At 31.6% G+C, this 67,318-nt stretch overlaps 2 protein-coding genes and 2 long non-coding RNA genes across 4 annotated transcripts; 2 read left to right on the top strand and 2 right to left on the bottom strand.

Moving 5' to 3' along the window:
• Window positions 1-8,579: 8,579 nt before the first annotated feature.
• On the bottom strand, window positions 8,580-9,089 carry LOC139482782 (uncharacterized). The gene is made up of 2 exons (XR_011654951.1): window positions 8,862-9,089; window positions 8,580-8,626 (listed from the first exon to the last, which is right to left on the bottom strand). It is a non-coding gene; the product is annotated as an uncharacterized lncRNA (long non-coding RNA).
• Window positions 9,090-18,367: 9,278 nt separating this feature from the next.
• Window positions 18,368-19,675, top strand: LOC139530034 (uncharacterized). The gene is made up of 2 exons (XR_011665944.1): window positions 18,368-18,600; window positions 19,404-19,675. It is a non-coding gene; the product is annotated as an uncharacterized lncRNA (long non-coding RNA).
• Window positions 19,676-29,129: 9,454 nt separating this feature from the next.
• On the top strand, window positions 29,130-40,734 carry LOC139530035 (uncharacterized). The gene is made up of 2 exons (XM_071326071.1): window positions 29,130-29,359; window positions 39,793-40,734. The coding sequence occupies exons 1-2, from the start codon at window positions 29,166-29,168 to the stop codon at window positions 40,238-40,240; spliced, it is 642 nt and encodes a 213-aa protein (XP_071182172.1). The 5' UTR covers window positions 29,130-29,165; the 3' UTR covers window positions 40,241-40,734.
• A 9,123-nt stretch (window positions 40,735-49,857) lies between these two features.
• On the bottom strand, window positions 49,858-60,669 carry LOC139482783 (uncharacterized). The gene is made up of 7 exons (XM_071266843.1): window positions 60,568-60,669; window positions 57,859-58,106; window positions 56,788-56,843; window positions 55,620-55,679; window positions 52,199-52,370; window positions 50,243-50,292; window positions 49,858-49,965 (listed from the first exon to the last, which is right to left on the bottom strand). The coding sequence occupies exons 1-7, from the start codon at window positions 60,570-60,572 to the stop codon at window positions 49,921-49,923; spliced, it is 636 nt and encodes a 211-aa protein (XP_071122944.1). The 5' UTR covers window positions 60,573-60,669; the 3' UTR covers window positions 49,858-49,920.
• Between the last annotated feature and the right edge of the window lie 6,649 nt (window positions 60,670-67,318).

Raw genomic sequence — 67,318 nt, forward strand, 5'->3', positions numbered from 1 at the left:
AAGTGTAGGGGATAGAACGCATCCTTGTTTAAGACCAAATTCTTGATCGAACCATTCAGACTCATAATTACCAAAAAGGACTTTATTGCTAACATTCTTATATAATGCCCGGAGGATCTTCCAGCATTTACCCTGGATACCCTTTTTCCATAGGAGATAGAACAGTCCATCCCGCCAAACTTTATCGAAAGCCGATGAAAGATCAAGGAAGGCAAGAAAAGTCTTTTCCTTCCTTGACTTTTTCATCGAACAAATTCCGTTAAGTGTAAAAATGTGATCCTCCACCCTCCTATCTTTTCGGAAAGCACCTTGGGTTTCCCCAAGTATCGCTTTATCTTCAATATATCCCATAAGATTACATTCAATTAGCTTACAGTATACCTTATATACATTTGATGTTAGAGTTATACCTCTGTAGTTACTCAGAGAGTGTGTAGACCCACCTTTGTGTATGGGTATAATGATTCCTTTATGCCATTCATCTGGGATTATTTCTAGATCTGTAATTTTTGTAAAAATATGCACAAGGGAGTTCAACAGGATGTCCCCACCATATTTAAGGAATTCGTTAGGAATGCCATCAGTACCACAGGCTTTTCCAGATTTGAGACTTTTCAAAGTCTGTGAAATTTTATTTTCGTCGAAAGTAACCGATAGGGGAGAATCTGATATTAATATATTTTCGTCAATATTTGTAATAAGGTTTTTAACATCTTTTTCAAGTTCGTCATTTTCATTTTGAAAGGAACCTATCGAGCTAAAATGCTTGGAAAGGGCATTATTTATCTCATCCGTATCCGTTAATATTTTACCTGAATCATGTGGATCGTTAAGCTCTATAGGACCTGTATCGGTTCGTTTTATTTAAAGAAAATTCCAAAAACCTTTCATCTTATTTTTTGCATTTATACATTTATCATTAAACTGTCGGATTTTGGCTGATCGTTCTTTCCGTTTGATAGCCTCTTGTACTTGGGATTTCCGATTAAAATAAATTTCTTTAAGTCTTTTGCCAATTTCGTCATCATGCGCATGATATTTGTTATGGGTGCGGTTTAATCTATTGGCGTTGCGGCGTTGTTTTAAAAGATAATCAAGTTCTTTATCCCAAAAGTCTTTGTAATTTTTTACGGGTTTGGCTTTACCGATAGCTAACATTGCAGATTTTTCTACCGCATTTTTCCATAAATCCCAGAGTTGGTTTACATCGTTTATTTTGTCACTTTCTTTAGTAAATTTGCTCATATTTTCATTACGTTTTTTCTGGAAGAGGGTCCAGTCTGTTTTATCGTTTATTTTCCAAACGCATTTTTCATTTTGTGTCTTTTTCTGTACAATAGGTTTACAAATTAGAGTTAATCTTATCAAAACATGGTCACTGTGCAAGTCGAACCTGCCTGAATCGTCTATTACAACACTAGAGACATTTTCTGACAAGTTCTTTGTCAGAAATACGTAATCTATTGCCGACCTCTGATTATTAAGAATGCGCGTGAAATGACCCGAACAGCAATTCATTGTATTTGCTACTATCATTTGACTTGCGTCAATGAACTGTAATAAGCGAGATCCGTTATATGACGGTAAACTGCATAGTTTATTTTTACCTGTATGTTCGCAAACACCAACGCAACGCCCGTTGAAATCGCCCATGAGTAGTATTTCATATCCCATGGCATTTAAACGAGACGTTTCGTCTAGTAATTGGAACATTAATTCATCAGTGTGAGATTTATTTGTTCCGTCGTTCGGAAAATAAACTACACCTATTGCCGTTTTCACGTTATTTATTCGCGTTAAAGTCCAAAGCCGTTCATATAAATCTGATTTGCTATCAACCAAATTTTCATCAAGCAATGGTAAATGCGACTTCAGACAAATACCTATGACTCCTTTTTCTTTACTACCTTGTCGCGTTTTTCCGACCCAACAATAAGATGTATCTAAGTTAGGTGGTCGACTGTTATTTTTCAAAAATGTCTCAACCAAACCAAAAATACCAACATTATTATATTTTAAATGTTTGTTAACTTCATGTATTTTTGACGTCATACCACGAATATTGAGATAGTCGATATTAAGAGTGGTCTTACCATACGAGCGACGACTAGTTTTCTTTCCGCGTTTATGTTTACGAGATTTTATTGCATGCATTTTCTTACTTTTATCTATAGGATCTATCTTTTCAGAGTTGCCAACCTCTTCGTCACTCTCTTCTTGGCCAGTAACCTAAAATCTACATACCTTGGCCTTATGGCCGGGTTCATTACAATTATGACAAACAACATAAGTACCATGCCTACAGACAGAAGTCGTATGGTTAGATTCGCCACAATACCAACAGAAAATGTTATCATGAGTGTCTTTTGTTTTCCTATAGTTATTAGGTGTTTGTGAATGACCACCAGACCTATTATAATCACCATACAAAGAGAACGATCTATTGTCTAGACTATGATATTGTTTATCTTGCCTTCGGTCCATATGGTTACGGTTGTTTTGTCTTCCCGGGTTCCTACGGCCTGGACGCTTTTTATAACTATTACTAGCGTTGAACGACTTCTTATGAGAATTCTGATTGGAATGACTGTCCGCCTGTCGTCCGTTGTAGGGTTTAAGATTGTTAGACATTCGTTGAAAGTATAATTCATCTGTTACTTCTTTCAGAGCACGATGATCAAACTTTGGTTCCAATAATTTTATGTTTAGGTTTTTGGCCAACTTAAAGGTGCCTGTAATGTCCAAGTGAACTCCATCAGGTTCATACATGTTAACATTTATGGAGCCATTCGATAGACGGAATGTGTCGTCATTGTCTACATAGTGTAAAGTTTCATCATTGGCAATTTTTTGTAGGATGTTGTTTGCTCTACTAATGTTTCCGAATTTATCGTCTAACCGTGGGCACAGTCCTGATACCACTACATTCTCGCTTACCGATTTTGCCTTTAATACTAGTGTCATGTAATCCTCACAAAACACATCGGGGTTGAAATTTTTTTTTTTCTATTTTTTCAAGACGGTCATTGCTACCGACTAGAATAATTACGTTTTCTAATAGTGTGTCTTTCGGTAATTTCAGCAACTCGTCCGTTATATCGTTTACCTTTCCACCTCTAACACATTTTGGTTCAATGTCAAGGACAAAACGATCTTGAGTCATGCTGCGAATAATTGAACTTCCCATAAGCAAGGTACCACTTGGTTTCGGTTTTTGGGGAGATTGCACAGATGCACGCTTAGATCTAGTGTTGTTCGATCTTCTGCTTATGTCACAGACGCTGTCATTGTCATCACTGTCGGAATCACCGTTACAGGTCGAGCAGTAAGAGCTAGTTGATGATGATTTTGCTTAACTTTTAGTAAATTCAACCTGCAACTTAAAGACCTACACCGGGTTAATAAGTTCGAGGTACAATAAGTAAACTAAAGAAATCCTATTTGAAATGGGATCATCCCAGGTTTCTTAAATAATTATTTTGCGTTGAATAACAATGAAAAATGCACGATCAGGTTTGTAATATTACATCAAAGCTGTCAAAACAAGGTCAGTTCCGAACAACATTTTATTGGTGTGTGTGAAATGATATATCATAATAAATATTAATTATAACGGCTTTAAAAAACAACACACAGTAGGTGACCATTGAAATGTAATCCATATTATTTTACAATTGTTTTTTTATGTGATAGCTTGAACGCATTTGATGCAGTAAGTCTTGTTTCTTTATTTTTCTTCTCAAAAAGTCCATGTACTCCCTTTATCCTGTTTCGTTGTTTCCGAAGCAGATTCGGCGGATTTATTCCACTCCGACGTATCATAACAACACATACACACACATGTAACACTTATTATTCCCATTATACTAAAAATAAGAAGATGTGGTATAATTGACAATGAGACTATCCACCACATTTCTAATGGAGTAAATATAAGCAATTAGAGTAAACTGTACGACCTTCAAAATTGAGAAAATACATACCGGATTGTCAGCTAGAATAAGCCCCGAAATGAAAAATATGACACAATTCAACTTAGACAACTAAAGTCCTAGTTCATAAACAAACAATTTACGAAAAACAAATATGACAAAAAAAAAGAAATGAATAGTCAGAACTTGATATAAACAGTCAGAACTTGATATAAACAGTCAGAACTTGATATAAACAGTCAGAACTTGATATATTTTAAAAACAAGTAAACACCACTAGACTTAATATTAATACGCGAGGGTATCATCAGCTATGTAGTCACTGATTCGGTATTGGTATAATTAATAACAAACCTTTCTTAAATTGTCCGTAACACACATTTGAAGAGTATAAAGAAACTGAAGTTTCTATTCCCCGAGACAAAATTCACATGAAGGTTGGATTTGTCTACTATTGTTCGGAGTTGCAATATTAGTTTCCTAATAGTTTAGCACGTTCTCAACAAAAAAAAAAAAGAAAGAATAATGGAAAATAGAGGGTAAGTATAAAGATTCTTTTGAGCTCATCATACTTTCATAGAAAAATATTTAATCAGAAGAGTTATCTGTTGTTAGAAAATAACTCTTTATAACTTTCCTGTGTCTAGTGCGATTTTCTAGATTAACCTTTATCAAACAGGCAAAAAGGCAAAAGGTTTCTGCAGAAAGTCCCACTGTTCAAAGTATAATATGTATTAATTGTCTTTTCAAATTTCAGATTATGTTATTGTGTAGAGAAATAATAATTTCGGGACAACCGAAAAGTGTTGTAAAACGAATTGCAGTATACAGAGCCATTATTTTCCAAATAGGAGGTACATTAATGCTAAAATGAAATAAAAAGTTTGAACAACCAGTTGAAAGGATTGGAATTATAACTATTCGAAAGAACATCTGATACACATGTTGGACCAACAGTGTAGGAAACCCGTTAAATTTTCAATCTTAGCTTGTTGGTCCAGAAAAGTTTGCATATTATTTGCATTTGCATACATTGTAGCCAAATGACAGGTTGATTTTGTTTACGACTTACGAATGTAAAAGGAGTATCAAATTTGATCACTTGTTATCAGTTTTATGATATTTGAATTTTTGAGTTAATTATACTGTGATTATCATTTTTGGAATTACTTTAAACACGAAACTGCAAAACAAGTGTCTTAGTAGATATAAGAAGATGTGACATGAGTGCCAATGAGACAACTCTCAATCAAAGTCACAATTTGTAAGTTTAAACCATTATAGGGAAACGTACGGTTTCAAAACAGAGCCCTGGCTCACACAGAACAGCAAGCCACAAAGGGACCCTAAAACGAACACATATATATGAACCACATCAACAAACGACAAATACTTAACATCAGTTCTATAATTTTTTTTTTTAAATATCACAACACTCTATAAGGAGGACACACTCATTGTAATTACAATGCAAAGACTCACACACCTACACAGATAGAAATCTAGAGGACTAATTATAGTTATCAAAGGTACCAGGATTATAATTTAGTACGCCAGACGCCATTTCGTCTACATAAGATTCATCAGTGACGCTCATATCAAAATATTTATTAAGCCAAACAAGTAAAAATTAAAGAGCATTGAGGATCCAAAATTCCAAAACGTTGTGCCAAATAATGCTAAGGTAATCTATGCCTGGGATAAGAAAATCCTTAGTTTTTCCAAAAAATCATAGTTTTGTAAACAGGAAATTTATAAATGACCACATTATTGACATTCATGTCAACACCGAAGTGTTGACTACTGGGCTGGTGATACCCTCGGGGACGAAACGTTCACCAGCAGTGGCATCGACCCAGTGATGTAAATAGTTATCAAAGGTACCAGGATTATAATTTAGTACGCCAGACGCGCGTTTCGTCTACATAAGACTCATCAGTGACGCTCATCAAAATATTTTTAAAGCCAAACAAGTACAAAGTTGAAGAGAAACAGCAGGTTGACAACATATTATAGGCAACGCATATTCTTGTTGTTGATTAATAAGTCATACTGTACTCATAATCAATTTAAAATATTTTCAATAATAAAAAATCAAATTTGCAATGTCGTTCAATAAATTTATATTTTTGGTGGAAATAATTAGGCCATCACAAGTACGAAATATTAAACGCACATACGAATAAGAAGATCTATTACTTTTTTTAGATTAATTTAGCTGGAATAAAACATTAAATTGTCTACGTTAGAAAATTAAACTTGTATGATAGTCCTTATACATGATGTGTTCTTTTCGTAAAAGGGACGTTTGTGCGTTGGTGTAAGTAAAGTTGTTTAAAAGGAGCGGGTATAGTGTACACAGGTAAAGTAAGATACATTGAACAATAGTTCTTTTTAGTCTTAAATATTATTTTCAATCTAAAGATTTTTTTATGAAGCAACTTATGTCTTATTTTCTTCAGTTGAAAAGAAAGGACGTGAAGCAGTATTCTCCAACACAAGAAGTTGAAAATACATGGTTTTGACACGAGAAATATTATAATATTCTTTTCTATGTTTTAATATAGTTTGTCAATGATTGAGTTCTTACTGTTTTTTTTCTATATTACTTTTAAACATATATGTGTCTTTAAGGACAAGTGGTAACGATTATACTAGTAAAGGCGGTGGTAAAGGCAGAGAGTGGACAGCACCAATCATATGGCAATGCTGAAGTATACGGTTGGTCAGAAAGTATAGAAAACAAGAAAGTACCATGTTCCGTATGTTACAGAAAGCACAGATCAGCGGTCATGATGATACCAGGTATGTCAGTGAATCAGAATGAGATCAAATTAAAAAAGGATATGTAAAAAATTTGATTACTATTTAATCAAAAAGATGTGGTATTATTGTCCATGAGTCAACTCTGCACTAGACACCAAATGTCGTACAATTAAGCAACATTAGGCCACCGTCCGGCCTTCAGCAGTGAGTAAGACTCATACTAAACATCGAACTATAAAGGGTACAAACATAACAAATGCTAAGGTTGTTTGTATGACCATAATGATAGCAAAGTCACTTTTACTAAAATATATTACTAATCTGTTACTAAACTATAGAAATAAAGGCTTGAAGCGAACGAGTGTCTACTTATTTTCAATTTATATTCAATTGTGTTTGCTAATATGAAAATACAGCATTTCAATTAACACTCGATACAACGTATATTTTATTTTTTTATCAATCATTTAGTGTTTTACATTTTAGTAATGCAATGTTATGTCTCTGCTCTTTAACCATTATTGTGAAAATAACAATGTATATTGAAAAATAAGATTTAAAAAATTTGTCAAATTGTCTATTTATTAAGTAATTAAGGGTTAACCCCATTCGGCAAAGTTGAACTTACACGGATCAGGTAAGAGGAGGGTTGGGGTCCCGCTAACATGTTTAAACCCGCCACATTCTGTAATTATGTGCCTGTCCCAGGTCAGGAGCCTGTAGTTCAGTGGTTGTCATTTGTTTATGTGTTACCTAAATTAGGCCGTTAGTTTTCTCGTTTTAATTCCTTTACATTGTCATATAGGGGCCATTTATAGTTGACATTTTATTCACCAGTCACGGGTTTCTTCTACAGAAGAATTATCAACGCTACTTTTATATATTTTTTTAAACGTTCAGCAGTCTTTTAATGTTTTTATTAAACTGTCAATTAATTGTGTCTAGTTACAAAATAAAATGCACACATTAAAACCGTAAGCACATGGCAATACAAATTTTCTTGGATTAGGTGAAGACTTATTACGTATTAATATAATTCTTTTATAAATATTTTAGGAAGAAAGACGTGTTATAAAGAATGGACCTCAGAATATCATGGTTATCTGTTGAGTAGTCACGCAACTCATTATAAAAAAGACTTCGCTTGCGTTGATAGAAATGCAGAACCGTTGGATAATAAAAATGAAGATGAAAACGGAGCTTTGTTTTATGCTCTCCGAACCAAATGTGACAGTTTAATATTTTCATTTTTAGCCATGGCGTTGTCAGTTTGTTTTGGATTTATGAGTTTGACTGTCCCTTTGGTATCTTTCGTCCCTCTTTTAAGATGTCCTCCGTATACAAATGAAACCGATATTCTTTGTGTCGTTTGTACAAAATAATACATTATATTTGGTGTTTGAATAACTTTCCGTTATTAATTATCAATTGATCAGAAGGTTGACATTCTGGTTAAATTCACCTCACTTGTTTTATTATGAAGTAATACTTTGACAGACTCTTGGTCAATACTACTACTAGTTCACCTTCTTCAACGATGGTTTTACCAATCCAGGAGTCAGAAATTCTGACAAAATATTTTATTTTATGTTCTGTTAAAATCTGTTTATCAGCACTTTTGGCTGTTATAAAGTGAAATGTTTAGCGATCTATAAAACCAGGGTCAATCGACCATTTTTCTGCCAAAAATATTCCTGTACCAAGTCAGGAATTTCACAGTTGGTGTCCATTTGTTCGATGTGTTTGAGCTTTTGATTCTGCCATTTGATTAGGGTCTTTCCGTTTGAAATTGCCTCGAAATTCAGTATTTTTGTGATTTTCTTTTATCAAATATACGAAGTGTGTTTGGACCACACAGTAAATCAAAAACAAAGTCAAGTATGCGTATCAAATCAGTTCTTTAATTTCGTTGTATACGATACGATTCTCTGCAAATACATAAATTATAAATCATAAATAACAGTGAAACTAAATTCCGTTATCCATAAAAATAATATACAGCGCATTAATTACTTCTCAATCATAAAAATATAAAGAAACATGTTTCCTGATAAAAGTACAAAGTTTGCACAAATGATTAAATCAATATATTTCATTTACGGAACATTGTTACAATTCTTGCTAAAGAAATGAATGATAAAGTCGGATTAAATATATTCTTACCGATTATGCTCTCTTATAAAAAACATCTTGTGTGTCCAAATAAAATCCAAATAATAAACTGCCGTAAACAAATTGAAATAACATTCATAGGAAAACATAACGTCATAAAGACGGACGGCAAATACAGCAAATATATTTAGCGCCGTAAACGTCAATTATTACAAAGAAAAAATAGCTTTTACAAAAAGCTTACCTATAGATTAAAAAGTGACAGCCAAGTGACGATCTATACACTATTAGTGCTGATATATAAAGGTATCTTCTACCAAATATTAAAAATAAGAATATAAACAAATATAATTCTTACAAAGTGTATAATATTTTGTCAAAATGGTATTTCATGCATGATTTTATTTTATCAGTTGTTATTGGCTTTCAACTAGCTGCAATAACTACAAGTACTCTTAGATCTGTACTGAGTGTTATTTTGTTATTTGGATGTACAAGTACCCAGCCACGTCCACTCTTTGTCTTTGTTAGATCTTTTTTTTTTATTTGTATCCCCCTGCTTAGTGTAGCCTTTTTCAACTGTTTTTATAGTTTGTTCTTATTTTGTACTATTACACCATTGTCTCATTTTACGTCGGAGAGTTGAGCGTCCGCTGACATGTTTTAACTTGTCATATTTTGTATGTGTATGTCCAAAGTGAGGAGCATCTAATTCAGTAGTTGTGATTTATTGACGTGTTACTATTTGTCTATAGTTTATAATTTTGTAAATAAATTGTGCCGCTCGTCTTCTCTTTTGAATGGGTTTACATTCGTCATTTCGGGACATTTTATAGTTGCATAATCGGTATGGGCTTTGCTCATTGTTCAAGGCCGTACATGGACATATACTTGTTAATTTCTGTGCCATTTGGTCTCCAGGAAAGAGTTGTATAATTGGCAATAATATCACGTATGTTTTATTTACATATTAGATACATTTATCAGAACTTTAGGTTCTAAATGCTCAACATCTTGCAGTTGACTTGGCAATTTGATTTGAGTGCCTTTAGTAAGTCGTATATACACGAAGCGTATGTCTGGCGTAGTAGAAAACTTCGTCGATTTTAGCTGTTTCCTCGACTGGCGTATCACATCCAAAGTGGTCATTACTCATCTTGTATATCATGTCTTTGGATTTTTTTCATACAAGATGTTTTGTCATCATCTTACCATAACTCAGTCACATAAGACATTTTCATAAATTTACTGTGCTACGAAAGAGCACACTCACAACGCCTACCCGACATTTTGAACTATACATTTAAAAAAAAAACCCACTCCCAGGCAACCCCCTGTAACGTTTCAAACTGCAATGATCTGATTATGAAATGTTAAATATAAAAATAACCAGTATTTAAATAGATTGTTACAAAAGAAATAAAAAAAATAATAAAAAAAAAATTAATTTTTTTTTTTATTTTGCACGCAAATTTTCAATTTAAGACTTATCTGCTAAAATCTGATTTCTGTTCTGTTTTTAGCAAATAGAATGGTACGCGTGTTATTTTTGTACTAGACGATAAGAAAATATGAAGTTACCGACATATCATATCCCGTGAAAAAGTCATTCTTGAAATTATCAACTTTGAGTAGAAAAAGGTTTTAGGAGAATTGAAATAGTAAGACATATAAATCAATTGAAACAATGAATAATAAACAATACCTTTCTTCAATATACAGCAAATCTCGAAAACTACATAAAAAGCATTCATTTGGTAATTCATTAAGATGGTATAGAAGGCAACAATGGTAAACAGGTGTTCAAAAGTCATAAATCGATTGAGAGAAAATATGTTCGGGTAACAAGCAAAAACCGAGGGAACACATCAACTGTAAGAGACAATTATTACAGTGTTTCATCTTTGAAATATTATCTGCCTACCATTCTGAAGAACATGAATAACTCCAATCTAGGTTTTTATGTAATGATTTGATGTTTTTTATATCGTCACCTTTTGTATTGTTCCGATTATTCTGCTGAGTATGAATTCTCTGCCTTATTAACATCTCTAGTTCTGTATTTGTATTATGGTAAAACCTTACAATTATTTGGAATGAAGTGTGAGGAGCTAAACGTAATGGCGTTAAATTAAGAATAAGTAAAATGCACGTTATATATTTATGAACAAACTTCCGAAAAAAATTATTATCTAAAGAAAAGCTTTCACTTGTACCTGAACCAAGACAATAGTTTTTTAGTTAAAACAATGACCACATTGATTCTTAGAGAAAGATAAATTGTGCTGGTTTTGAGAGGCAGAAGTCCCTATCAATAAAAATAACATTAGACAACGTTACAATATCAATGTGTACGTAAACCGACATTAGTATAACTAAATGTTATCATTATACATATATACACGTTTACGATTCTACAATCTGTTGATACCTATATTTTGGTATTGTACTAGTATATGGTCTTCTTTGACCTTTGACGACGTCACAACACTAAATGAATTGTATTTCGTATGTGAACTGTTTGGTATTTCAGTCTTAGATATATGATTGTTTCATTAGCTGTTATAGACTTTGAACTAGCTTTCAGTAACCTAGGTACTCACAGATCTGTCTTTTTTGTCTGATGTGTTTATATTAGGATTATTTATGTGCTTTGTATAGATCTGACCAGTTAAGCCTTTTTCGACTGGTTGTCATAGTTTGATATTATGTTGTAGTATTACACCACTTCAAATGGTCAGAGGTCGGGTATAGCGAAAGAAAACATGTTCAATCCCGTCACATTCTGTATTTTGGATCAAGGGGATAATTACAAATGTTGCTAAGCTAAATAAAATTAAAACCACACCCTAAATGATCCCCAGGGGCCTTAAATTTATCGTCATTTAAGGTGATATTAGGCTGAGGAAATTTGAACCGCAGTTAAACTTATATATTTACAAACAAATAATTATAGAAAGTTCTTCAGCAGATTAAATTATACTTTCTGGTGAATGGGTAATTAGATTAATTAAATTAAATATTTTTGATGAATAACCGTTTTGACATTTTCCGCATGGAAACGAAAAGACATCCTGATGATTTTATGACAAACGGATTTTGTTTGCAATTCATTTTCCTTTAACACTAAAATCTGTAATAATAATAATAATATATATTGTTTTACAGTATTTATAAACTAAATAGATTTCTAAAGGATAATTTATTGTTGTTTCCCTCATGCACCTAAACCGTAAATAAACTCATCATAGATACTAGGACTAAATTTTATATATACGCCAGACGCGCGTTTCGTCTACAAAAGACTCATCAGTGACGCTCTAATCCAAAAAAGTTAAAAAGGGCAAATAAAGTACAAAGTTGAAAACATTGAGGACCATAATTCCTTAAAGTTTTGCCAAATACAGCTAAGGTAATCTATGCCTGAGGTAGAAAAGCCTTAGTATTTCAAAAATTTAAATATTGGGAACAGTTAATTTATAAATATAACAATATCAATGATAATTCATGTTAGCACAAACAGTGCTGACTACTGGGCTTGCGATACCCTCGGGAAAATAAATCTCCGCCAGCAGTGGCATCGACCCAGTGGTTGTAAATAAACTCATCATAGATAACAAATCGTTTGAAAGATACAAGAAATAAAAGCTATTTTCTTCTGCTGAAGGGGAAATTCCTCAACTGTCTATTGTAGTGGGAGGGGTAACATTTCCAAAAAGTTGTTCAATATACATCTTAGCTTAATGATAGTATAGCCTGGGGGTTTAAAACCTCATAATGTTTCGAGTAATTCAAAATTTGATGGATATCTAGAAAACTTAAACTAATTGACAATATTTAAATATTTTAAATATTTTATACGTTCAGCGTATTAGAATAATCCTATCGAAACAACTAATATATTCTCATAAAATCTCTATATTAAAAAATATCCATGTGAATAAGTTACAATTGAGAACGGAAATAGGGAATGTGTCAAAGAGACAACAACACGACAAGTAAATATACTTGCCTGATACATTTAAACTATAGAATACTCACTGATTACAAAGCAGTGAATGGTCTTCGAAAGGTGGATAAATTTCTTCTTTGAAGTCCATCCCCAATAACATCATAACACCAAAACAGTAACTAAAAATATATACAAATGGTATTTACAACTGAACTAATCATCACTCTGAAATAAAACATATATATTTTATTCTAAAACTGTGTGGGTATCTAAATCCCTCAAAATTCAGATGACCAATCTGCAGCATCCAAAATACATTGAGTGGATGCCTCGTTGTATAATGCCCAACTTGGAGCAATTGCACGATTGAAATGGGCATTTACTTTTAAATTTTCATCTGAATATGATTATTTTATTGTTTCAACAATGCAACTAGCAATTGTAACTGTACCTAGTAGTTTGTGAGGTTCTTTCATATCATACAAAGTTTGACTTTGTCTGTCACTTCTGTTTAATAACTTTAGTTCTGTCTAAATATACAGAAATGAACATTTTAGAATCTATCTTTGAAATGTGGTACATGACTTTTAGCCCCAAAATGACTTTGTCTATCCTGTTTTGATAAACCATAATAAAAGTGATACCCTTATCTTGTATCTTCATTGACAAATTAGGTGTTTTAAAGACTAATATTTGAAAGTTGAAAAGTAAATGATTCTAAGACGTAGGTGAGTACATCTTATTGATGTAATTTTTAATCACCTAGTTAATTGCGATGAGGACATGTTGTGAAATCAAAATCATTTTGTCTATCCTGTCTTGCTAAACCATATCTAATAAAAGTGATACCCTTATCTTGTATCTTCAATGACTCTTGATAAATTCTATGACTCGGTAAATCACTGCACCTTGAGGAAGTTGTACTTGTTATTGCAGTAAGAAAAACTGTTTTCAAAGTCATAAACTTTAGAGGTTCATCATTTGAAGGTGTAAAATGTTGTTTTTCTAAAGCTTTTAAAACGACTTCTAAACAATTACATGAAGTAAACCATTATATGTCAAAGTACAGTCTTCTACACAGCACCTAGTCTGAAACCGGACAGCAAGTTATAAATGGTCCCACAAATACAAATGTAAAACCATTCAAGCGGGAAAACCAATGGTCTAATCTATATAAAACACGAGAACTGAGATACACTTATGAACCACATAAGCAGACGAGAACCACTGAACATCAGATTCTTGACTTAGGACAGATGCATACAATTGCAGTGGGATTAAATAATGACCCTATTGATTGTGTCTGGGTTTTTTTAACTTGAATTTATTGGAAAATAACATTGTCATTGATGTTTTTGATATATGATAAGCTGGATATAGGCAGTGTGATAGCAATTTTTGCAATCAAACAAGTATAGTATAATAGTGAACAGGATTTTGTCTTTTCTTTCCAATTGACACGTATTCTACGAAACCGAAATAACAATAACTAAAACACTTTCTGTTACATCACTTCCCTATAAATAACGCCAGGAAGTTAAGAAGAGGACAGAAAAAAATCACCATTCATGTTAGTTTATATACATTTTTGGCTTTCAAGTATTTAGGTTTGAAAAAAAAAAAAAAAAGACAGCAAAAATACCGAGCTCAAAGAAATTAACTCTAAACTAAAAGTCCTTTAACAAATGGCTAAATTAAAGGCTTGAAGTGCGTTCTTTGCGACGGTAAACCAGGAAGTGAGATTTGGAAGTTGAAACATCATAAAGTGTTATATATTTTTAAAACACTTGGTAGATACAAATGATGTTTGATTGCTAGTCCAATACCATCTGGTCATAAGTCAGGGCATCAGTACTGACGTGATTTATACTATGCTTTGTGAAATTCGCTGATGATGAATTCATAAATGTAAATGTAAATTATTTTCCGACTCCCTCTAGACAAGTTTTAAGCACGATTGACATATTAGTTCTTTTTCAACTCTAGGTATACACCCCTAGTTTTTCTATCTTTGATCTTAAGCGCTTCTCGTGAACGTAAACAAAGAAAGTATTTAAAGTCTTTGTATTACTAAGTAATATAAAAGGATATGTACGCGTTCATCGTAATTGCTAAACATAAAGCCACATACCAAAACAGATAGAAATCTAATGGGCAATAAGTGAAATCAAGTGACCAGTAGGGTTATTCTGAAAAAATCAAATTCATCAACAACTGCTGTTTGACTATTTTCCAAATAGTTGAAATTAATATACATGAACGTACGATATCAATTTACTGTCACGCAAGTTACTTACTCGTTTTCGTTTACTAAAAATAGAAATGAAATTAAAGTTGACAAATAATAAAAGCAGATATCACTGATAGACGTATTATAGATACAAACTAAGGTAAGTTACAATTTCTGACGCTTTGATTTTTGTTGAATGATCTCAAATACTCTAGATTTAAGATATTTAACTGTGATTCCTTGAACGGTTACAAAACAAGAAATGATATTGGTTTTTGACACTCTGCTAAAGACGAGTATATGTATATGTCGTCGTAGATCTAATGCACAATACCAGTAAAGCTACAACATATATTATTGAGCATCACTGAATTAAATATTTCTAAACTCATTTCACAAAAGACATGTGTCTTGATATCTCTAGGTTCTATAAAACTATAGACTATAATCTGCTTATACTTTGAACGGCAAAATGATTTTATATCTACCTGTGTAACGTTTACCGGCTTATCAACTGATGTACGTCAAACAAGCGATTCTGCATTAGAGTAAATTTTAAGCTAACCATGTGTCTGTCAGGGTTAGGATTCAGTTCCAGTATTTGAAAATATTTCAATCCTTAATGGGTGGTTTTAACATTAATAAATAAAATCGTATAATAAAAAAGCAATAAATGAAGTGGTTAAATTCGATATATGCCTTTTGGTGCTTCTCATTTACATATTTGATTGTTTTTGATAAAGATTATAACACAATGTTGACTGCTGTACCCCTATTTTTGACATTTTAACCTATAATATCTGTCTGTCTGTTTGCCTTGTTTTAATATAATGGATTTGTGTGCGACTGTCATACAAGTTATAGGTTTAGATAGCTATAAATTGAAAACAGGATCAATCCACCATTTTCTACATAAGAAAAAGCCTGTACTGAGAAAGGAATATGACATTTATATTCATTCCGTTGATCTGTTTGAGATTTTGAATTTGCCTTTTGATAAGGGGACTTTCCTTTTTGAAATTTCCTTGGACGGCAGTATTTTTGTGATATTACGCAAAAAAAAAATAAAAAAAATATCGTATATTGGTATCACGTCGTCGTCGTACGCGTCGTCCGAAGACAGATGATTTCCGGAAATAACTTTAGTATAAGTAAATAGAAATCAATAAAATTTTAACACAAGGTTTATAACCACTAAAGGATGGTTGGGATTGATTTTGGGGTTATGATCATAATAGTTTAGGAATAAGGGGTAAAAAAGAGCCCAAATAAGCATTTTTTATTTGGTTTTCGGAAAATAACTTTAGTACAGGTAAATAGAAATCAATGAAATTTAAACACAAGGTTTATGACCACAAAAGGAAGGTTGGATTGCTTTTCGGAGGTTTGGTCCAAACAGTTTAGGAATAAGCGACCAAAAGGGTCGAAAATTAAACTTAGTTTGATTTTAACAAGAATTGAATTCTTGGGGTTCTTTGATATGCTGAATCTGAACATCTACTTAGATTTAAGATTATGTGTCCAGTTTTCAAGTTGGTCCAAATCGGGTTCCAAAATTAAACTTTGTTTGATTTCAATAAAATTGAATGCATGGGGTTCTTTGATATGCTGAATCTAACCATGTATTTAGATTTTGGATATTTGACCATAAAAGGTAAATGTCCAATTGAATTTGTTTAAGTTCGTAGACCACATTCATGCTGTGTCAGACACCTATGCTGTGTCAACTATCTAATCACTTTCCAAATACAGAGCTTGAATGTTGTGTCAATAATTTCCACAACTGTTCAGGGTTCGACCTCTGCGGTCGTATCAAGCGGCGCCCTGCTGAGCACTGAAATTTGAATATAAAAACCTTATAGTTATTTTATTCACTTGTAGAATTAAAATGTATTTACCATTAGTGACAACAATTGTGCCAGCAACTGTTGTTATAGTTGTCCAAAACAATGATTGTAAAGACTATATCCTGTCATCATCAGACCAGTCTCTGATAGATATGATGAAACATTACCTGCATACGTCAAGGAAAGAAGAATGTTCACATCATGCAGGCAAACCATCTGATACAGGTAATAATGTTTTGTCCCAAGCTTGACATATTTGAGATTTGATTTTCAGTTTGAGGTACAACAGAAATACATAAAACTGAAACGGCACTTTGGCTACAAATTCTAGGCGACGAATATACTTTTTGTTGATCAAAAGTCAAATTATCAATTGCAAATATCCTAAAAAAAAAACCAAAAAAAAAACAAGTAAAAAAAATTTGCAGTGGTCTCCAAAAACAAATTGTACATTTTGGTGCAAATAATTAGGTCATCAGAAGAGATTCAAACACAACATATTTAACGCACATACGAATACGAAGAACAATTACCTTTTTGAATTAATTTTGCTGGAGTTCAACATTAAATTGTCTTTATTCGAAAATTGACGTGTTAGTCTTTACAAATAACTGATGTGTTTATATTTTTCCTTTTCCATAGGAGTGACGTACGTGCGTTGGGGTAAGAAAAAGAAGCGGATATAGTGTATACAGGTAATGAAACTTATATCCTAATATATTTGATTCGCATTAGCAAAAAAAAAAATAATTTTGAGCAATAATATTTAGTTCATTTTTAATCTTAAAGTACTTTTGAATGCAAAATATGTTTAATTACTTATATGGAGTAACTTATTTTTTTTTACTTAAAAAATACAAATACAGATATTTGAATTGACACAAACTCATTAACAACAAATGGTTAAGACCTATTACATAAATATACATTTTTTAATTGAAAAATACTGTAAATATATAATGATAGAATGGATAGTTACACTCTGATAACAAAGAGGAAGACAGTCTATGTAATAATGTTGAGCTATTGTTAAGCGAAATATATGTTTTTCATCAGTGTGAATGTTACGCTGTTTTCTTAATTTTAACAGTAATTTTATTTTATAATATTTCTCATTTAGAGATAAATCCATTACATTGTAATCTTTCTAGGATTGTTAAGATGTTTTTCACTTTCAATCATTAAAGAATGTTCACTTATGCGTATTTTTTTTTTATTGCTGCTCTTATTTAATGAATCACCATATGGTCTGTGACCTATGTTGTAGACTTGATGAAAGTAACTGAGTTCCTGTATATTTGCTTCTTTTGGGGAAAATTCCAAGCACTGCTCATAATTCTTTATAAATAGAGATAAAAAAGGATTAAACTGCAATCATTCAACACTTCAAGTTAAAAATAAAAATTCCTTATAAGAAAAATGTTGATATATTCATTTCTATGTTAAAGTAGAGTGTGTCAATGATCGAGTTAGAGCTTTAGTTGTCTATTTAATATTACGTTTAAACATATATGTTTTATTAAGGACAAGTTGGTTGTAATTATAATGGCAACAGAGGAGGTGGTGTGAACTATCTATGTCTCCCAAATGATCCTGAGAATGGACAGCATCAATCACATGCCAACGACCAGGTATATGGAGGTGAATATCAACTTAGTCCGTCAATAAAACCATCAGGTTGGTCAGAAAGCATGGCAGAAAAGGAAGTACCATGTGCTGTATGTTACCAAAAACGAAGATCAACAGTCATGATGATACCAGGTACATGTATGTCAATGAATTAGCCAGTGCTCAATTTTATTTGTAAGAATTTATAATCAATTGATTGGTATAAAAATATGAAGATGATCATCATGTGGTATGATTGCCAATGAGATAAATAATGTAGATGTAAGCAAATATAGTTCACTGTACGCCCTTCAATAATGAACAAGACCCATACTGAACATCACGCTATACAATTATAAGGGTCCCGAAAAAAAACAATGGTACGTGTTTTATGTGATCATAATAAAACAAAGCAACTCTAACTTATATATTACTATTATCAAGCAAAAATATTCCAAGAAACTCAACTTATTAAACCAGTTGTTCCTTTTTGACATATAGCTATATAGGTTTATATTTTTTCTTATGTATAAATTTTCACTAAAGATACCAGGATTGAAATGTTGTACTCCAGACACGCGTTTCATCTCCAAAGGACTCATCAATAGAACTGTCCTAAAAAAGTAAAATTAACAAAACACTGGACTCCAAAAAAAAAAATCCAGACGGAAAGTCAATTATCAAATGACATAATCAAAACCTCAAACACATCAAACGAATGGATAACAAATGTCATTTCCCGATTTGGTACAGTAATGTTCGTACATGTATGTGGAAAATGGTTGATAAACTTTTAGCATTTCTTTAATGTATTTTATAAAATTTTCAATTGGTTGTATCTAGCTATGAAAATAATTGCACACATAAAAACCTTGAACACATGATCTGACCACGTTTTTTCTTCTATTTTTTTTGGATACTTATCTCTTACTATTATTCTTATTGGAATATTTTAGGTCGAAAGACTTGTTATAAAGGTTGGACCTCAGCATATCATGGTTATCTGATGAGTGAGCACAAGAGCCATTATAAAAAAGACTACGCATGCATCGACAGGAATGCAGAACCGTTGGACAATCAGAATGGAAATGACGGTGCTTTGTTTTATCCTCTACGAACCAAATGTGGAAGTTTAAGATGTCCACCGTATACTAACGAAGCCGATGTGCTTTGTGTCGTTTGTACAAAGTAAAAAAAAAGTTATAACAAATAAATTTGATTTGAATGACTTCCCGTTATCAATTATCGATTTATCAGAAGGTTGTCGTTTCTTATTAAATCTATTAGTTTCTTAATCAATAAAAGCAACAGTAGTATACCGGTAGTAAATCGATTAAGAGAAAACAAATGGGGGTTACAAACTCAATCCAATTGAAACTCATCAACTATAAGATGACTTAAGTGCAAGAAAACAAACGGCAACATTATAAGAACAAACGATGGGATGAACTGGTTCTATTGATAGCAATACCGCCCGCTTATGTGACAATGTTAAAAAAGATATTGCTTTAAAGACTACATTCGTCACAGAAATACAGCTCACACACACACACGCAAGAAACACTACATTAAAGATCCTCAGTGTTTAATAAAAAAAGCACTGAAAGGTATTGTTAACACATAATAATGTAAATACATATCTAAATTGCTAGTAGCGTCTTTGATATGCATTTTGTGGAAACCTCAACTGGATGACTTATTCTACAATAGGATTATCGTCACAGCAGTCAGCAATCCTCTTATGATAAAATATTGTATTTCATGTTCTGGTGAAAATCTGTTTTTTCAAAGATACAAAGTGTAGAATTTTGTTATTCATCGGTGACGCTAAAAAAAAAAAAGTTAAAAGGCCACACAAAGCAAAAACATTACGACAATGAGTACCCAAATATGTCAATAAAATGTAAAGACATAGGTTTTTTTTACCGCGAAACAATAATGACCTTAGATGCATACTTTTTTTATTAGTTGTTATTGGCTTAGAACTAGCTGCAATAACTGTAAGTACTCTCTAATCTGTACTGAGTGTCTTTTAGTTTTGTTGAAATGTATAAGTTCCTGGCTATTTCCAATCTGTGTTTTTGTTGGAGGTATTTCTATTTGTATCCACTTAATGAGTTTAGCCTTTTTCAACTATTTTCATACTTTGTTCTTTTGATGTACTGTTACACCACTCTCTCAGGTTAGAGGAGAGTTTTACAACCGCTAACATGTTTCACAGTCCCATTTTGAGTGGGCACGTCTCCAGCAAGAAGCCTGTAATTCAGTAGTTGTTTGTTATTGTTTTACATATTTGTTTTTCGTTCATTATTTTGTACATAAATTAGGCCGTTAGTTTTCTCTTTTCTATGGGTTCTCATTTGTAATTTCATTAACCATTCTGAAGAACATGAAATAACTCTCATTTAGGTTTTTATTTAAAGATTTGATGTTTGGTATACGTCACCTTTTGTATTGTTCCGATTATTCTGCTGAGAATGGATTATCTGCCTTATTTACAGCTCTAGTTCTGTATTCGTAAATGTATAACCTTACAATACTTCCGAATGAAGTGTGCGGAGCCGAACGTTTTTGAATGGAATACTAATAGATAAAACGCACGTCAGATATTTATGAACAAACTTCTGAGAAAAAAATATCATTGAACGAAAAGCTATCACTTGTACCGTAACAAAGAAATAGTTTATCAGTAAAAAATAATGACCACATCTTTTTTAATTCTTGGAGAAAGAGAAATTGTGCTTGTTTTGAGAGACAGAAGTCCATATCAAAGTAGACAGCACTTTACAACGGTACAATGCGTACGTAAACCGATAGCTAAAAAGTATGATTATAGACATATACACGTTCACAGTTCCATAATCTCTCGATACCTATATTTTGGTATTGCACTAGGATATGGTCTTCTCTGACTGTAAACGACGTCTTAACACTAAATGAATTGTATTTAAGATGTGTACCGGTTAAAATTTTAGTCTTTGACACATGCATGTTCTATTAGTTGTTATTGGCTTTTGACTACCTTTTAGTAATTAAGGTACTCTAAGACCTGTACTATTTGTCTTTTGTGTTTCTATAAGGAGCTTTATGTGCTATGTATTGATCTGATGATTTAAGCGCCTTTCAGCTGATTTTCATAGTTTGATTATATTTAGTGTTTCACCACTGTCAAAGGTGAGAGTGACGGTATAGCCCAAGAAAACATGTTTTACCCCGTCATATTCTATATGTGCCTGTGTAAGGAGCCGGTAACTGTTGTTGTCATTTGTTGCCGTGAGTCACATTTAATTTTCGTTTATGGTTTTGTAAATACATCAAGCTACAATTAGACACCAGTATAATTGCATAGACATGATTTATTATGACATGGTTTGCATCAAGTATGTTATAAAAAAAATTGTTACATCTTCCTCTGTTTTGGGTCAAAGTAAAAAATTAAAATAGAGACGAAAGATATCAAAAGGACAGTCAAATCAAAAATCAAAAATAAGCTGACAACGCCATGGCTAAAAATAAAAAAGAAAAACATGCAAGTAATAGTACACATGTCACAACATAGAAAAGTAGACTAAGCAACCGAATCCCACCAAAAACTAAGGCTGATCTCAGGTGCTCCGGAAGGGTAAGCAGATCCTGCTCCACATGTGGAACCCGTCGTGTTGCTCATGTTATTACAAACTCAGTAAACAGTCTTATTCGGTAGGTCACATTCATGAAACGGAAGGGGATTGTAGATACTACGTAAGGAAAATATCCGATATCATCTGTGAAACGGTTATTCCATAACGGTCAATCATAAAAATTACGCTAAATTAAATAAAATTAAAACAACACTTATTCAATCACATACGACCAGAGCAATTTTCTAACTATGATAAGCTAGATATTCAAAAGCCAGGAATGTATGAGTGCGTGAACACGTGAAAAAAAGCAACAGAAGCCTTAAAATAATAGTCATATAAAGTCAACTAAGGCTGAACGTTAGTTTAGCTTATAGATTTATAAACAAATAATAATAGAAAGTTCTACATCAGATTAAAGAGATCCGTTTACCTTTTTGTTTCAACATGTGCTTTTAATGGTATTGTAGTATTTAAGATAATAAGCTTGTACCTTGTTTAGAAACGAGAATGTAGTAAATGAAGAGCCAAGTCAGGTACATGACAGTTGTTATCTATTTGTTTGATGGGATTGAGCTTTTTATATTGACATTGGAATATGCAACTATGGACTATGCATTGAAAAGGTTGAGGATGATAAACTTGTAATATTCAGTGCAACATGTCGAATTGTATAATTGTTTTGAAAATAACCATGGATATGCTTTATTTTGAAAACCTGCTTCTAAAAATTGCACCTTTTTAATAAATGATATCGTCACCAATAATTCCTAGAATTTAAAATAAGGTCTATGTTGGTCTGTATTTTATAACATTATCCTTGCAGTTTGTATGTTTTTATGGTTAGTATATATGTGTGTTTATAAGTGGAACAAATATTGAACCTTTAATCATATTAAGTCATCATACTAAATCAATTGATGTGAACAGTCTGAACTGATGAAATGAATAAATGCAACAACCATATCTTCCAATTTTGAGTCAAGGTATGTCATTGGTCTAGAGCACAGTGTTGTTAAATCTTTGTATCGGTCACCAATGTACCTGTAAGTAGTTAATAAGATGTAAACGAGCATAGATTAAACTTTTAAAAGACATGAAAACATTGCTGAAGTACAATTTTACAAAAATAGTACCTAAAATATTATATATAAGTATGCTAGCATTAACCTCAGATGTATAGTAAGTTGTATCATATGGACTACTAATATACAATTCATGGAAATGTCGAAAGTATGATTAACCTCTTGTCTTGAACATTTAGCAACCAACTCATGTAATTAATCGGTTATACATCATGTATGTCTTGTCATTTTGATGACCATCAGTCAAGGTCGAATATTGAATTCACATCAAAATGATTACTGTATTTATGTTTTAAAGATGGTTTTGAATGTTAATGAGCATGTACATTGTTCATACTATCAACAGAGTACTTTGTTCTTCATAAATAATGTACATCAAATATTGATATTTTACATAAAAAGTGTTTTACCCCCTTCAAATTAAACCAAAAGACATATCTGTGAAGCCGTAGTGAGGTGCATTCAAAACTACATTCCATTGATAGAAATATTGGATAATTTATAATGTGTAACTTACCTGCTGTTCTGGAAGGGGTAGTATAACTAAATCCTCTCTCCTCATGCAACTTTTGACATACCAATCGACAACAAAAGCAAACAAGTATAACACATACAATCACTATTGTCAAAAATGTAATTATTAAGGCTTCTAACCATGGCTCCATCTGCTTGTATCAACATATGTACATGCTATTGTTATGTTCACACATCTAAATGCGACATTTTATACGCCATACGACGTCACGAATTAGCACCTTTTGTGGAATCAAAAATATATTAACAAAAACTACCGACCTTTAAGGGAAATTCAACGAAATGTCTATAAAGCTGAGAAAATCAAACATTATATTACTGTATTTAAGGTAGATGGGGTGTCTAAATTATAATCCATAGATATTTTTAATAATTTTTCAAAATGTAGTTTATATCATGCTTTTTAAAAAAAAAAAAAAGGGTCACCGGGCTTATTTTCACGCTACACGATGTTCAAAATTGACAAAATTTGTATAGATTATATATGGAAAACCCAATTTTCTGCAATAAAGCGTAATCTACACCACAGAATTGTGAGATAACATAACAGAAGATGGCTTTAATAGTATGCTTTCAGTTAGGAAAAAGAAACAATAGGGTCAACTGACCCGTTTTCTTGCTACATTATAAAATAGGTAAATTCCTAACACATTCTATTTTAAAAGTACCTTAATCTAATGTATCTGCCCTTGCAATTGAGTTGCCTCCCCTTACGTGGCAAAGTTGGCAAAAAATTGATCAAAAGTTTTCTGTTTTTTGTAAAATACAACCATAAATATGATAAAACATGTCATTTTCTATATTGAGGTGGAAGTTATTACACATGCATTACCTACTACTCTAGAAATTTGCACATTCTGCTAAAGATCTAGACATTGTTTTCTGGTATTTTAAAATCCAAGACCGTAACAAGGATAAAATTGAGAAAGGAAATGGGGAATGTGTCAAAGCGACAACAACCCGACCATAGAGCAGACAACAGCCGAAGGCCACCAATGGGTCTTCAATGTAGCGAGAAACTCCCGCACCCGGAGGCATCCTTCAGCTGGCTCCTTAAAAAAATATGTATACAAATTCATTGAGAATGGACGTCATACTAAACTCCGAATTATACACAAGAAACTAAAATAAAAACTAGGAGTCCATTTATGGACATTCAATCAGCACCTAATAAGTAGACAAAATCTATAGTAATTGTTTACTTTACATAATGATGGCCATAAAAACTGTTGTCGCACAATGTTGACTGTCGTATCATTATTTTGGACATTTTTGATAGTAATTAAATTGAGAATGGAAATGGGGAATGTGTCAGAGTTATGATTGTTTTTTTCACACATTTGTGTCAATACAACGAAATTGTATGCGACTGTCATACAAGGGACAGGATTAGCTAGCTATAAAACCAGGTTTAATTCACCATTTTCCTCAAAAGGAAATGCCTGTACTAAGTCAGGAATATGACAGTTGTTATCCATTCGTCTGATGTGTTTGAGCTTTTGATTTTCCTAGTTGTTTGGTATTTTTGATATTTTTGATATTTTTTTTTTCTATTTTTAAGTAAGGCTTGGAACGAGTATGATGTGAATATTCAATATACAAATGATATTTCAAAGGAACAAGCCGTTTTCTGTTGTTATATTTGTTTATTCATAGGATTAAAGAACCTGTTTGATAAAGCTCTTCTGATATCGTTACAGAACTGTTTGAATATAGGTGAACATTTGATCAACAAGCATTTTAATCGGCGAAAAATGTTCTTTAATTTATCTCAAAGTAATCTGAACTCGAATTTCTAGTAGATACATATTTCTTAAAAGATCATTTGTTAATGATACATATTTTCCCGTTTAATTGAAGTCAAATGATGATAAGGTCACTGACTTCTTTTTGTGCATTGACCAACCTGTCAGCTAGTTGATTCTTTTTTGTTCTATATGCTTAACTGACAAGTCAACTCTTTTCAACTGATCTTTTACAGTTTTTTTTGTTTTTATGTTGAGCTGCTAAAAGTTAGGGGAAAGGTTGAGTGCCCTCAACTCAATCCAACCGAATGCTGGATATGCATGTTCAAGGTAAAGGTTTATTTATGTAACGCGATTATGTTATGCTTATTTCGATGTTTTGTGGTATTTGTTTCACACCAACTTGAATGCGTATAGCATAAAATCGAAGTCTGTGATTTTTTTTATTTCTTTTATATATCTCCGTTATGCAAACCTCAAATGTCTTGTCTGATTTTCGATATATCTTTTTTCAAAATTAAGGTATATATTCTCTTCAACTGTTTTAATAAGATTTTGATTTATTTTTTTGGGCCTCAAGAATCACTGTCTCGTTTATTGTCGAAATTCGCATCTGGTGCAGATAAAAATGGTACTGTTTATGGTATTGAATTATTCAACTTATGGTCTCCATGACATTCAAGTGTTTATTTTTTTGCCTGTTAAGGACATGTTCAAAATGTGAACTTCAACCCGTAAGTATACCAAATCATAAGCCAGGTACCTTTGATAACTAAGTAGTCTTAACATGTTAGTATTGTCGAAAAATTGCAGATTTACATAACAAACTTGACATTTAAACAACAACAACAATGACACCTGCTTACATTTTTGTACCTGTCTATTACAAAAAGAAGACACAATCTAGAAACAGGCAAACAAGCAATAAAAATATTGTATGTAATTCAACATCAACACATACAAAACAAATAATATCAATATTAGCTCTAATCAAGGATTGCCTTAAATAAAACAAACACGCAGGTGGAATGTGAAATTTTTGATACAAAAAAATAAACACAAAGCTGTGACTTGAGGTTGAGCAAAAGCTAATTATATGACTTATATGACTATCAACACTTTATATAATAAGAAAATATAAAAACGCATGAAATTTACCACGATCGATGTATTGCAGACTATCATTTGAACGATATGAGCTCCACCTCATATAATCAAAGTAAAAGAAAACCTCTAAGATTCTTTATAAAATATTTATCAATTAAAAAACAAATGTTATGAAAAATGAAACATTATGTGTATTATGTTTTCTGTAGAAGAGATAAAGTAAATTGTGTAAAAACATTGAAAGTATTAAACAATGTGAAAGTAAACAATAATAATAAAACAAAAATCACTAAAACAAAATGAAATATTTGCTTTTGCGATTGTTTATATCAATTTATCTGCTACATCTTAGCATTTTTGGCGTTTTACTTCGATTGTTCAAAGATATATATTTTTGCATTACAAATGTATATGATCATTATCTAAATTGATAAAAACAAGATAGCATTTGATTTACTTTAACCTTGCAGAATATTTTTATTATCATCCAAAGTGTCAGGAGGAATATTTACAAACCATATTCTAAAGCTGTTCTGTGCGCATATTCATGTATCATTCTCAACTTGTTTAGAATGCAGGAGTGGTGCTCTCGAAAGTATCATAAGATTCGATTCGTCCTAAGTCATAGATAAGACCAATTTTAGGATTACTCAGGACACTCTTAAGTTGTGTCTCGAAGCTATCTCAGACACATCTTATGTTAAGACGTCCTCAACATATCCTATATGCGAAATTCTAAATGGTTAAAGTAATTGTTTGATAAAACATTTATTAAAGACGAAACCATATGATACTATTGTTCACGAACTTTTGTAATAACATGTATTTAATAAAATTAGGGATGTTAAAACATCTGAAATTTAATACTCGGATACTCGGTCATGATACTCGAGTACTCGCAAGTACTCGGATGAATCTGAAACGTCTATTGAAAAGTTTAGATTTTAGTAAGGATGCAGTGTTTTTTACCTTTCATAAACATATTAACGAAAGAAAAATGTACTACAAACATTGCTTGATCCTCTTTGCGTCATTTAAACAATGATTTACCGACCGCCGTTGTTTAACAAATAACCTATCATAATAACAATCATTGTTTGTTTACGTGTTCATGAACCAAATTCCAACAAAATCAAAAATATTTGCATGTCAAGTCCAGCAAAGTACACAATGTATGTGTCATCTGTTCCTGATGAGTTGGTAGTTTTTATGATACGACATGTCCATTAATTTGTCAACAGCAATGTTGGACTTCAAATTACTTGTGCTTTTTCGTGTTGCTCAGTCTTACTTTTGCTGTGTTTTTTTTTTTGCACTATCGTTTGTCTGATTTTTTTTTTTTTTTTTTAGCTATGACGTTGTCAATTTATTTTCGACTTTTGGGATTGAATGTCGTTCTCGTACTTTCGCCTATCTTGAAATTGTAAATTAAACAATTAAAGATAAGTTTCAAATACAGAGCAATTAAATTAATTTAAATGTACATCTCATACCAATCACGTTTACATAGAAGTCTTGATTAACAAACAAAGGTAAGTTTATTCGGCTTGTGGTGAGTTAATTTTTAATCCAAAGTGTTGATCCGTGTACAAACACCGTTAAAATGTCTCTAATCAGTTGCATAGGGTTCCATGCAGTTCACTTTGATTTTGTTCTTGTTTGGAATATGTTCTAGTCAACAATTTCAGACAAAAAACTGTATGTCTTTTTATTTTTTGTTACAAGTTGTTCACATGAAAAGGACGTTGCTGGTATTATTATAACACATAGTATCCACAAGATATACATATTTATGTTGTAAATGAGTTTTAATTAGTTTTTCGAAGGGGATATTTCAACGGAACCAAAGTGAGTGGAAATGTGAAGAGAAATATCTCAAGATATTTAACAGGCAAACTAGTATCCGAGCACTCAAACTGTACTCGAGTACTCGGCCTTCCGAACGAGTACCCGAGTACTCGAGTACTCGTTGCCATCCCATGATTTCAAATGTAATTATAAAATAATATCAAAAAAGGATCGTGAATTAAACTGGAAAACAATTTGTTTTGAAATGAGAATAATGAATTCGTAGTGTCATCGTATCGTAAAACACGAAGTTCAAAGTTTAAAATTCTGCACAATTTCTGTATACGAGTTAATAACCGATGGAGCGTTTCATTTCATCTTCATCTTCACGTAAAAAATTGAGAAAAAAGCATGCAAAAAGTTATGATGAAGAAATGATGATCTCAAGACACCTAATTAGGTGTCCTAACGTTAGGACGAAAAACGATATATCATAAGTTAAGAGAGCTTCGAGAACACGACTTAGGACAAAGACTTGTCATAAGATGGTCTTCGGACACGTCCTAATCCTCAGATAGCTTCGAGAACACCACCCCAGGTCAGTTTGAAAATGTTTTAAGTAGATATTTGCTATTCTATTGAAGGCCACGTTGGCTCCACCCATGAAACGTTTTTATTTGAATACTGTCTAAATGACATACGCACATATCGGGATTGCATACAAACGATATTGAGATACGTAGCTGTTTTATATTGTTCTAAATATAGCAGACACAAAACTTATGTGCATACTTAACATTATAAGTGTACCAGGATGTTTTTGTTATGATAACATCAACATGAGTGATCCTATATTTATCAGTTTTATTGGAGAGAAATATGTAGGAAAGAGCTCTATTGTTGATTTCTATGGTTCGAAACATTACAATCCTGAATTGTATGCAACTACGGGAGTGGAGACCCATATCATGAAAAACACATTTACTGGAGAGTTAAATGTTCATGTTCTTGACATGGCAGGGGAAACAAACGAGTAAGTGTAAATACTAAACGTATATACAAAACTTAATATAACGGATCATATTAAAGGGGGGGGGGGGGGGGGGGGGGGTGGGGCATTGGCTGTCAAATTTATGTTTTGACTCAAGTTCTCTCAATTGAAGTATAACATACTCAAACGTACATCTGTATTACAAGAGTCTAATATAAACAAATCTACAATGCATGAACTGGATGATATATTATATTATTTTATTTAATGAATATATATATATCTGCATATATGTATATAGGCGTAAAAAATAATTTTCACATGTGCAGATATATATATATATATTCATTAAATAAAATAATAAAATAAGTAAAAAGTTAACAGTTCCATTCTATCGATTTCATCCTTCCATTGGGAGTCTTCAGGATAACTGATGTAGTGTCGCTATAGGCGACGTCGTTAAGGAGGTTTATGACGTTCCGTCATTGTTCGTTATTAAAAGTTCTCTGGATTTAATTTTGATCGGAATGTTGTTATGAAAAAACGTTCCATCTCTTTTTTATATGCTTCATCCCGTCTACATTTAAAAATAGGCATTATTTGAAAATGCTTTTTACCACAAATGTCAAGATGGGCACTATTGGCGAATTTCTGTATTGTGGGTGTTTTATTTGTTCTTTGTGGACTCGCACCCGTTCACAGAGTCTATTCCCGGTCTGTCCAATATAATTTTCGTGACAACCAGGACATGTGACGCAGTAGATAAGGTTTGTTGTCTTACAAGTCATATTGGCGTTCACATGAAATTTTTCGTGTTTCGTATCTTGGCCACAGACACCGCATCTTGAATCTCCGCAAGACTTTGTTTCAAAGTCATTAACCTTCGGTTCGAATCGAGCTCTGGTTAAGTGTTTCTTTAAGTTTGTAGGTTGTCTTCGGCTGCAGATTAAGTTTACTTCCGGTATCAATTTTTTCATAGTTTCACTTTCGTGTAGAATCGGAAGGTTTGATTCAATTGTATTAACAACGTTTGGTAAATACGGGTCATGTGTACTAACAAACGGTATTTTCTTTAAGGTTTCGTCCGTGTCTTTCACTTGCGGGGTTCGTAATTCTTGAAGTGTCAAGAGTTTTGATTTTCGAATTCCACTTTCGATTAAACCCTCTGGGTATAGCTGTTGTGTCAAATAGCCTTTTAATTCCTTCAAACGTACTTCTCGAATGTTATGGTCAGATACTATAGCACAAATCCGTCTGGCCATACAGTAAGGTATATTTCGTTTTGTATGGGACGGATGACACGAATGAAAATTTAAGTATTGATGGGTGTCTGTGGATTTATAATAAATATCCGTTGTTATATGTCTGCCTGATTTTAAGATGAGGATATTCAAAAATGGTAGTTGTGCGTCACTGGTTTCCATGGTGAATTTAATCGACGGATGTAAGGAGTTGATAAGATCTTTAAATTTATATAAATCTTTTTCTGATCTGCTCCAAACTATTATACAGTCATCTAAATATCTTTTCCAAAATTTAATAACATAATCACAGAAATTTTGATCGAATTGGACAGATATTTGTCGATACATCTGTTGCTCTAAGTATCCCATCACTACACTTGCGTAAATTTGCTATATATATAAATAGTTTCAAGACCATTGTTATCATTGGACAGCAATGGAGAAACATTCTAAGTTATCCAAAATCTTTCCTTAGCCTCCCATGATTGCCTTCAAACAACCTAACAGCTTGAGAAATGTACTTGTCCGTGCTGACCTTTCCAAACCTAACCATACTGTAGGTAATTGCCAGCATTCGTCAACATTTCACAGAAAGACCACAGAAAAGACATACAAGATCTTCTGCAGTATCAACTGCAAAAGCTCAAACTTGATGTACGTTCTTGAGTGTCCTATATGTGGTCTCCAATATGTAGGTGAATCTATGCAGCCATTTCACAAACGCCTTAATGGCCACAGGAGTGACCTCACAAAAAAACGTATATTCCTGTCAGCCAACACTTCAGGTTACCAGATCACAATCTGGAAGATTTTGATCACATGAAGATCCTTGTGATCGAACAGGATTGTACATGGCAACATAGGCAAAGAGAGAATCGGGGGAAGTTTTGGATAAAAGAACTGGGTGTCATCTTTACAGATGGAATCAATACAAAGAAATAATTAAATTTACAGTCTAATGTTTATATTATTATATTCAGGATTTTGGATTAAAATCAATCGACCAAAACTTACCTGTATTATTACTGATCTATGTTTACACCTTATACATTATATATCAGTATTGTTAAAACTTTTAACACTGACGAAGGCCATTTATTGAGCCGAACTATTTGCAATTATTGTATAATTTATATCATCTGTTCAGTTTTTCCATCTTTGTTCGATGATATTCAACATTTTTTAGTGTTTTGTTTTCCATCTATTTATCGGTAATTATTAAATGTAGATTTGAAAATACTATCTCATGTTTTAGCACAGAGACTAAAAAAACTTCTTCCTAAATTAATTAATGAAGATCAAACTGGATATGTAAAAAATCGATTTATTGGATTTAATTTACGGCAAATTCAAGATATAATGGACTATGCAGAATCAAACGGAATAGATGGGGCTATAATTTTTGTTGATTTTACAAAAGCTTTTGATTCTTTGGAATGGGAATTTATGTTAGGTGTTCTAAAACATTTTGGTTTTAATGAATCATTCATATCATGGGTGGAAACATTATATAAGGGAAAACAGACGTGTGTAATAAATATTGGATGGGTATCCGAAATTTTTGAAAACTCTAGAGGAATCCGTCAAGGGTGTCCTTTATCGGCTTTACTTTTTGTTTTATCGGTCGAAATTATGGCCGAGCGATTGAGGCAAACCTCAGACATTAAAGGTTTTCGTATTACTATAGATAATAAAACACATAGCATCAAAATATCACAATTAGCTGATGATACAACTCTGTTTTGTAGTTCAAAATCAGATATATCTAAAGCTATGAATATAATTGAAACATTTGGATCTTTCTCAGGGTTGAAGCTAAACCGTAATAAAACAGAATGAATTTGGATTGGGGCGCTTAAAAACAGCGTAGATAAGATTGAGGGCATACGCTGGACAGACAAACCTGTCAAAGCTTTAGGCATTTATTTTGGTCACGATAGACTTCAATGTGAAAAGTTAAATTGGGAGCCTAAAATAGATAACATGAAATCATTAATTAAACATGGGAAAAAAGAAAATTAACAACGGTTGGGAAAATATTGATCATTAAATCTTTAATATTACCAAAATTTACATTTTTGGCTACTTCATGCAAAGTTCCAGATATTTACTTGAAAGAAATTGAAAGCTGCTGTTTCAAATATTTGGGAAGGAAAAAAATGACAAAGTAAAAAGAAACACACTTATTGACGAATATCAAAAAGGGGGGGGTTAAAAATGATGGATTTTGACAGTTATTTTACAGTACCGAAAGCCTCATGGGTCTCTAAATTAACAACAACCAATATGCCGAACTGGAAGATTATTCCTACTAAATATTTTAACAATCTTGGTAAAAACTTTCTTGTTTTTAACATGAATTTAGATAATATTAAATCAGTAGATGGACTTGCAAAAATACCCGATTTTTATTTACAAGTAATTTCAAGTTGGGTTAAAACAGGGGGAGGTTTATCAACATTTTCTAATCACTTTTCTAATATTAGAAAACAGATTATTTGGGGAAATAAATATATTAAATGTCGCAACAAATGCTTGTTTTTCCCTAGCTGGGTTAAAAGTGGATTGGTTTATATTAACGGTATATTCGATCGTGAAGTTAATTAATAAAACAAACTGGATTGCAGAGTTTAAGATGTTAAAATCCTGCATCCCCAATTTTTTTTATTTTTTTTTTTTTTTTTTTTTTTTTTTTTATTTTTATTTTTTTTTTTTTTTTTTTTTTTTTTTATTTTTCATTTGGTCGGGTTGTTGTCTCTTTGACACATTCCCCATTTCCATTCTCAATTTTATGCAAGTTTAAAAAAAAGAAAACTCCGTTAAGAGTATAATCAATATATGTAAGGTTAAATTAAGATGGCAAAATAAACAAATTGAAACAAAAGATATCAACAATAAAATACTCTATAACACTTTAGTAGATAAAAAATATATAAAGCCAATCGGTATCAACATTTGGACAAGATATTTAAAATTAGAATACATACCACAGATGTCATTTGTATACGATTTTATATTTAAAATTTTAAAGGAAAATAAGTTAAAAATTTTCAGATGGAAACTGCTTCAATATATTATTCCTACAAAGCTACTATTAAAGTGGAAAATATCTGAGAACGATAAATGCAATTTTTGTAAAACAAAAGAAGAATATTATTTGCATTTCTTTATTACATGTTCATTTTTGAAAGATTTTTGGGAGAAAGTACATTATCTTCTAGCAAAAATGAATTTTCAAAACAAAATATTAGCAAAACATATAGTATTTGGATACAAAATATCAGATCAAGGGTATAACGATTTTAATTATTTCTTGACAATTATAGGTTTTTGTAATTACAAGTCGTACTATGTATCTGAGCAAAAACTGAAATTTTTAGATGTGTATGCTATGTTTATAAAGGATTTACGAAGGTTTATGAATGAGAACAAAACAGTATCTCAAAATGTATTTTTCATAAAGTTAAAAAGATTAATATAATTGATGGGGAAAAAAATAATGTTTTATTATATTTTATTATATTCTGTGTATTTTCCTGGATACTCAGAAAGTATTTCACAGGGATACTTTATTGAAGCTTGGACAATGAAGTAAAGATGTAACAAGCAATTTGAAAAATAAAGAATATTTATTTGTAAAAAAAATAAAAAATATTGTTACACAATCTTTTATACACTTAATTCCCAAAGGTGGTGACAGTTAAACAATTAAACTCATCATAGATACCAGGAATAAATTTAGAATATACGCCAGACGCGTGTTTCGTCTAAAAAAAGACTCATCAGTGACGCTCGAATCCCAAAAAGTCAAAAATGCCAAATAAAGTACGACGTTGAAGAGCATTGAGGACCAAAATTCCTTAAAGTTTTGCCAAATACAGCTACGATAATCTATGCCTGAGGTAGAAAAGCCTTAGTATTTCAAAAAATTAAAACATTTGTAAATAGTAAATTTATAAATATTACCAATGACAATTAATGTCAAGTGCTGACTTCTGGGCTTGTGATACCCTCGGGGAAATAAATCTCCACCAGCAGTGGCATCGACCCAGTGGTTGTAAATAAACTCATTATAGATACCAGAATTAAATTTAGAATATACGCCAGACGTGCGTTTCGTCTAAAAAAGACTCATCAGTGGACTGGACTCGTACACTTTTCAGGAATTTTAAATTATACTAGTTTTAATTACAGGTTAACGACTACTTGCTATTGCATTATTTAAGATCTATTTGAGTTTATGTTATAGGAAAAAAATATTTTAACCATCGTTGATACATGTATACGATTTTTTGTGTGGATCAAATCGGTCAACGAAATGGTGCACCATTGTTTTACTTTCACTGTTGAATTTTTTTTTCTTTTAAGAGCTGAACCCGCTTATTACATGTGTATCCCAGAACATATCCACGTTAGGGGTTAAATTGAAGTTCACACTTTAGCAAACTCACATGAGGATGAATTATTAAGTACAGCTCTTTGTAAGAACCAGGCAGAGTGCGATACATGAAGGTTTCAGATTTTATCTATAATTGGCCTAGTAGAAGCAATAGTGTGGTAAAATCTTTCAAAAATCAGCTAAATCACCACAATTCAGAGCCTGATTATGAATAGAATCATTTATTTTTCATTAATGTTCATATGTGACATTGATACAACTTGGTTTAAGCTTCATTTTCGTGAAGATTGCATGTCAATTAAATATGTAAATATTTGAAAAATTTTGCCAAAAAATGCATATTTTCAACTTTTCCGAAATTGGGATTTTTGCGAAATTATCAAATTTTCTTTGGTGTTTTTCAGAAAAGTGCAAGTGTGTACAGATAAGTTAGCACTGTAGTCATGAAGTTTTGATTCTTCTTTACCAAATTAAATAAAAAAAAATGCGTGGGATTTTTTTTAGTTTATCACCATAGCAACCAATTTTTTCCTTGGAAACGGAGTTTTTATTTGCAGAATATTGCAGTTTAAGAGCTTAAATGTCCTGAATTGTTTTAAATTACTGTCTTCAAGTGTTGTTGAATTCAATTGTTACCATGGAAACACATATTATCCATAGCAACATCCACTCTAAAACTTCATAAATAGAAATTTATGTAAAAAATACATAAATATAGATTAAAGGATGTTTATTTTCAAATTGGAATATGACTGCATGCTTTGCTTCACTCACAGTTTTTTTCTGTTCTTTTCATAAGGTTCAACAAATACAAATGTAATATATAATGTAACATTGGGGTTGGGTGGGGGTGGGGGGGGGGGGGGGGATTTAAAAAAAGGGGGGTAGTGTTTTTTTTAAAGATATCATAGATGTAGATTCTTGAAAAAATAACGTTTGGTCGGATAGCCTGATTATAAATAGAATCGTTTTTTTTCTCAGAAATTTCATATATTACATCAATATAACTTGAGTTTAGCTTCAGAGCTTAGTTAAGGTACATTGTAGTTCGCTTGTCATGTTTTGGGATTTTTGTCAGATTTTCGGAAACCGTACGTTTTATTCATTTGAATACCTTAAAAAAATTGGCATTGACCCTCATTTATCTTTTTATAAATCTTTTACATGTATAATGATAAGCCATCTGTAAAAGTCGTATACAATTTCTATCATTCTTTGATAGTTTTTGAGAATGTTAACTAGTCAATGATAAAGCTATGTAAAGTCAAGAGACAATATTTTCCTGCCAAAATTTCAATGGCTAATATCTCAAAAACAGGCACATTGACCTTTATATATTTTTACTCTTTTGATTCCTTTATTAATCCCCTATCGGTATTGACTAGTTACTTAATCTGAAACTGAGAAGCGTACTTGCTTCAGATTGCAGTTGAACCCGACTTTTAGATTTGTTATTTAAATATGCAAAACATATACAAAAAACACATATTTTAATTTTTTCTGAATCATGGAGTTTTAATTTTTGTGAAATCATCAAATTTTCTCATGTGTGTGTGTGTGTGTGTGAGTTTTTTTGTTTTTTTTTATTGAAAAGCATTGCTAGCATTGTAGTAACAAAGGTAATTTACCAAAAAGTAATTCTTGTTTTTACATTTTCCCCTAGAAAACTATATATTTGTTTGTTTTTCAACAGTAATGAATCGCTATACAGTGAAAATGAAATTTTGATATAAATATTAAACAGTAAACATGAATAGCATTACAAAAACAACAAAGTGGAATTTGATTCAATATCAAAAAGCTGAACAACAAACCCTGTTTTAAGTTATTCTACATTAATAATCATGTTAAAAGGTACATTTTCTACAAATGAAGCTTGACTGCTACTTTTAAAACCCTTGTACGTTCTGTTCGTTAACTTTCCTTAATATTTATCTATCTGTGTATGAATTTTACACCTGAATGGCTGTAGGGTCCGCATCAAATAATAAACTGGCTCTTTCCTATTACACGCCATCATTGTATACATATATCTTGGACAGCTAAAGTTGCAACCATGTGATTTTCTGATGGGGGGTGGGGGGTGGGGAGGAGGTCTTTGATTTTTTTTTACATTGACCCAAAGTAACTTTTAATGTTTTTCCATGTAAATAACCTGTATTTTTCTCCAGTCAAAGTAACTTGTATTGTTTATCAGGGCCAATCAAATACATTTTTTTCACGTATTAATCCGAACCTGCTAGGAGGGTTTGGGTCCTCCCTCCCGCTCCTAGGAACATTTTGAAAATTAGACCATACTCATTTTCTTCAATAACACATTAATATAGTTCTTTTTCCAAAAACTAATCCGTTGTATTGAACGGAACGGATATGTGATATCTGCTCCGGAGATTGTACGCTAATGTGCCATTTCAAGTAACTTACCCCCCTCCCTCCAAAAAAAATAAAATGATTGGTACCGGAAAAGCAGTCTGCGATTTCGGTGTAAATATACAGCAGATACTTGAGACTTGCTTGCTTGGTTTGTATTCATGTTTGCCTAGGCATTGTAATTGAGATAGAGCTTGAACTTATGAGATATATTGATTCAATTATTTTGCTTGATAATTTTGCTTGATTATTTTGATTTGATAATTTGGCCGGTAATAGCATAATTATTTTACCGGAATTAGCACAATTCCAACTTAGCAAATGTATTCTATTTGTCTATATTCGGAGATCCTGAATTCCAATTGCGGGATAGTAGTACAATAAAGGAGTTATTAATGAAATGTTAATAGCTACATGTATATATTAAGAGGATTCCATTATACCGGATTTCTGATATTAGTGATCACCAATTGATTAATATTATTTTTAAGTCACCACCAACTTAACATGTGTTCAATTTGCCTGTCCGTCTATCCGTCTGTTCATCACACTTCAGTTTCAGTTCAGAAATGCTTTGACCAAATGTTTCTATAATTGGTTTGTACAGCTTAATATTATGTTACAGGTCAATTTTGTGATTTATGCTGGTGTAATAACATCTCAGACGGTTGTGTGCCATAAAAAACTAAGAATGTTCTTACAATTATTTGGGCCATATCTACCTTTCCTTGCCATAAGCCCGGTTGGCCCGGCTATTGCAATCCCATGAAGTGCATCATCTGTTAACTTTCAAAAATTTGATTATAAGATGATGAACTCGGAACAAAGTCTGACCAAACGCAATTATCTTTACATGTATCTACTTGTATGCAACATTTAAAAAAATTAACATACCTCCCTCCCCCTTTTCCCCGCCACCCCCTCATCCCCAACCCAAATGTTACATTATATATTATATTTATTGAACAATCTGAAGAAAAAACCCAGATTAGACTGAGAGTGAAGCAAAGAATGAACTCATATTCCAATTTGAAAATAAACACCCTCTATTTAGGTTTTTTTACATAAATGTCTATTTATGCAGTTTTTGAGGGGATGTTGCATGGATATTATGTGATTCCGTGGTAACAATTGAAGTCAAATACACTTGATGATAGTAATTTAAAGTTTTCGTTAGCTTTTATGTATTTTCTTATCGATTATAAAACAATACAGGACATTTGAGCTCTTAAACTGCAATATTCTGCAAATAAAAACTCCGTTTCCAAGGAAAAAATGGGTTGCTATGGTGATAAAATTAAAGAAAATCTCACGTATTTTTCTTTTTAGTTATGTAAAGAAGTATCCAAACTTCATAACTACAGTGCTAACTTCTCTGTACACATTTGCACTTTTCTGAAAAACACCAGAGAAAATTTGATAATTTCGCAAGAATCCCAATTTCAGAAAAGTTGAAAATATACATTTTTTGGTAAAATTTTTCAAAAAATTTACAAATTTGGTTGACATTCAATCTTCACTAAAATGAAACTTAAACCAAGTTGTATCAATGTTACATATGAACGTTAATGAAAAAAAGTTTTTCAAATTAAGGCTCTGAATTGGTGTGATTTTGCTGATTTTTGAAAGATTTACCACGTTAATCAACTAAAAAATAGTGTGTCCGTTACCATGGCATCCACTCATATTTTTCCACTCAAAATTGTTTTTTTGAGCAGTTTTTATTTATTGCTTCGACTAGGCCAATTTTAGATAAAATCTGGAACCCCATGTATCACATGTATACAGCACTCTGCCTGGTTCTTATAAAGAGCTGTACTTTACTTTCAAGTCACTAATAAATGAAACTAAAAGTATCGTATCTTAAATTTTAATCGTACTCGAAGCCCTTTTAACATAAAATTGTCCCTTGTTGTACAGTATATGCTGACCAAAACTGCATAAAAAGAAAGTCTAGTAAAGTTCAATAAACTTCTACGTCATTTGGTCTAAGGTTCTACGTTATTTGGTCTATAGTCGATACATGTCTCATTGGCAATCATACCACATTTCTTAATTTTAATATTCGGCCATTTTGTCGTAGAATTGTGTTGTATATTTTTGACTTATGCCGAATCAAAATATATTTTCTTCATATTTTTCTTATATAATTTTTTATAAATATAAATACTAGTGTGGCAAAAAGTGAAATAAAAAAAAATTAACTTCAGAAAGGAAAGTCTCTAATCAAATGGTATAATCAAAAGTTCAAAGACATGAAACGAATGGATAACAACTGTAATATACAAAGGTATAACATTATAAGAAATATTGTACAATTAATTATTTAATTTTATTTAAAGAGTTAATATCATGCTACATACAACATGTATGAACATGACATTTCTTTGTTTTTTTTATATGTTCATTCTATAGGTTTAAGCAACACTTGCAGTAGTATTTATTTGTTTTCTATGTTATAGGGCGACAATTATAGCGTTATGTGTCACATGTGACGTAATTGTTCTTGTTTATGACAAGACGTATAGACAAAGTTTCAGGAAGATTGACGATTTCCACAACATCATCATACAACATATATATCCAGAGAAATCAGTTGTTGTACTATTGGGAAACAAAGCAGATGACACAAACAGAGAAAAGGTGAATACAGACGAAGGTTATAATAAACACAAATATCTGAAGACAGACTTGTTCATAGAAACATCAGCAATGACAGGATACAACATAAATGAGCTTTTCCAAAAAATGGAGGAAGAAGTTAAAAAGAAGCAGGAAAGGAACGTAGAAGTTTTCCCGAAAGAGGACACTGATTATTTGATTGAGCCTCGAATTCAAACTTATATTTGCCCTTGTTTATGTAGATGCATTTGTCCATCATGCCGTTGTTGTGACTGTACATTAGTGTAGATAATGCTATGAATGATACAACAAACAATAGATAACCTATGTGAAAATTTCAAATACTATTTTTACTTTTTACTCATTCAGGTTCTGCATATTAGATGATGCACTGAAATTTGTTTGTACATTCTATCAACATGATCAAGAACCGAAGTTTCTTTAAACATGTTTTTGTTGTTGTTGATAAGAAGGAAAATCGATGTATCATGTAGATGAATATTTCAGCTGTCTACGTTCTAGAAACATATATTATTGGTAATATATAGTTATGCAAATTTATTGTTTCACCCTAACTTTAAAATCTATGAAAATATTAATAATATATATACATATATTTTTAAAATAGATCGAAATTTTAACTTTGTAGATAAATTACGTCTTAACATATTTCATGTTAAATACCTATATATTTGGCACCTTTTGTTGACAAACTTGTGACAAAGTTTGATTATATTAGTTTCATTTTATGATGCATAAAAAATAAAATCACACTGAAATCAGAGGAAAAGTGCAATGTCACTAACCAAATACCAAAATCGAAAAATGTATCAAACAAATGGACACCTGTCATATTTCTGACTCGGTACAGAAATTTCCTATTGTAAAAAAATGTGGATTAAATTTGGTTTTATAGCTAGCATTAGTGAATTTACTGCGAATATTGAATTCAATAATTTTATTTTATGATTATTTATGAGTATCATACATACCGTCATGAATAAAACAAACCTGTTCCTGGTAAATCATGATAGTGATGATAAGTTATTTTGTTTTTATCAAGATTATTACTTTTTCTTCTAGATTATAAAACTCCTAAACGCAATGAGTATAAGTTTTAAACTTTATAAGTTTCTGCATATATATGAGATAAGATTTGAAAATACAGGAGAATAATTGGAACAATTTCAAATTTTACTGAAATAAATGTGGGTCTATGATGCCCTCCGAACTTAAGACGGCTTTCAGTAACCTACCTCAAAACTATGAATAGACATACGACCATTCGAAGACGATTTGTTACCCAAAGGGAACAACATCAATAAATAGGCCTCAAATTTTTAGGCCTGACATTTAATTAATTACAAAACTAGGAAAGTGGAATATATCTTCCCTATTGTCGCGGTTTCTTGTCATATTCCTGACATGGAAATGACATTTGCTTTTGTAGAAGATGATGGATTGAACCTGGTTTAAACATCTCACGTGTATGAAAGTCGAATAAAATTCCTTTATATTGACAATAATTTGTGAACAAAACAAACAGACATGATAGGTAAAACTGTCAAATTTCAGGGTACATAAGTCAACATTGTGTGATAATCATAATGACTATAAAACAAACAAATATGCCAACAAAGAAAAACAAAATATAAACATATAAACAAAGTACAAGTACATATAAAACATTTAAGACAAGAAAAAAAACCCAAATCACCATAGCTTAGTACTGTTAACTTTTAAATACAACAGACTAAAGTAAGAACCATTTAATATATAGCGGAAAAAATGAAATAGATTAAGTGAAGTATTATTCAATATAAAAAAAGTAAGATCACAAAAACACTGCACTTAGAGGAAAATCAATTCGAAAAGTCCATAATCACATGGCAAAATCAAATAACAAAACGCATCAAAAACGAATGGACAAGAACTGTCATATTTTTGACTTGGTACAGGCAATTTCAAATGTAGAAAATGGGGGATTAAACCTGGTTTTAGAGCGCTAACCCTCTCACTTTGATGACAGTCTCGTCAAATTCCGTTATATTTATATTGATGCGTAAACTTAACAGACACAATAAATAAAATAGTCAAAATATGGGTACATCAGTCATCATCGTATAACAATTTTAAAAGGGACAATTTAACAGAGCATAAAAACATCTATCTACAAACACATTCATTGATTTGTGTGTCTGACGTCAAATTATTTTATACGTCACATACATTTGTCGTTCAATGTGCATGCAAACAATTTTAAAATTTACATAGGCAATGTTAGTATGTAGGTTTAATAAATCAAAAGTATGTAAGAATAAATATCAGAAATAGACCGAGATTGAAAATAGTCCAAAAGTTGTACATAGATTTTATAAGAATCCACAAATAGTTAATTCCACTATCGAAATATAGACTAATCTAAGTACTGTTCAGTAGAAAATATGTGCTTCTAATATAGAAAAATCAAACATACTAAATAATAGAAAAGACGAAATATAAACATATTCAAGTAGTTTTTAATCGACATAACGGTTATAGACTATGCTAACTGCTATCCAATACCAAAGACATAATATAGAGGAGGGACGAAAGATACCAAAGGGACAGTCAAACTCATAAATCTAAAACAAACTGACAACGCCATGGCTAAAAATGAAAAAGACAAACAAACAACAGCACATACGACACAACATAGAAAACTTAAGAGTAAACAACACGAACCCCACCAAAAAACTAGGGGTGATCTCAGGTGCTCCGGAAGGGTATTCAGGTTCTGCTCTACATGTAGCACCCGTCGTGTTGCTTATGTGATAACAAATCCGGTAAATAGTCTAATTCGGTAGGTCACAATCATGAAAGGGAAGGGGATTGTAGTTACGACGTAAGAAACATATCCGATATCATTTGTGAAACGGTTATTCCATAACGGTCAACCAACTTGTGATGGCGTCCGTAAAATTTACAAAGGGATGATTTCAACTTCACCATTGGGAACTCTTGGTTTAAAAGCTTCCTTGTGAGCAGCAACCCTCTATCATGAAAATCATGATAGGAAATGCAAGCACGGGAATATCGTATCAATTGGGAGATATATACCCCGTATACAGGTGCTGCTGGAATGCTGCTACTTAGAAATGGAAAGTTCACAATTGGAAAGCTGAAAACATCTCTTTTGTCGTAAAGTTTTGTTTTCAACCGACCCTCATTGTCAATTTCTAGATGTAAGTCAAGATATGAGGCCGACTTAACTGTATCTGTAGTATCCTTTATCTCTAGCTCGATTGGAAAGATGCGTTCCACATAGTCACCAAATTTTGAATTATTTAGTGAAGGAACATCATCTATATAGCGAAAAGTAGAGTGAAAGGATATTGGTAACGTCTTATCTTTCTTCCTAAAAAGTTCCTGCATGAAGTCAGCCTCATAATAATAAAGAAACAAGTCGGCAAGTAGAGGGGCATAGTTTGTTCCAATTGGAATGCCGACAGTCTGTTGAAAAACACGTCCTCTGAACGTAACAAATATGTTGTCAATCAAGAACTCAAGCATCTTGATAATATCAGTTTCAGAGAATTTTTAGTTCGAATCAGAGTGATCCTTTACAAAGTAGGATTTATTCCTCCCTAAGACAAGATACTTGTGTCTACGTTGGCCATTCTTTTTTAAGAAGCAAAGCAATACCAACTCTTTCAATTTGTCTATAGTTTGGAATGTGGAATACTAGTGTAAAGAGTAGAAAAGTCAAATGTTTTAATACTGTTACAAGATGAAAGGGAGTTAGATTGTATGTACTCTAAAAGATCTTTGAAATTTTTAAGTATCCACATCTGATTCACGCCCCCTCTAGAATAGGCAGATTCACAATAACTTTGAAGCCAGTCTTTGATTGCTGATAAACTAGATGTTAATAATTTAGAAAGAGGTTTCGTGGAGCACTTGGAGGACCCAGCAATATACCGTTGTTTGTAAGGACACTTATGTAGTTTAGGTATCCAATATAGTGATCCAGTTCTTCATCGTTGAAATTCCAACGGAACACAGAACAAACCTATGATTATCCAGGATTTCCTCTTTGGTAAGTGTCGTGAGGGTATATGTTGAGTTTCTAAGTGAATTGTCAATACCTAATTCGTTTATCAAGCAGTTAATGTAATGAGTTTTACACACAAAAACGATGTTGTTTGGGCTTTATCTGCGGGGACAACAACATATTTGTCATGGAGGTAGGATAGGTGTTTTGCAACATTTGGGTCTTTAAAGATTGACGTTTCATGGGCATTGATAGACCCATTTAGTTTCTTAATTCTGATTTGTATCAACGACCTCACGGCTTTAATCCATTCGGAAAGAGTGTCTACGTCTTCCTTCTCGCGCTTAGCCTATTGCCTGGCATTATCCTCAACTGAATCCATCAAAATTTTAAAGTTGTATTTCCAATTGATGGATTTAGGCTCACCATATTTCGGACCTTTCGATAACACATTTCGTAGAGTAGTATTATTAACAATGTTGAGGTCACCGGTAATAACGTGTCCAGCAGGATTATATGTGAATTGGGAACTAGCACAAGCGCTTGACATTTCGAGACGACGCTAAGTTCTATTTAGTTACAAAGACAGGATGATGACTACGCTAAGTAGCATTCAATAGCAAAGACAAAATATAGACTATACTGAGTGCTATACAAATAGAAAATATGGGATATAGAACTTCGCTAAGTTCTTTTCAGTATCAAAAATATGATAAAGACTACGATAAGTACTAAAAAAAATAGCATAGCTAGAATTAAGACTACGCTAAGTACTTTTCAATAGAAAAGACGGGGTATATACTACTCTAATACTATGCAATAGCAAAGACTGGATATCGACAACGTTAACTTGTAGCAACTTTACTTGACCATATCGGAAAATGGGTATTTAGTCGGATCTTAACACGTACTTGTGATTTGGTTAAAACCGGTTTTGATCAAAATATACGAAGAAATATCGAAATGTTCAGGACGGTAGGATGGTGCAAGCATACGATTTTTATTGCGTCTTACACTTTGAGAAGCGTATAATCTTCAACTACTTTATTCAAATAGTGTGTAAAAACGTTAATTTTAAGCTATGAAAGTCAAGTAGCTCTAGCATTTTTCTGAGGAAGTTTTAAAAAATTGCAAAGAAATATTTTTACATTGGGTTAGCTTTCATTAGTCTTTACTATCTATAGATTAACAACTTTTAAGTTATATTTCTAATTTAGAATCATCATTGAAGGTGGGGGACGATTGCACAGATAATTAATAATATTGCTGTGCCATTTGTATGCAAGAGTGACATTCCGTTGTATATTGTGCCAATTCGAAAAAGTTATGGGAGTATTATCTCCCCTTAACAGGTTCATTATTTATAATTAAGTTAAGGTTTTTAATATAAATTTAAATAATTACAAAATGTATCAATTCAATACATTTCAGTTTTTGTTATTGGTGTATCAAAAACATTGATGTACGAATATAATTTCATAAATTTGAAACGTTTAAAATGATTACACACCAATATAAAGAACCGTTCATCATATTTGAAAAAGACTATGAACGAAAATCGTATTAGTTATCTTCCCTTGGTGATAGATTGATTGGGAAATGAACCAGCGTAATCTAATGGTAATCACAGAGAGGGACCAGCCAGCAATTTTTAGTTGTAGCTTATTCAACGTTACAACAATTTTCCACTATAAACGAATGTTACTTTATACAAATATAAGGACTTTGTTAGCTAAATCTACAAATTTTATTAGATATTATGATTTTTTATTGCAATAAATTAATATGCTATGTTAAGTATTATTCAATAGCATATGATTGGTACACAATGTATAGACTACGCTAAGTACTATTCAACAGCAAAGAAAGGATAAAGGCAAATATAATTACTACTAGTATTCAGTAGAAAATACGAGCTACTACAGTACAAAGTAATCCAACACATTGTTCAATAAAAATGACGTAATATGAACCTTACTTAGTAATTTTAAGTAAATATCGGTTATAGACTATCACGTTTAGTACTATTTAATAGTAAAGACAGGATATATTTTCTATATTAAGTATTATTCAATGGCAAAGAAGAAACATGGTCAATTTAGGGACGACATCAAAAGATCGATGTAGGATAAAAAACTCAAATCGAATAGTTTGTGGGGGAGGGGGGGGGGGGGGGGGGGGTCAACATTGCTGCAAGTTTTGTTAATCTAAAATCGATTTTACATATATCCATATAGGTAAATCAATTTTTCCCAAATTAAGTTAAGAAGGGGTTAGGGGGGTCAGCGAAAAAACTATGTGAATTAAGTTTTTTATCCTACATTGAACTTTTGATGTCGTCCCTTAATCATGGCACACTATCTCACTCAACAAAGCCATACGCAAAGACACGGCGTGTATGATACTCTAACAACACTTATGAAAGATGAAATACTAAACGATCATAGGTCTGTTCTTTGTTCTTTTTGAATGGAAAACTTGAACGGTACTAGTTGTCAAAACAACATGAATGTTTAAAAACAACAAGTCCTATTTCTATGAGACTGAACAAAATACATGAAATTAAAATGAGCAACGCGACAGATGCCATCCAGAGAAGTGTCATTTTCATTTTCGTTTTCATTGTTTTATTTTTCGTCTGACGCTTGACATTTCGAGACGAAAAGCAATTATCACATGACATGCAGCCACTTTCTGTCTGACATACACTCAAATCCATACAATGGGGATGCATTTAAAAAAATCAGACGATCCTATAGCACATCCAAATATGTTGGATAGCTTGAAATGAAATAACGTATGCACAGGGGGAAATTCAAATAACGAGGATAAACTGCATAGATATAACAAATTCGATAAACATTAACAAACCCTTTGATATCTTTCGCCAGTCTTTTTTATTTCCAATTTTTCACGATTAGTCTGTTTTGTGGATAACTCGGTTAAGGTAATTGTTATAGTCCGTTTGATTTTTATAAATCTTCAGAAAATGAATTTTAAAGGTCATTTTTACAAATAAATATTTTTTTTCTTCATGTATGTTAATGTATGATATATACGAACTCTGACTATGAATAACATAATTTTGAACCAAAAATCAAAAAAGTTACTCATGAGGTCTCTATGTTACTTCTATTGTTTTAATATTAAATATTCAATGGAGTAAGTATGAGTAGTGTAACAGCCTTCCATTCTAAACAAAAAACATAAGACATGTGCTTTAAACCTGTTTCATTGTACCATGTGACTTTACTCATTTGAATAACTCTGACAAGCATTCAATTAAGTCATGTGATAACTGAGCTTTCTGTATAAATGATTTTGTATTTTTCATTGTTCTATGAGTCACATAAGTCCTAAGTAATATTTTCCACTGAACATTACTAGTATTACATTAAAAAAAACGTACTTTTTTTGCAAAATTCAGTTTAGAAACAAAATTTTGTGAAAGATATAAAACATATTTGTTAGTTATTTATGGAAAGTTTTATCTGCTTACTTTGATCAATTTGAGGAAAACCAAACACAAAATACTCACAACAAATTTATTATTAAGGCCACTCATAATCTTCAGTCTCATCTCCATCACTTAAATCATCATTCTCACTTTCGCTTTCAATTTCAGAGTCTGATTCAATATGAATGATTATTTTTTGAATTTCATCCTGTAAAGCATCCTTTTGCCAATATTTTGGTTCAATATTGTTTTTTACATGATTGCATGAATTGAACCATGTTGTACTATTTATCTGTTCAAATCCTTTTTGAATAAGGGATTTCACATCATTTTGTTTAAATGTAGAGTTTTCTTGACCAACAAATCCCTTTAAATTTCCCCAAATAAGTTTAATAGGGTTAAACTCGCAGTGATATGGTGGAGTCTTAGAACTTCATATCCTTTCTTTTTCAAAAATTCGTCAACTTTGTATACAGGGTCAATTTTTTTGGATTTAATAATCTCATATATCTTGGGTTTGGTTTTTTTCATGTAAAATTCAACACCAAGTTTATTTAAAAAGTCAACCATGTCACCTTTTCTGGAATTAGATGTGGGAGGTTTTGTAACCTCGACACGCACACTATGATATGACGCATTGTCCATTACTATTAGACTTTTTTTTGGCAAAGCTGGAACTAATTGGTTTTCTATCCATTGTTCAAAAATTTTGCTGTTCATCTCCGTGTGGTAATCTCGTCCGTCCGTACTGATACCCTTAAAAACTAAATCACATCCCTTTAAAAAAAAACTTTTCACACCCAGCATGCAAAACAACGAATCTTTGACCTTTACCTAGGGGTATTTTTCTGTTGTTTGCATCTTCTGAACTAGTCCATTGATGGGTTGTATGGTTGGTATCAACCCAAGTTTCATCCAAATAAATAACAGTATAACCTTCTTCACGCTTTTTCCTAATTGTCCTAAGATATTGTATGCATTGGTTAACACTGTCCTTTCTTTCAACTAAACCTTTTCTGTTTTTATCCACTCTCTTATATCTAAAGCCTAACTTATGCAGAGATTTCCATAATTTGTATTTTGATAAACTAATTTCATGATTTTTTTCCAAAAGTTGTTTTAATTTTTTTAATGTCACACATTCATTTTTCCTAAATAAATTATGCACAGTAGTTTTTATCAGATCTTTGTCAAACTGATCAATTTTGTCCTTTTTAGTTGACACACTTTTTGACTTTAAGATTTCTTCTGAACCAAGCATTTTTTGTTATAAAGCTTTCAGTAACTTTCAAACAGTCGGCAGTTCATTTTGTGGTATTATGCCATGAATGAAATGGAGCTCCCCGCTTAGACTCGGCAAGAAAATAGTTGAACACTTTCAGAATTATATCCTTTTTTTCTTTAGAAAATTTTGGAGGCATGTTAATTCCTTTCTTTATTCATAAGTAAGGGAGACAATGCATAATTTAAAAACAATATTAAAAAAGGCCTCTTTTAATAATAAAAGTATTTTGGGTTATATGTTATCTAATTTTATTTTCATTTTTGAAAGTCATAATTTAGCTGTGTTTTTTTTCAAGAAAAAGGTAAATATCAGATATATTCTGTAAATAATTATTTGTAAAACTTTTTAGAGCCTCTCCATTATGTTACTACTGTCACCATGCTTAAAGCATGAAAAGCTTGCTTAATTTCTTTCAGAAGGTATAAATTTATAATCAAATTAAGGTTACAAAAAAAGTTTAGAAAGGAAAAAAAAAATAAAACATATGTTTATAACATTTTTTCCTCTAATAACATCTTTGTAGATAAATGCAAGTTCATTTATAAAATCATAAAAAAAACTTAGATGATGGTCATTTTTCATAACATGTATAGTGCCTTTAATATTGAAATGAGTAAAGTCACATGGTACAATGAAACAGGTTTAAAGCACATGTCTTATGTTTTTGTTTTGAATGGAAGGCTGTTACACTACTCATACTTACTCCATTGAGTATTTAATATTAAAAACAATAGAAGTAACATAGAGACCTAATGAGTAACGTTAACTTTTTTGATTTTTGGTTCAAAGTTATGTTATTCATAGTCAGAGTTCGTATATATCATACATTAACATACATGAAGAAAAAAATATTTATTTGTAAAAATGAACTTTTAAGATTCATTTTCTGAAGATTTATAGAAATCAAACGGACTATTAGCAGATTGCTATATAGATATGTTTCATCTTTAAACGATAATTTTGTTTGATATTCTGCCAATTTGAGTATATATTTATATATTTAGGCATTTTAAAACTGTACTGTTAGTAGTCAACAGAACATTTCAATAAATATGAATATATAACACCACTTCTACGTACACTAATGAGTATACCACTGTTAATATGTGTAATGAAAGATAAGTAGAAAAAAGTATTATAATTTTATTAATCCAAAGTCTTTTTTGGGTTAAGCTTTAAAATTCTATTTTTATTCATCCAAATCCAGGCTTTTGTCCTGATGCCTCAGCTTCCATATGCTGCAAAGAATAACAATATCAATATTTTTCAATAAAAAATATACTTTATTTATAATACATATACATTTCTAATATTAAATAATAGAATCTCAACAATAAAATAACTGTGATGCATGCATATCAACAGTTATTCCTCAATTGCACGAAATTTACAAATCAATTTAATATTGCGAGTGACAAACCTATATAGTAACAATAATTTGTTTGAAAAAAAATATTTTATGGTTTGCATTTGAAAACTTAACTTATAACAAAACATGAACTTCTAATAACTTACATCAACTAAGTAGATCAAAAACTGATGTGTGTCTCTTGGAGAAGAAATATCTGAAATAGAAATACTAAATGTTTAAAATACATTAACCATTTAAAGTCACATGAAACCTCAAATAAAAAAAAATGCATATGATTTTTATAACTAAATGGATACTTTTCATTATTAAACTTATGTACACATACTTTTTTTCTGAAGAAAACTCTTTAATTTGTTCACATTAAAGCAATTCACCGACATATTTTCCGAATATGCAAGTGATCTTAGCATGACCCGTCTAGTAAAAATCCGGTGATTGAAATACGCATGAATCTGTCAATAAAATAAACAATTATCTGATTGTATATGTTAATCACGTACTCAATATCCATGCTTTTTGTTGATTGTTAACTATAAGGTAACAATCGGTAAACTTCGGCTTTAAACACGACAATAACTGAACTGCCTTATTTGTTATCTCATTACAGACAGAGAGAAATAAAATTAACGATTATACGATATCTTAATGTAAAAAATGATAAAATCGTGCACAGAAGACTAAGTTTATGATATATACATGCATTGGTTTAAGAATTGGATAAACATTATTTGTCACCAGTCACTCGTTTCATATGACTTTAATCATTTGATTTAAATACTGTATTTATCTCTATACATATAATAGAAATAATTCATATAGATTATATATCTTGCAAATAATAACGTCATTATAGATATGAGCAAAGTAAACGCGAGGGAATGTATAAACACCTAAGATGGACGTCATATCCCTCAAAGAAGGGAAAATTGGCTATAGGAAAAGTTAAATCGTTCTATTTGTCGTATTTTTGTAAAAGGTTTCACGTGGAAACCTCAAATATGAAAAGAGTTATATTGTTTTATTTGTAGGATGTTCCCTAGGGTAAAATTCGGAAGTATATAAAGTGGGTAGTTTTTGATAACATCAAAGTAACGGTAAGAGTTGTTGAATTTATCAAGTAATTGAATTATGACGGATTATACTGAGTTTTAAACAACAGAACACGTTTGCTTTTCACGGGGTTCGATTTGAAAAGCTGTATTGCCGAAACCAACAAAGATGTTGTTAAGAAGAAAACGTTCGTCTTTAATTATCATATCAATTTTCCAGTTATTAGAAATAAGAAGCTTCCCGTCAGCATATTTTTTTGTCACCTTTACCTATAGAAATTTAACTAGAGGCTCTGAAGAGCCTGTATCGCTCACTTGACCCTACTTGGGTTTTTGAAATCATATAAAAATAGATAAAATTTGATTTCAAAGTAACAACACTTGGCCAGCACTTCATAAGGAAAGGACTGTGCATGCTATGGTTGATTTCATTCAATTCCTTGGTTCTCTAGAAGACTTTGTATGCATTTCCCATAGCATCCTATGTTAAACTAAGGCCCCCGCTGGCTGATGGATCAGCTACATAGTAACAACACTTGGTCAGCACCTCATAGGGAACATTTTTGCCATGTTTGGTTTCATTCCATTCAGTGGATCTCTAGAAGAAGTCATTTGCATGCATTTCCCGTAGGGTCCTATGTTAAACTAAGTCCCCCGCTGGCGGCCATCTTGGATGATGGATGGGCTACAAAGTAACAACACTTGGTCAGCACCTCATAAGGAACATTAATGCCATGTTTGGTTTCATTCCATTAAGTGGTTCTCTAGAAGAAGTTCAAAATGTAAAAGGTAACGACGACGACGGACGACAGACGACGGACGAAGACGACGGACGACAGACGACGGACGCCAAGTAATGAGAAAAGCTCACTTGGCCCTTCGAGCCAGGTGAGCTAAAAAATCAACAAACGTATACGACTTCATATTCTCTATATGCTGTCATCCAGCATCAAATGTGGCGAAAAGTCATTTAAGATAGTTATTGTTTGATACAATGTCGTCTGATCTTATTACTAGCATAACATATTCTTTTGAATAAAAATTACTTACGTTCTACCAAAGATAGAACTTTACTGTATCCAATTTTATGAATAAATTCTGTGACGTTGTGATGTTGAGAAGCAACAAATAAGTCAACAATCAACTGCTTGTCCTGCTGATTCATAGTAGTATACAAATGCGTGTGCATAAGATTATTGACCTGTGTCTGGAGATCGCGTAACTGAAAATAAAATAAGATATATATAGAGATCAACAAACAGTGTTATTTTGAAAACAAATAAAAAAATAGGTAATATCACAAAAATACTGAACTCCGATGAAAATTCAAAACGGAAAGTCCCAATCAAATGTAGACATTGATGGATTGAACCTGTTTTTTATAGCAAAAGCACCATATCAAATTCGAGGTATATAAGAGATTTCCAATAAAATGACATACGTACCTCACTCGACGTACGCACGTAACGGGACCGGTTATTGCTAACCAACTAATTTTGTTAAATGCGACTCTCAAATTTTAACTAAGTATTCCTTAACTACATGTATTAAACCCATTCATAATTTATTTTTTTAATATCAAGTGTTTCTTAAATGATGAAAAACGAGAGAAATCATGATTTTTATATATCACGTGATTCCCGCATAATCTTCACTGTCATAAGACCACGTATATATACGTATCTTTACCTATCATTCGATTCATAGGAGTTGTCTTTCATGTTTTTGACCATGACTTTGTTTGTCCGATATACTTTGCAAAATTTAATGAACCTATTATCACCGTGTATCATCAGTACACCGGATATAGGTACTAACCAAGCGGGCATGATCGATTTTGACCTTTCATGATAACAAAAATCTTTCTTTTGCTTTATCAATATTCAATGTACATTTCTAAACATTTGAAATTCCTGCTCCCAAATAATTTTCGCATCGATTTTTTCCTATTTATAAAACAACTTTGATATTCTAATAAAAACAATTAACTTGTAAATGCGCAAATAGTTTTGAATGTCAACACCAACTTTAAATTTCGATACAGTTGTTGACATTTTCATGTTTTATCCGAAAGAAACCTAATACAGGGCAAAAGTAATAGTTACCAGTCATAAACCTACCTGTGATTACTCATTCCTTGAAACATTTTGGGTTACAAACGAGTATAAAAATAAAGTTTTTTGTGCACGGTGTTTAACAACTTAACTATGCATCGTACATAAGGTTTATGTGGTCAGCTAAACATCGTACACAACGTTTCTTTAGGGATAACATATCGAAAAATAACATGTGTATGAAAGATTTCAATGCCAATTATTGAAACAGCTATACTTATTACACACACACATTGACCTCGATCAGAACAAGATTTGAAATGACTATAGAATAATATCGGATGAGACGAGTGCCAACTTCTTATACAAGTATTTGCACATGCTTTTAGTAATCCCTCTTGTTTTGGGGAAATAATGAGACATTTCTAATCATCAACCTCCGACCAAATCATTTCTTAAAACATCATTTATGTTTAGATTGAAGTACACATTGATATTATGTGAACAAAACAAAGATTTTTCGTTACCGTGTAAGATCAAAATCGCTCACGTCCGCTTGGTTAGTACCTATATCCGCTGTACGATGATACACGGTGATTATTATTTAATATTTTTATTGCTTCTGTTTGTCGTTATCAGATTGGTGTCCCTGTTCGTTTTTTCAATGTTTAATAATATTTAATTTTCGTGGGTATCTATTATTAAATATGGTGGGTTTTTTTTTAACAATTTCCAAAAAAATGAACTCAAAGTGTTAATCAGAATGTGTCTGTTAAAGTTGATAACTTGGATTCCATCCTACATTATTAAGCATTATTTCAAACGTTCTCCTCTATTGCAGTTATATAATCTCCCTAATTTACAATCTCCGAATTTTTTTAACTGGAAAAACGTACGACAACGGGATGTGTATATTTAAAAAAAAATTAAACAGGTCTTGTACTTCTTTAAATTCAATGAGTTGACATGCACTTTTCTTTCAAATGAAAGTTAACGAACATTAAAAATTAGAATTTTGTAATTGATAATAATGTGTGTAAATAAGTGTGTACATCAATTCATTATTTATATATATATTGTAATTTGAAAGGTGTACTTGATTAGCAATAGTTATCAAAGGTACAAGGATTATAATTTAGTACGCCAGATGTGCGTAAAAGTTTAAAAAAAAAATAGTCGAGTACACTTTTTACATTCGGGTGGTTGGAATCTACTGTAAACGTTAAAACTTGTGAAATAAAACAAAAGACAACCTTCTCGCTTCGGAATTCATTAATTTGATATTTTTATGCTAGATTTCGTCTTGGTCGTTTTTAAAATTCATAATTTGAGAAGAACTAAAATATGGGTCAAGTGAAATGACAAGTAATAATGGATTATTTGATTACATGTTGCTAACTTACTTATTCCATTATAATATTTGTATCGATAAAATCTTTCAAAATTTGATAACAAATTAAAGTATTCAAAGATTAAAAAATTATTTGGTTAAATTTTACATAAAGTATATTCTAGCAAAAAATGCGTGTTCAAAGAGCAAAACATTCATGTAGTGTATTCTCCCCTCCGTCATGCTTCAATGCAATAGGACGAAATACATTGAGTTATGTCGGTTATGTCGAATAAAGTCATTTTATTGGAAATCTCTAATAAAAAGACATAGTTTACAAAGTTATGCTTTTAAAATAAACTTATCATAGATACCAGTATTGATAATTTTTACGCCAGACATTACAGTATATGAAGAAGTTGACATTGATTCCCACACACCGTGTCATTCGAAGGAGTACATGTATATCATTGAATTTCCCTCTCCGCATAGAACATCCGTATTTGTTTGCTAACAAGTTGCTATTTAATAAGTTAAAAGAGTTGATTTATATTAAAAATCTAGTCGTGAACGGTATGGAGACGACCGGTTTGTGGCTTGGGAAAAGTAATGAACTGTACATGTTTTGCTTGCAACAACAAATGTATTGACCCTATCAACGTTAGCTATCGACAGACACTAGGCGTTCAAACCTTGCTTGTGTATCTAATATGTTGAAGGCGTTATCGGCATCTTACATTTATCGTGCTTGTAAAAACAATCTTATATACAATTATAATCTGTCGTGGGCCTTTAGTTGGTGATGTAAGTAATCTCTACATACACATATCAATTGATACAATAAACGTGTGTTTGCATAAAAATGTGAAGGAGTTTGTTCACATCTTGGAAATTATATTTAAGATTAGCAATATAACGGGAACATATAGTGCTGTCAATGCTTATTCTCCTTACATAACTATTAAATTTAACAATAGGGTTTGAAGAAACCAAGGATGCGGAAATATAGACGATTCAGATAACACAGATGAAATGCAAAAAAACAAAAACAAACCCGGCCGAATTAAGTACAAAGTGACGTATTTACCTTAATAACAACACTGTCATCTGAATGATGAACTGCGATAACTGTCTCCTGATTTAATTCCTAAAAAAATAAGAATGTCAAAATTATGTGTATTTACTGTCCAATGACTCGGTGAAGATTATAGGTACTGTGAATAGAATGTAGAGTGTGCAACACGAACTCCACCAAAACAATGGGCGAGTAGGTTATTCAAATCCTGAAGAATAATCAGATAATGTTCTACATGTCGCACGTGCACCAGTTGTGTTGCTGATGAAAGGTTAAACATAGCAATAAGTCTAATGATAATTCCGGGGAATTGTATTTGAAAGTTTTATTTCTACACCCGTTCATGAAGCATGATCGATGTCGAAAACTTGCACATAATACTTTTAACGCCGAATCAATTTCCTGTAAAATTTCTGTTCATTAAATGGTCAAATCATATGAGTTTTTCTTAGATTAACCGCATGTCTTGAAAACATAATTGATATTGAATGCATGGTGTTTTGAAAAGTACCTCTGATTAGCATTAATATAGCGGTTACTTATTCGTAATGTTAACTGAGATTTGTGTAATGACTTTCAAATGGAATAAACCCTTGAAAAAATATGAGTCATAAGGACTTTTCATGATCTACATTCATCTAACGCGCTCAAATCTTAACCAAGTGAATAAACAAATAGCCAAATTCGTGAAAGATTAAATTGCATGAAGGAATTTTAATTTTAGTTTCTTAATAATGTTTTAATTAAATAACGGGGAATCTTAAACATGTTGCTTTTTAACTAGAGTAATTTTCATCAGGAACGCTTTAACCTCAACACTTGAAAGCCAGGGATGCATCAATACACTCATCTTTATGAACATATAACCAATTGGTTTATACCCATGTAAAATTTTAGAAGGAAAGGAGGAAATAACACAAACCAACTGCTGACTAAGATCACGAAAGTTCCTTTGTTAATAATGAAAGTATATTATGGTGTTACCACTCTAACAGTTAACGACTGTATCTAATTATTGATAGTCTCAAAAACTTCCTTTTTGGTGTATAATATAATTAGAAAGTTTTAACGTGACATTAGGATAGTATACAATCGTATATTCTAGCATGAAAATCAGCTATCTTAAACGTCAGCAGTGCATAGTATTACATGTTATGCATGTATTAATATCTATATTAACCTGTATCAGATAATGTTCCAAAAGTTTTGCCTCCCCTTGATCTATCTTCGTTACATCTGAAATATAAAATTGTTTGCAGTAATATATATCAACCTTTCGGTTTCAATATATGAGCTCATATACATTGGAAACTAGACAATATTATGTCTTTCCGTGTTTAAATTACCTTCTTAAAGCGCTAAGTTAAAACTGTCTTATAAACTCCTTTCTATAAACTCAGTACATTGATTTTCTGAAAATAAATTTTCTTTTCTATTGCCGTAATATATAAAATAATAAAATTTGGAAATTCATCATTTGGGTATACTTTCTTCAAAGCAGTATCGAAATAAGCATAAAACCGTCGTTTGTTGATTTTTTTTTTTATACACATGTACAAGTCTAATCGAAAGGAATTCATACACATATTAGAGAGTAATGCTTTTTTTTTTAAACCATTCTTAAAAACCAAAGTTGTGTTAAAAACTATATACAGATACGTGACATAATATTGTTTTGTAACTTTACCAGACAATAGATTACCATTTTGTTTTGTATCGTTATGCAAATCATTCTTAATTTGGCGATATTTCGGATTTAATAAATTTCTACTGGTTGAACTCCATACGAATATATATATAAAACAATATGTGTACCAGTTATAACACCAGATATGCAACAATTACAACATTATATAATAGGTGTATAAATGTATAGAATGTTCGTAAAAGGCGACGGAAATTATTATTTGCCTTCATCTAATTTTTAAACGGCATTCAATCCTTCACTTATGTGAATAGTTTTCATGTTAACGTATAATGTTTTTATAATAGATGTGGTTTCAATTGCACATTATCTATAAACTATTTCAACTTATCTGTAATGCAGTTTTATTGTAAATCTTTTTATTTATATTTTGTTATTCCACTGGTCGAGATTAAACGGTAGATGGTATAATTTTACAAAAAAAAACTAGATTAGAATATTGTATATCCTATTAATGATTCGGATTTGGTTTTTTGTGTCTGTTGAAGTTGCTGTTTCATTGACACGTATCCAAACTTGTTTTTGTATTAATATCTTATTACATACGATCAAGAAACTGAGCAATTCGAGCGAACCCAACTCTGTCAATTAAATGTGTGACTTGGTCAACCTCTGCTGCAGCCAATAACTCTACCAGTAGCACCCTCTCTGATGACGGCAGGGCATTGTAGATATGAGATTTGTGCATTGCCTCTAAAATTTTAAGTAGATGATCGGTCGAGACTGGCACTGTAGTTTTCGGCGTTTGTGCAAAAGTGCACATTGCGCATGTCAAAACAATTAGTGCTGTTATCCTGGAAAATAAGCATGAATCGGGATTTTATTCAAGTTTCTAAACGACAATAACTGTTTAATATCGGTTAATTACAAATTCGAGTAAAATTGTCTTATAAAACTTTAATGTGATGGACGAAATATGAATTTCCAGATAAAAAAAAACCCCAACTGAATGGGTATCTATATTTTGAAAAGTTATTTACAATTAGAATGTTCTCTTCATATGTCTATCATAAACGATATATTCAAATGAGAAAAAGATTAAAAATAGTTCAAATGATCAACACTACAATATATCTTTCTAACAAAGCAGTTGCTAAAAAAATGAAAATTCTCTAAAGAACAATGCTGTTATAATTTAACAGAAGAGAAATAAGGTTTATATATTTTTTTTATATGTATAAGATTAACATATCAAGCAATAACTGAAAGTTTTAAATCATTAGAACAAAAGACAAAACAGTCATGTATTTTTTTGTTAAACAAAAGATAGTAGGAACAAGTAGTTTTGACCATGCTTAGCAATCATACCACATCTTTTTTTTATATTAGCTATATCCTAAAAATTTCATTGAGAAAAATAGAATAGAGAATGGGAACGGGGATCGTGTCTATTAGACAATGACCGGACCAAAAAGAACATTACAATGTAAACTCATTGGTCCCATTTGATATCAACTACTTACTTGGCGATGAGCGAAATCTATATAGGGAACACAAAAGTTTTTTTGAAAAATATTTGAAATCTTAGTATTTGCAACAATTTTTTGACACTCTAATTGCTATTATTTACACTATTTTCGTAGACCTTATTTGAAAAGAAAATTATAAGGTTTTTCATTGTAACAAGTGAAATAGTAAGTAGAATCGACAGTTTAGAAGTGGAAACCAGTCTTGAAGTTGAAATAAATCTTTATTTGAAAATGCATAGTTAAAACAGCTCAATCACTGAACCATTTTGAATATTTGTATGTTAAATGTGTTTTCTTTGCCTCTATAAAAAGATAAAGGTAAACAATTATATGCAATACAGATAATGGAAAAGGTGAACAGAAAAGTAGTGATGGGACAGGTCAACGGGAAAGTATTAACCAATCAAAATACGTCAAATGAAAAATAACTCATGTGTTACCTTCACTTGACTGTTAAATGCTTTTCAAATTGGGTAACATGTGAAATATCAATTTGTTCATACAAACTATTTGTTATCTTTTCCCACAATTTGTGTTTTTTTTTTATATTATTTTTATATCCTTTTCTATTTGTTTGCTGCTCGTGTTGATGTCAAATAGTTATCAAAAGTACCAGGATTATAATTTTATACGCCCGACGCGCGTTTCGTCTACATAAGACTCATCAGTGACGCTCAGATCAAAAGTGTTTTTTAAAGTTTAACTTCTAACTTCTGGGTTCATGCATAATGTAAAAAATGTTGTTTAGTAATATTTATCGTTTGTACTGATATCATTGCCTCTTACATATCTTGTATTATCCTGGACTATTTTTACATAAGTTTCCTTGACCTAATTTAGATGTACTTCTATTTATATAATAAGGTTATCTCCTTGATCTCAATCAGAATGTCACTTTCAATTATATTGGCCAATCTTTAACACACTTCGTCAATGTGAAATTTAATTTGGAAACGAGGAATGTGTCAAAGAAGCTCGACCAAAGGCAGATAATGGCCTAAGGCCACCAATGGGTCTTCAACACATCGACAAACAAAATCATGCAACAGTAGGCGGGATTCAGCAAGCCCAGAAGCAATCATGTATAATATAGCAGTGAAATTAGATGTTATTCTACACTAAAAAAAGAAAATTTACGAAAATTTACGAAACATACATGACTTAATGTTGAAGCCGTATAGGTTGTTAATGTCTCTGTCATTTGGTTTCTTGTAAGAGTGACCTCATCTGCAATCATATCATACCATCTTGTTTTGTTATATAACAAACGCCATAGGTTCCTGACTTGGAACATACACAAATATGCGACGATGTTTAAACTGTTTTGTGAGATTTCAAGTCTCCACTAGCCAAAATGGAATACTCAACCGCTTATCAATACGCTCAATACAAGTCAGTATTAATGAGGTCTGAGTCCGATGTTAGAAAAGGTAAAGGAAAAAACTGGTCAAAATGACAATAATCAATATAAATGAACAAAGGACTTCTAACAGTTACTGTCATGCTATCTCCAGACTTCAATTAAATTGCTTTAAAGATTATGTATTCATCATAAGACAACCAACCACAATTCCTCCTGTTAGAGGTTTCAAAAATATAATAATGAAATATAGCCCGTATCATGCCAACAACTGGTTTTACTTTAAATGTCTAAATCTGCAGTCATTTTGAGTAACGACATATAGTCATATAAATATTTCAATTTATTTCTCGTTTCATACTATTTTGTCAAATATTAGAGTATGTGACATTTTATTTATGAGATAATAGAAGAGAGAATACTTACTTCATGATTGTGCCTCCTGATAGAAGTAAGTTAACCTAAATATTTGCTTATCCTCTGACGATAAGACGATTTCATGACAATAGGCAATACTGACAATATCTGTCCGTCCGATAAATAACTGATAACTAACTTACCAAAGATAGAAAATGAAAATGGAGGTCATTTGCATGTAAATGACTGAATGCATTGTCATGAGTTACATTTTTAAATAAAAATTTTTGAAGATAAGGGTCACCGATTTTGTCGAACCAAGTTCTTTTTCGATGATGTTTTCTTCTGCTTCCAATGCTTCCAAAGATTAACATTATTAATATAAAAATAAAATTGAGAATAGAATTATTCAGATATAATTCAGACTTTTTATTTTTTATTCCATGATCAAACTTCTTCATTATTCATCTTTTCTTAATTATTTCGTAAAGATCTGTTGAATGCGTAATATAGAAATATAACACTTGTTGGAGTTTTCCGTTATTGGTAGATATGGTGCATGTCTCTTTAAGCTAATCCATTTAGCTTTGGTTTGCAAAGCCAACCCTACTACTCTGTTGCGCAGTACGACTTTAAGCAACACGAACCAACTAACAAACTGGGGGTCAAATAAGGTTGTCCGGTAGGGCAAGCAGATCCTACTTCAAATGTTACTTATGTTTAGTTAGGCATCACAATGAAAACGAGGATGTTAAACATTTCAAACTTGATCACATTACATATATCGATTGTACCAATATCAAGACACATTCAAAATAATTAGATAAATGTATGAGCGATACATAAACAAATGGACAGTATATGGTCTTCTGAAATGAATAAGAATACTATATTTGTACTAATTACAAGTACACGTTAAATATCCCCCATAGAAATTAAACTAAAATGAACATCCACAAGTTTAATACAAATTTATTCAGTTTGATAACATATATATGAAGTTTCCTGAAAGGAAGATATTTTGATAATTGTTTTTCATAGAAACAAACTAATTTTAGCAAACTACTAAGTATTTTTCCCTGATTTTGATCAATCTTCAGACCGTATGACCACGACTCCAGTGGTCAACTCTCAGTGATCAATTATATTATATCTATACTCTTAGGAATAAAGAAATTGGTTTGGTGTCAATTATGTTACTCGTGATATTTAAATGATGTATACTTAACACTATCTCTGGAGAAAGTTAGCGGCAGATAAAATTAAATAACAATAGTTTGTTTAGTTATGTATATTAAATTCTATACTGGTCCACTTCAGAGAATGGCCTTAATCAAATGTCCAGTTAGCAATCATCACCGTATCTGTCTACCTCTGGGGATACATTATATATCTAGGTTGAATCAGATTATGTTAATTAGTGAGTGATTACACTATCAACGGTTTCTATAACAATATACATGTACCGTCATGAAAAGCAATATTTGTCATTGCGTGGACTTGATGGGTATGATGTTTGATTCATAGATGAATTTTGCAAAATAAAAAAAATATTTCAATCAAAGCCAATTATGTTTCAATCTTTATAATAACTTTATGTTAATCAGATAATTCAAATGTTTGTCCTGATATTGACTACAAAAACTTTAAAATACTCGCATAGTCAAACCAAACATATATGTTTTATAGAAAAAAAAATCTTCTAAAAGTCGGTGTTAAATCATTGAAATAATTGACAAAAGATTGAAATGGAAGATTACCCTCTGTTTGTTCGAGTTTAACAGAAGTTTGAACTTTGTGATAAATCTTATAGGTATGTTTGAAAAGTCGATTGCATGGAATGAATGACACCGAATTTCAACAGTCATTGTAAAATGAAGGTTGGTCAGATATGGCAGATATTTTACCTACGGGTCATCCAATAACTTGTCCCAAGGTTCGTTTGCGTGCAGAAATCATGACACTATCTCTACATCAGGATCCCGATCAGACGTTGCTGTGGATTCTTAAACCATCAATCAAGGACACCATTATAGGACAATATGTATACATCACTCAACCTTATGAGTGTGATATATATGACTGACAAATACACAACATATATTTATTGATGTCATTACAATGTATTACCTATATGTAAATAGATATATTTCCTTGGTATGCATTTTTTTCTAAATTTTAGTATCAATCTTAAGGTATAAGATAAACGCTGTGTATAGAAAAGAACTAACGAAAACTTCAAAAGTACAACTGAGACGCGTTTCGTAAACCACATTGATAGCCTAAGTAAAGCATCTGAGAGTTTGAATAAGATATACATGATAAAACTGTATGAAACCATTTAAAAAAAATCTTTACCTTTTTTCTTAAATTTAATCAAAATCCGTTGTTTAACAAAACTAACATAGATGAAAGTACAACCTACTCAGTTAAGATAAAGCACCTCACTGAACAATACCTGCAGAATAAACAATAACAATACAGGTTATTAAAAACAAAACACTATAATATACAACTATTGCTTTTGTATGAGGGCCATTCAAGGATATAATGACCTGAAAGAAGCATACCGACTTGGGACGAAGTTCTAGATTGGTATACAGCTTTGGGTCGATATCTCTTTTATTGACCTCATACAAAAGCTGCAATTGTTATATTATTAATTTTCAACCTTTGTATCATAATCATTGATGCATTATATAGACTCTTTTTTCTTCGTTCATTTTGTCGGGATTTTATAGATACGACAATTAAAACATTTTAGTTGTTATTTTTTATGTTTTTTGGGGTACATCTTTTGTGTATGAAAATTATTGTCGATTGTTAAAATACACTTTTAAACATTTATAACAATATCAATAAATTTATTAGATAACGTATCGAAGTACTTCGGTTTATAGCTTTTCTAAAAATAACCGTGCACAATTATTACTTTTCTATCCGCCGTTTTCAATCGACCTTTATGAAATTAAGTTTTGATTCGAGCGTCACTGATGAATCTTTTGTAGACAAAAACGCGCGTCTGGTACAAATATTAAATTGTCATTCTGGTATCTAGGATGAGTTTATTTACAACCACTGGGTGGAAGCCATTGTTTATTGGGTTTTTATTTACCGTTGGAATCACCAGCCCTGTACTCATCACTTCTGTGTTGACATGAATTATCATTGATATGGTCATAATTATAAACTAACTTTTGAAATACTTAGGTTTTTTATAGACGAAACGTTCGGCTGGCTTAAATATAAAGTTGCATTCTTGGTATCTCTGATGAGTTTATTTCACATGTGACTTTTTCTGAACGAATAAAAAAAGTTAAAATATACAAATTTATAACATTAAACAAAACAAATGATAAACAACACTGTATCAAAATAAATTTGAAGTTACCACTGGCAATATACTCGTACCCTATATGTTTATGTGGAATCGAGCTGGCTTAGGCACTGCAATATGATGCCGCACTTAAGAGTTATTTTCAAACAACAATCCAATAAACAAAAAAAACCCGTATTTAATCTTTCAGTGTCAAGAGTTTATAATTTTATTTTAGATAAAAAAAGAAATATTACCACTTCGACATGCTTTCCCAAGTGTACATATAACCCACATATTTGGACTCAAAAGATAATTATGGCATTGATTATAAATGGCTTTATAGTATTATTTTATTTGATTAATTGCATATTATGAAATATAAGACGGTTGTAATCATACTTTATTTTTTGAAAATATTCACGTAGAGAAATTTATTACATAGAAGACAACTGTGTCAATTACTTTTTAATTAAATAAAAAGAATAATTCATATTTGTTTTGTATAATATAATGACATCAGGCATCAGGTTAATTCACGCTATGAGTATGAATGTGCCTCTGGTGTCTTTCGCCACTCTTTTAATTGTAATCCTGATAAATATTTAATATCAAGATGGTTATGAATTCATAAAATACTTTCTTCTTTGAAACCAATGCCTCTATCAGTCCCAAAAATTAAAATGGATTATTTCACATAACTATATTTAAGATAATGCATACTTTAATGTTTTTCTTGTTGTAAAACACACCGACGAGTATCAGGATCGTTCAAAATAGAGATCAACCGAGAATCAACACTTTGGTAAAACACTTAGCATTGCAAACAGTGAACGACACACTAGAATAATAATGATTATTATTTTATTTCTAAGAAGAGTAACAAAAAATGAATACTTTATCGTAGTAAGCACACATAGTAATTTATTGAATTTACCCCGGCATTTCTTTTTATTATCTTCAATTGTGGAAAGTCGTGATTTAATATGCGACGGGAGATTCGTCGGTTGGGAGTCGGAACATTAATAATTTATGTATCCGGTGAACGAGCGTCTTCCTGCTAACTGTTACATAGTTACTGTGAACTAAAACTTTACTGGCGTACTCAATTATAATCCCGATACCTTTGATAACTATTTACGTATCGGTCGTGTACAAAGTATTGTTCATATTCTGAATAAAATCATAGTACACATGCATGCTCTCTTCCAACTATGCAAGCAATAATTGCCACTATAACACCAATCAATCAATATCCTCTATCTATTGTTACGGCCAGAAATCGCCTTTAAATTGTAGCCAACAAAAGACACAAATCAATAATAAAATTTAACAATATTTATCATACAAAAGTTTACAAGAAGTATTACACAAATATTATTGTCAACTTAACTGTCAAAATATGAGTCCAATCTTTTATCTTTATCTGTATCCGGATATCTTTCGGAATCCAATCTGAATATTACGGTCACAATCCAGTATGATGTTGTTTGCAGAATAAAAATGTCAATCCAAGTGCTATGAATATTAATGTCTATCGATGTCTAAGTCCAAATCCAAGAGTAAGTCCAAGAGTTTAACTTGAGTGTCTATATATATATAGTTGTCATGGAAGATTCTAGAACAGTCTATAATGGAACATCCTAGAAAGTTACAACGGAAGTTTCTAGTAAAATGTAGAAGTTTATATAACGCATCTTTTATTAGGATCATTCTGGAAAGTTCCAATCATTCTGTAATTGTTCCAGTGATTTCTAAACTGCACGATTCTAAGATTATTCTGTAAACAACTATCAGGCCACACAACACAAATCAGGCCAACATAAATAAATACAATAATTACAATATCATAACACTATAATTTCAATATATTGAGAATGTCCTCTGTGGTAAGTTACATCTGTTTTAACCATTCTTTTGTTTGTTTTGTGAAGTTGATCTTTCGTATATGATTCCATCCTTTCTAACTGATCTTAGATTAACTCTTTTTAACAAAAGCCCAGACATTTAAAATATACATTCGAAATTGTAAATGCATCGTCTTATGTTACTAAGAACAACTTAATCGGTGAAGTGGAACGAACAGCTACGATTCAGTGGTTTCGAAATGAATTTTTGGCAGTAAACATTAAACGAGTACTGGTACGTGAACATTACAGTTATGTAATATAATAACCACAAAAGATTCAATTGTTCGTTCCTTTTTGTTAATTTTCGTTTGGTCTTGTCTCACGGTCTGTTTTTCTCCAAATATTTGACTGTCCACTGTCTACATTGACGTTTTGGATTTCGATTATTGTATAAAATGGCAAGTTGTATATTAGTAAGTCAGGGATTTCGAAAATAAAATGTTCATAAATGCAACTTATATTTTTAACGTTTGGCTCTATTTGTAATTAAACGGAATATCGCATCCTTTTTCAAGGGTAGTTTGTTTTCTAAAAACAATAAATTCAGCTACAATCCATTTACATTTATTGATCTTTGTTAAACATAGTCTATTAGGTTATCTGTTTAAACTCGTGGTAAGATCTCTGAATAATGTTTCCATTGATTCTAGCTTTGATTTTGTGTTTTTAATTATTGTTTTTTTTTTGTGTTGAAAGACATTCTTTCAGCATTATAACTACATCGTGGCGGACAGTTTTTATTTGTGAAGAAACTAGAGTAATCGTTGAAAACCACACCGTGTCGACAGGAAAAACTTATAATCCTATTGTCTTCATTTTCTTTAGAGGCCCAGTCTATATACGATATACTAAATTAACTCTAAGCAGCCTTTAATAAAGTTAGTTTTGAGTTGAAGTCAACTGAAGTCAACAATTCTCATATATTTTTCAAACATAATTGAATAAAAGTTCTATACAATTATGACAGGTAATGACAATAACGAAACATTTGCATCTGGACGTGACAATTGCAGCAATTAGGCAACAAATCTATGATTTGTTGGACATAACATGACTCAATTGTCTTCATATTCAACTACAATATGACTAATACGTAGCCGTTGTTTATAGAATCGTGTGACGTTTTAACATACTTTGTGTGAATAATGTGAACTGTAACAAAATTTCTTTTCCGATATCAATGTGTCCATGACCGATCATTGAACTATATATTTAGCCATAATCATAGTTTATTGGTCTTTGGTGCAAATTAGTTTATGTTTTTTTTTTGTAAATCTTCACGCCAAAAAAACAAAACACCTTATTAATAAAGTAATTTGTTGGATGTAGAAAGTGACAAGATGTATAATTGTTTTGAGGGAAAGAATAATTTCTTATTCGATCAAAGGTTTGTATGATGAATATGTTCCGATTCAGTATCTCTTTACGAATTCTCGTGGACATAATTATTAATGAAATCAGCTTTATTTTCAAAAGAAAATTTATCTAATTATTGATATCAACTGTTTGAAAAATAATTAAACTTTTTTAACCCAGCTATGATAGAAAATAAATTAAGTTTCTAACGTAAAACGAAAACGAAAATATTCACATT

This window comes from Mytilus edulis, chromosome 7, assembly GCF_963676685.1.
Source record: "Mytilus edulis chromosome 7, xbMytEdul2.2, whole genome shotgun sequence".
Lineage (NCBI taxonomy): Eukaryota > Metazoa > Mollusca > Bivalvia > Mytilida > Mytilidae > Mytilus > Mytilus edulis.

Excerpts from the sequence above, each read along its gene's own strand:
- LOC139530035 (XM_071326071.1), top strand. The coding sequence starts at position 29,166 with ATGAGTGATCCTATATTTATCAGTTTTATTGGAGAGAAATATGTAGGA. Across the intron at positions 29,360-39,792 it reads ATGGCAGGGGAAACAAACGA|GGCGACAATTATAGCGTTAT; the intron begins GTAAGTGTAAAT and ends TCTATGTTATAG.
- LOC139482783 (XM_071266843.1), bottom strand. Across the intron at positions 50,293-52,198 it reads AGTTCTATCTTTGGTAGAAC|ATATTTCTTCTCCAAGAGAC; the intron begins GTAAGTAATTTT and ends TTTCTATTTCAG. Across the intron at positions 49,966-50,242 it reads TTTTGATCTACTTAGTTGAT|CATATGGAAGCTGAGGCATC; the intron begins GTAAGTTATTAG and ends TATTCTTTGCAG.